This window comes from Alosa pseudoharengus, unplaced genomic scaffold, assembly GCF_046254945.1.
Source record: "Alosa pseudoharengus isolate Yale_2024_CS ecotype anadromous, Long Island Sound unplaced genomic scaffold, YU_APseudo_1.1 YU_APseudo_1.1_scf_8, whole genome shotgun sequence".
Taxonomy (NCBI): Eukaryota; Metazoa; Chordata; class Actinopteri; order Clupeiformes; family Clupeidae; genus Alosa; species Alosa pseudoharengus.
This window is the reverse complement of record NW_027468870.1, coordinates 10073353-10145441: the sequence shown is the minus strand read 5'-3', so window position 1 is coordinate 10145441 and position 72089 is coordinate 10073353. Positions and strand designations below refer to the sequence as shown.

General features: G+C 42.4%; 1 protein-coding gene and 1 long non-coding RNA gene across 3 annotated transcripts; one reads left to right on the top strand and one right to left on the bottom strand.

Moving 5' to 3' along the window:
- Positions 1-33279: 33279 nt before the first annotated feature.
- casr (calcium-sensing receptor) lies at positions 33280-57114 on the bottom strand. Its single transcript, XM_076273849.1, has 13 exons — positions 56840-57114; positions 47207-47409; positions 46599-46905; positions 46274-46485; positions 45376-45679; positions 45137-45243; positions 43969-44221; positions 43434-43667; positions 43033-43156; positions 42472-42730; positions 36251-36464; positions 33841-34203; positions 33280-33580 (listed from the first exon to the last, which is right to left on the bottom strand). The coding sequence occupies exons 2-13, from the start codon at positions 47395-47397 to the stop codon at positions 33299-33301; spliced, it is 2850 nt and encodes a 949-aa protein (XP_076129964.1). The 5' UTR covers positions 47398-47409; positions 56840-57114; the 3' UTR covers positions 33280-33298.
- A 9558-nt stretch (positions 57115-66672) lies between these two features.
- Positions 66673-69075, top strand: LOC143112008 (uncharacterized). Of its 2 annotated transcripts, XR_012984654.1 has the most exons (5): positions 66673-66932; positions 68056-68138; positions 68360-68469; positions 68571-68695; positions 68884-69075. It is a non-coding gene; the product is annotated as an uncharacterized LOC143112008 (long non-coding RNA). The 2 variants fall into 2 exon arrangements; XR_012984652.1 differs by lacking the exon at positions 66673-66932 and having other exon boundaries at positions 67658-68138.
- Positions 69076-72089: the final 3014 nt, after the last annotated feature.

The window sequence follows — 72089 nt, the reverse complement described above, 5'->3', positions numbered from 1 at the left end:
TGCCAGCACTCTGTGCTGAAGAGGGGGAAAAGGTGGTCTCAGTTCAAGCCCAGTTCTCTTCCTGATGTGAACTGTGTCAAGGAAGTCAAAAAGAACGACGTCTTGAAGCTGCTGGCTGAGATGGTTGTCCCCAGAGCTGTGAAAGACTTTTACGACAATGTCCTTTCAACTGCTGGTGACAGAGACATTGTACAAGACCTTGAGGATGAGTGAGGTGTCTTTTTCACAGCAGTGAACACAGTGATTACACACTACACTATTTTAATCTAATGTGTTATTATACTTAAGTCTTCGGCAATGTTTTGCACTTTGTTTACATACTTGCTTATACACTACAATATGCGAATCTAATAAGCTTTTTATACCAGAGTTTTTATCAAATTATTTTGCAATGTTCTCGCATACTTTGAATGTAATGTGTTATTTATACTTAAGTCTTCGGCAATGTTTTGCACTTTGTTTACATACTTGCTTATACACTACAATATGTGAATCTAATAAGCTTTTTATACCAGAGTTTTTATCAAATTATTTTGCAATGTTCTCGCATACTTTGAATGTAATGTGTTATTTACACTTAAGTCTTCGGCAATGTTTTGCACTTTGTTTACATACTTGCTTATACACTACAATATGTGAATCTAATAAGCTTTTTATACCAGAGTTTTTATCAAATTAATTTGCAATGTTCTTGCATACTTTGAATGTAATGTGTTTTTTATACTTAAGTCTTCGGCAATGTTTTGCACTTTGTTTACATACTTGCTTATACACTACAATATGTGAATCTAATAAGCTTTTTATACCAGAGTTTTTATCAAATTATTTTGCAATGTTCTCGCATACTTTGAATGTAATGTGTTATTTATACTTAAGTCATCGGCAATGTTTTGCACTGTTTACATACTTGCTTATACACTACAATATGTGAATCTAATAAGCTTTTTATACCAGAGTTTTTATCAAATTATTTTGCAATGTTCTCGCATACTTTGAATGTAATGTGTTATTTATACTTAAGTCTTCGGCAATGTTTTGCACTTTGTTTACATACTTGCTTATACACTACAATATGTGAATCTAATAAGCTTTTTATACCAGAGTTTTTATCAAATTAATTTGCAATGTTCTTGCATACTTTGAATGTAATGTGTGTAATGTGCTTCTGCTACAATAATACTGAATGGCTGTAACCCTATTACCTCAACCTGTTTCTGCACTGACGTAGTTTTTATAGTTTTTTATATTACCTTGTCTACATTATATTATACTTTGCTCTCCTATTTGTCCATATTATTTATGCTGGTCTCTAGACCTTATTATTGCACTGTTGGACTAATGCTGGACTACTTGTTGCACCTTCACCATGACACTCACTCTCCGAGCACCTTACCGTGCACACTTAACTTAAGGACTATTGTTGGACTACTTTTTTGGCACCTTCACTCTCACTCTCTTGAGCACCTTACCATACACACAGAACTACTGTTGGACTACTTTGCACCTTCACCAGGATACTCACTCTCTTGAGCACCTCACTTTGCACACAGAACTACAGGCCCTGTCATTACAAGCGTCTCATACTTGACCACCCTTAAGCACACTGTTTCTTTTACATTTAATTTATATAGTATTTTTAGTTTTGTTAGCTTTTCTTATCTCCTACTGTCTCTATTGTACAGTGGTGTTTGGTTATATGTTTATACTTATGCTTATATTTACCATTTGCTGTAAGTGCATGTTGTGTGTGATGTCTGTATGCTACTGAGACCCCCTGAATTTCCCCTTGGGGATCAATAAAGTATTTATCTATCTATCTATCTATCTGTTTTTTATACTTAAGTCTTCGGCAATGTTTTGCACTTTGTTTACATACTTGCTTATACACTACAATATGTGAATCTAATAAGCTTTTTATACCAATTTTTATCAGATCATTTTGCAATGTCATACTTACCGTGATTACACACTACTGCTGTATTTGAAAGCAATGTGTTTTTTATACTTGAGTCTTCATAACAATGTTTTGCACTGTTTTCTTTTATACATAATTTATATTAAATATTGAATGTGTGATCTACACCAATTTTCAGTGTTTCCTAATGCATCTTAAGTGATTTTGTAATGTTCTACTATGTATTGTACAAAAATGTGGATTTAGAGGTTTTTGCTAAAAAAGGACCGGTGGATTTAGCTGGTTTTGACGCAAAATAAAATCTAATTTGTTAAAGAAATAGTAAATAAACTGAATTTACATTTTTCAGAAATATATCGTTTATTCATTAACTAATAACAGTATCATTGTCTTTAAAATTAAATTACTTAACTTGAACATAGAAGCCTGGTAAAAAATGCTAATTTAACAGAAAAGTGGTCAGACGGATTTAGCTGGTTTTGCATCTGAACTCTTCATATGGACATATTCGGACAACCCCACAACGTCCCGAGACAGTTCAAGGCACAGGATGAGGTACTAGCCGGATTTGAAGCCGCCCTTCCCTTCTACGGAGCATCCGTAGGCATCGCCAAGAATGTTCAATGGATCAACTACATCCACTACAACGCCCTGCGGTTCATGAATGCCACTATAGACGCGTTCAACGCATTTGATAAAAGGCTGAACGCCACCACGAAAATGGCAATGGAAACCAGGATAGCAGTGGACTGGATACTAGCAAAAGAAGGTGGAGTGTGCGCGATCGTTGGAACAGACTCGTGCTGTACGTACGTCCCAGGTGAAGGCGAAAACATGGATGACTTCAGAAACGCAATGAACAGACTCAAGGCCGTAAACAAGGAAGCCCACGAGAACTCTGGAAAAGGACTGTCGTTCGATGGAATCCCGGATATCACAGGAATCTTTGCCCCCGTAACCCGGTGGCTAACGGACACCTTTGGGTCATGGGGGGGTAGGAGCCTTAGTGGTAGGAATGTTTTGCTGTATTACTCAATGTTGTGGAAAGGTTTGCTCAAAGGTAGTTGCTAGACAACTAGTGGTCCAAAATGTAATAATGTCCTGGGGCGAGGAGGATGAGAGTGAGAGAATTCTTTTAGTGCAAACTAGTGTGGACCGAATAATGGAAGACGAGTTCAACGAGGGACGAATAATGGAAGACGACTTCGTCACTCGAATGCTGGAGCAGGAGCGGGAGCAGGGGCAGGAGTTTCCTCCCCCGGAGTTTCCCCTCCCGGATGTGTACGAGTAGAGGCGGGGTCCTACGAGTCGCCCATCTCTACACACACACTGACTTGCACTCACCTACACAACACTGACAGGTAACTCACAAGACACATGCCTGCACGCCCAGGTGACAGAGTCAAGAAAGTAGAGCTATGGGCTGTGACCTGATACGAATAAGTCGCATTAAGTAATCTTGATTCAATTTTATATGAGGTTTAGCCCTCAACTGCAAGGCCATCCAAACCTGGCTAGATGTAACCAAAGCTTGCTACTAGAAGCGCTCACCTCACCCCAAACTTACCGCACGTCGGGCCTGGCCCTCCTAGTGGTGTGGCAGGTGTGCGGCGCGGTCAGTGCTCGAGGACGGGTACGACCCCAATGGCCAGCAGGGGCAACCTAAGGCAGAGCATGGCGGCCCGTCCCCTCGGTGTGGCGCGCCTGCGGCCGGTGCGCTCACCCGTTCTCACGTTAGTGTGAATGCCCGGAGGAATCCGGAGGAGTAAGGGGATGACGTTGCGAGTAACAAAGGGGGGTGGTGCGTAAAGGCCAGACAAGGGCCATATATACACCATTTACATACTCTATATAAGGATTCACTTAAGGAGCCATATATCTGGAAGGAGGATGGGTGAGTGACGAATAGGATCATGAAGTTGTTATGTAACTCTGATTTGGCACTGATGGCCGTTGCATGAAATTTCTTTTATGCTCAAAAGTGACTAGCACATTAGCCGCTTTGGGGACAAATCCGTCTCGGGTCCTAGCCACATGTTCATAACAAGGAATTGGTCATTCTGTCACTTAGTCTGGGCGTCCAGGGCTCTTAATTAATTATTCACGTTTATTATAAGGATTGCAGAAAACCCATGCGCCCGAGTAGGGTATAGATGAGTGACGGATGAGGCCGCACCAATGCCTAATACCATACCTAGAGCGTTGAGTGCCATGAAGCATGGGGTTTTACTTGACCTCGTGTGCAAAAAGTGACTGGTTGAAATATATGAGGTTTCAGGTCACTTTGGGGACGTATCCGTTTCGGGTCCCAGCCATTTGTTTTAGTCAATAAATGGGGAGATTTCACAACTCGTTCTTAACGAGTAATTGGTCCTTCTGTCACTTGATCTGGGCGTTCAGGGTTTGCTTACTAATATCAGTACTTACTCATATAAGGGCGGTAATGCCGACACATACTCTTATTAGTTCTGACATAAGGTTTAAGGTTTCATGTTTAATATAAGGTTTTAGTAGTAGACGCCATTCCCCTGTAACTTGCTCTTGTGCATATAGCCTGAGGTGTCATGACAATATACGGGGTTGTGACACACTCCTGTGTTTAAATGATGCTTACGCTGCATAGTGAGGCTAATTTAGCCTCAAAGGGGGGAATATGTGGTGATTATCTAGACATAATAATAATACTTGTGTGTGTATGCTGGTTTATTAGAAACATTCCATTTATGACAAGAATATTGTTTGTGCAACTGTTATGCAACATTTACTGGAAGTCATGAGACTGAACTGTCAAAGGCTAAGAGTGAAAGTAAACAAGACAGGGCCTGGGAGAGAAAGGTGCTTACCAGAAGGGCATAAATAGAAGGGGCTAGCAGAAGAGGAGATGCAGGGACCTTCCAGGGAGGGGAAGTGAAACCAAAGTTGAAGTGACACATAGAACCAAATCAAAGCATACCCTGCCTGGCAACAGATTACACATATAACTTGGTCACATGTATTCTGCCTAGCAACACACATTTTTTAATGTTTGTAAGAGAAGGAGTTTCCACCAATATCTCAGGTCCCAAAACGTTCTGATTGGCTAAAAGGGGCCTGGTGACTTTCCTGGTGATAGGAACGCCTCTCAGGCCCCTGAGAGCATAAAAGGAAGAGCTCAGGCACATTCAGATCAGATCTCATCGGGGTAGCAGTTGCAACTCATCACTCTATTGCCTGACGGTTCAGTCCTGACGCTGTTTGGATTGTATTCTCACTGCAATACGGTGAATAAAGGATCAACAGTCTTCAGCATTTCTCGTCTTGGTGTTCTCCTTCGGGTCTTTGACATCAGAGTGCTAGTTGGATTGGAGGTTTCGGGAAGTGGATAATTTCCACGACACTTGTCTTGGTTTTCCTTTGGTTATTTGTTATGTTTGGTTTTTGTTTTGCTTGTCTTGTCCTTTTGTTTGAAACTTTCATCTTTATTTAGTAGGGAGGTGGCTCTGAGGGGGGGTCTAGTTTGATGTTTTTGGTGTATTCCTTGTAGCTTTACTGTGTACCTTTGCTGTGTAACAGGTGAACCTTTCTTTATGCTTGCATGGTATTGCTGTGAACTTCCATAGTTGCCACCCTCAGATCTCCACTTCCCTACCTTTGTCTTAATAAATATTGTTTTCCTGGAATTCATGTCTCCACTGTGTAGTTAAGAACCTGAAAGCAGTACAATCTCTTAAAGATTCCCTGACTCATTAGGCTTCAGGGTGACGTAGTCAGGCTACTGTGATTGGCCCCTTGGCCCTTCCTATGCATCACCCTGTTACACAAGTAATTCCACCTGCTCCGCTTCATCCAATTCCAATTATAGGCGAACCATTTGAACGCATCATATTGGATTGTGTAGGGCCTTTACCAAAAACAAAATCTGGACATCGGTTCCTTCTGACAATCATGTGTGCTGCCACTCGATATCCGGAAGCCATTCCGTTACGCTCACTAAAAGCTAAGCCAATAGTGAAGGCGCTCATTCGTTTTTTTCTCTACATTTGGCCTACCTCAAGTCATTCAAACTGATCAGGGGTCAAATTTCCTGTCTCGTTTGTTTAAGCAAGTGCTCGAACAACTGTCCATCAAACATGTGACATCCAGTGCGTATCATCCGGAGTCCCAAGGAGCCCTAGAGAGATTCCACCAGACCAAGTCCATGTTTCGCACACACTATTTAGATTCTGCAAAGGATTGGAATGAGGGGTTTACACTGCTTTTGTTCGCTGTGCGCGAGACTACTCAGGAGTCGCTGGGTTTCAGTCCTGCCGAGTTGATTTTTGGACGTTCTGTTCGTGGTCCATTACGGCTGTTGCGTGAGAAGTGGGGGTCGGAGACCACTGATCATCAGCAGAATATCTTGGACTATGTTAGTTCGTTTCGTGAGCGCTTACACAGGGCATGTGAATGTGCTCAGAGAGCATTGTCATCTTCACAATCAAAAATGAAGAGTCGTTACGACCGGAGGGCTGTGTGTAGGTCATTTAAAGCAGGTGACTGAGTTTTGGTGCTTTTGCCAATTGTGGGCTCTGCTCTGCAGGCCAAGTTTTCTGGGCCGTATGAGGTCGACTCAAAGCTGAGCGAGACTGACTAAGTGATTTTTACGCCTGACAGGAGGCGTAAAACCCGGGTGTGCCACATCAATATGTTGAAATTGTATGTGTGTAGAGAAACTGAGAAGAGTGCTGATTGTCCTGTGCCTGTGGTGTCTGTAGCTCCTGTGCTATCCTCCTATTCTCCTGAGGAGGATGGTCTTACCTTCCGTGACGTGCCTGTGTCCTGGCCAAGACTAATACAAAATAATCTAAAATAACGCTGCGTTGCAGGTATAACGTTAGATGAGCTTTAAGGCCCCATTATACTTGCTGCTAACGACGCATACTCATTATGGCTGCCATGCATATTCTGTAGTTATATTCGTAGTTATATTTTAATGAGATGCTTATAATTGTACCCATGCCGCAAGTCAACGGGACAAAGTTCGAGTCAATAGCATGGAAGTCCAAGTCGAGTTGCAAGTAATTTCTAATTTCGTCAAGTCGAGTATGAAGTCGTCAAAAACGTGCCTTGAGCTTGAGTCCAAGTCACTCGAGTCCACACCTCTTCTTCATACCCACTCCTCTACTGCCCCAATACCCACTCCTCTACTGCCCCAATACCCACTTCTCTACTGCCCCAATACCCCATACCAAATATACCCCATACCCACTCCACCATACCCACTCCTCTACTGCCCCAATACCCACTCCTCTACTGCCCCAATACCCTATACCCACTCCTCTACTGCCCCAATACCCACTTCTCTACTGCCCCAATACCCCATACCAAATATACCCCATACCCACTCCTCTACTGCCCCAATACCCTATACCCACTCCTCTACTGCCCCAATACCCACTTCTCTACTGCCCCAATACCCCATACCAAATATACCCCACACCCACTCCACCATACCCACTCCACTGCCCCAATAGTGGTGGGTATGTAGCCCCACTAGACTTTTATGGAAAAAAATTGGTTTGGTCCCCGGGTGCCACTTCACTCGCCCCCCGAAACAAAAAAAAAATCCTAAATAACTACCTGAACCGTGGCACTGAGGATGAAGACATTTTTATGGTATGTTGGTCTCATGGGCCAACATCAACCTAGCCCATAATCACTCATTTGTAAAAAATGAAAATTCATTATCATTCTGCTTTAATCGCCCCTATCTTCAGTTAAGATGTTCAGAACTGCACCAAATTTATGTGTATGATTAACCTGATATTCTCTATTCCAACGAAGAATTGGAAATGTCCTGTTTTCTTTAAATTGTATTTGACATGTGTGTGTCTATTGTACTGTTTTATATGTCTGATCACTATGCCTATAAGGTAGACTCATTGAATGAAATTGTGATGTAATTGTTCAATTATGTGATCCAAATGAGCTGTGACCTACTAGGCCTGTTGGCCACTAATTGGATGCACCTGCTCTAGCTCATTGCTAGGTTACGGGGACGCTGGCGAGACACGCCGCTCCGTCTGGCATCATGTTTTTGTTTGTTTTTATGTAATGTTCGTAATTTTATGTAATGTCGTGTTTATTTTTTGTATTGGTTTGTCTAGTTAAATGTTTTCCCTATTTATTTACGTTATTTTTAATAGTTTTCGTGTTATTCTTTAGTCCTTTTTACTGCTTCTAAGTCAGCTGATGTCGTTGACATTTGTCCATTGGGAGCTTGCTATGGCTAGCTTTTGCCATAGCTGGGCATCGGACATCCTTCCATCCATCCGTGAGTGGTGCTGCACTTCACTGTCTGGTTGAGGGGATCTCTCGGGACAGCTGGACCTAGGCTACTCTGCGAAAGATCTGCCGTGGCCGCCGAGCTGTTGCTGACCTGCGAGCTGCCATGCCAACTGCAGACTAACTGGGCCTCTGACATCCTTCCATCCATCCGTGAACGGTGCACCTCACTGTCTGGTCGAGGGGATCTCTCGGGACAGCTGGACCTAGGCTAGCTACTCTGCAAAAGATCTGCCGTGGCCGCCGAGCTGTTGCTGACCTGCGAGCTGCCATGCCAACTGCAGACTAACGTTAACGGTGAAGAGCTGCAATCTCACGGAGCAACAAACGGTCGCTGTTAAAAGTCCACCGAATTGCGGATGTACACGATGGCCCACTTCTTTAGACTGTGCTTCCAGTGATCTCCAGACTGCAGTCTACAAGGCCTAACGTTAATGTTATCTCCAGACTGCCAGTGAATTCACCGGGTTGGTCAGTGGCTAAAGAACTTTGTTGGCATTGCATCGGTTGTGAAGACAGCTCTGTGCACAGTTTTCACGGATCATCATTGCCCTTGTACATTTTCAGCTGGTTTGGAAATTGGACTAATTTTAACATCACTTTCCCCCCTTTTTAAATATATTTTCTTTTTTTTACTTTTTATTTGTTTATTTGTTTTGTTGTCTGTCTTGGTGTCACAGATATGCTGGCGACTACGCCGCTCCGTCCGGCATTTTTTATATTTGTTATTTTTTAAATGTATTTGTCATGTCTTGATGTCATGGGCACGCTGGCGACTACACCGCTCCATCCGGCATCTTTTGTCTTGTTGTTATGGGTCTTGTTTGTGGAGCGCTTTGGGTTGCACTATGTGCATGTTAAATGCGCTTTAAAAATAAAACTGACTTGACTTGACTAGACTAGTTAAAAGGTTGCCTCACAATGCTGCTGCTCTTTTTTGCATTGAGGATAGTCTTCACTGACTGAAACGTTTGTACAGCACGTTTGCACTTTCTTGCACACTGTGTTGCCTCAAAAAATATGTAAAAAACTAAATACAGTGGTTTAAAAACCAACCTTTTGTGATTATTTGTTTCTCAGAGTGCAAGTCCTCCTTGCCTACCTGATAAACATAATTTATTACACGGCTCTTCAGAGTGCTGCAGAAAGTTCCATTCATATGAATGGGCCTTCCCAACGTTCGGGCCTATGTTAAATCTACATAAATCACATAACACTTAAAGCATTTAATCACCGCTGTCAATGGCAACGGGTTTTGTGCTTCTGATTAATGTCTTTCATATCACTACGCAAGGACTGGAACTTCATTCAAACGTGAAAGCAGACGGTTGATCAGCTGTGTTCTAAAGAATGTTTGATTCAAGTTCAGCAGCGTGTGTTGTTGCGAACTATGTTTCTCAGCAAATGCCACGATGAACGGTAACAAATAGGCTAGGTTATGTAGGCTAAAGTCATATCGTGGGGAGTTTATTATTTCGTTTTGGCAAGTAGCCGTATAATAAGCGGGATAATGTATAGAACGCCAGTCATTACTGTGAAAATAAGTCCCTTCAGGGCGGAACAAGACCCCTCCGCTGCGCGTCGGGGTCCGGTTCGCCCTGTCGGGACTTATTTTCCCAGTAATGACCGGCGTTCTATACATTATCCCTTACTTGCCACACAGTTTTGCTTATTATGTTCACCAGTGAAAACATTCTATTATGCAGAATTTGACTACAGAAGTTTGTATTGTTTTTGTCAATTATGTTTCATAACTGTCTCTCAGGGTCTAGAAGTAGCAGTTTGCCGTCATGGCATTATTCTTCGCGCATTGAATATGTACAGGCAAGTATTTCCATTTCAGTACATTGCCACTTGCTCATTTATTTATTTATTTTGATACAGTTCAATTTATTTCAAACAACATCATCTTATCAGGTTAGCACTTACAGTAGGTCTAAGGTATTATGCCGGCATTGTTCAAAATGTCAGCATCTACAATGGCGGAGATGACCATAACAGTTAACATCTCCTTCCTTTGGTGAAAAGTATATGAATTTATCTTGCACCTCATTTCTTAATGTGCTTAGCATACTAATCCAATGTTTTAATACAATCCTATAGGGGCGAGATATTCACTTATCCAATGTTCCTCCAGAAGGAAGTTGCAGCCATAAGTAATCCAAAGTTTTTCTGCATGGATGTTGTCTGCAAATACTGCCTCTATGTTGAACAGAAGTGTTGAAGCTTGGCCAGATTACTTGCATATTTTAGCCATGAAGCCCTTGCTATCAGCGCTCCATGCCAAAGCACATGGGATCAAGTGTGAGGTATGTGTTTATTTGTCTATTTATGTATCCTATGTCCTATACTTCACAGGGTAGATGACAAGATAATAGTCTATTGAAACATGTTATCAATTGAGACTAATGTACTGCACTGCATTTACCTACAATTACAGATAAAATGGGCAGCAGGCAACCAGGATGGTGCTGGTTCCACCTTGGGAGAAGTTGAAATGGTCAACTCCTTCCTTTCCAGGACAGCGATAAACACAAAGTTCATGAGCAAAGGAGGTTGGGCTCCATAGTGCGACTGGACCACATATCCATAGTGCAACTGGACCACATATCAGTCGTTGCTGCGAAGTGGCGGACGGTCCCCAGGTCTGTGCTTTTGGTACAAGTTGGGGACTTTCTGCTCGGTATTTCATACCTGGGATTCAGCGTATGGATCATCTGCACGAAGCCTTCCTTTTCGACTGTGCTAAGCGGCACCATGTCTTTGGCTAAGTAGATAGTGATAGAGTCTGTAATCTCGATCCATCGTTTGCTTTTTCTGTCATAGGGAGTCCCTCTAGCAAACGCGTCTTGAAGTGACATTTGGCTTGACTTTTCTTTTGCTTTCCCCTTGTTACCTGTTGATGTGGAGGGTGCTGTCTTTAGCTTCATACATTCTTGATATTCTAAGACATGCTTGCGGCTAAGGTGGTGGAGCAAGTTGCTCATGTTGCCGCCTCTGGCGACAACTTTAGCCCGACAACACTTGCATAAAATGTTTGTTTGGTCGACGTCGGATTTTTTGAAACCAAAAAACTTCCAAACAACAGACACGGCTCCTTTTTTTGGCACAAGTTCTTCTGTGTCATCATGTTCTAGTTCTGCAGCTTCAATGTCTATCCTATCCATCTTCACTGTAACCTAACACCAGAGCACTAACTGTTTACCTGCACCATGCGTGTTTAGAAGAGCAACACTGAAAAGGGTCCCGTCTGAAACAGTGTCGCGCGGTGCAGCGTTCCGAACGTTCGTAATTAAATACACCAGTATGGCGGTATATTAAAAATTCATATCATAACGAAAATATACACCGGTATTCGGTGTGAACCGGTATACCGCCCAGCACTATACCCAGCCATCTTCATGACCAAGCTCATCTACTGTAAACAACTGTAACCATGGGCATAGATTTGCGTGGGGACCGAAGGATGTGTCCACACCAATGTCAAATTCCGACTGAAATGTCCCCACCAATATTCAGGTTGAAATGGGGGGAAAAGCGCTCACCACACGTAAGAGCCTTTTCTCAGCTCTTAAACAGTGCTAGCTAGCCACTATTTGCTGTGATAACCAGTTTGCGAGAAAAATAACTTTTAATAATTATTATCTGCGCCCATCTCCACATCCATTCGTCTTGGTGGAATACACACTATATAGCCTGGGAAAAACCCAGACGTACTTCCGGCAAATTCGAGATTCGCTCTGAAAGTCCGTCTGACCAAGAACCCATTCTAGCCCATTTCCAATTTTCCTAGGTTTAGGCACCAATCAGAACCCTTGAGGCAGGCTTTACACGATGACGATAGCGCACCCTGTTGAAGAAGCCGGGTTTTTTTTTTTTTTTTTAAACAACCATGGCTGCTGCCGCTTGTTTGAAGCTGATATCACGTTGGTTTAAAGGGACACCAGGCAAGCCTGATGCTTTTTCTCTACGAAACTCCCCCTCGCTCGGTCTGAAGCTCTTTTCCTTTTCTTTGCGTCTTCCGTCAAGGGTTTTCGCTGCTTCTTCGCCGGCTCTGCCATTATACACACGTTTGCAACAATAATCGTTTCGTTAGCCTGCCTCTGTGCTGTAAACCTATCCTGCTTCGGTCGGCGGGTAGGATACACCGAACTTGCAAGTGGGATATTCTTCCTACAGGCAGTAGGGGCGGGCGAGAGAGCCTTCATTCGCCCCATAATGAGTCATTTAACCATATACCGACTTACGAAGATGATTAATTAACACGAAAACGTTGCCTGGTGTCCCTTTAAGACAGGGAGTTAGACGTTTCTTAACTGCTTCCTTATGTTGGAATATGCAACATTGTACAAACATGTATGTAAGGGATGCCTATGTGATATCTGCAACAGTGGTAGGCTACTGAAAACGGTTTGATATTCTGTTCATTTATATGACTATAGTAGCTGGACACGTAGCCGACAGAAAACACATAGGCTACTTTTGAATTGGTGTGCTATGCGAGCATAACTCAAATGCTGCACAATTGCTTTGAACGTTTCAGTCTCTCGTCCCCCATTCCTGCTTTATATGTCCCGGTCAGCCAGAAAGGACGAATGAAACAAAATGCTCGTTTGAACGTGAACGGTTTTGTTCAGAGCTGAAAATGCAATTGTGTTTGAGACAGAGGGCAGATGTAAATTGCTAGTGACAAAATATTAGCTTTCAGTGTGGCACGATGTCTTTGTAAATTAGCCTACGTTTAATTAAAAAGTGGTTAATTCTTCCTGCTTCTCCCTACAACCAGACATTGTTGCAAATTGTTTTTCCGTCACTATGTCTCTTTCGTTGCTCTGATTGTTTTTTGGCCTCTCCTATTGCGTCCGAGGCATTTTGATCGGCGTCCATTTGAGAACGCCCTTTGGAAATGGGCTGTGAACCAGAGAATGTCTAATAAGGGGAGAACTGCCACTCGGAAAACTTCCGGTTTCTGAACTGGTTGCAGTTCCTAATGTGGTTCCACATGAGGGCGCTCGTCCATGAGTGCAGAATGAATGGAGGTCTATGGAGCTGTACCCCTCAAAATCCACTTTTCTCTGGATATAATTTTTTCCCAAGTAATTTGACAACGGCAACAACGACCCAACCTGTAAGAAATCAAAAGGACATAAGCACTCGTTCTTTCAACTTTTGACCTATAACCCATGTTGAAGTTATACAAACTACAATCAAATCTGAGATTTGTCAAAGACAATCAGGTGAAACAGACAAATTTAGCCATCTAGCTCCATTGACTCCCATTCATTTTGCACTCATGGCGATCGCTCCCAGTGGAACTTTGGTGGAACTGCAACCAAAATTCGTTACAATGGGACTTAAAGCAACACCAAAGAGTTTTTTGTACCTTATACAAAGGTACCTTTGTACCTAATAATGTTTCCAAAATCGTTTCAGTGGTTCATCAACTCGTAACAGGGTGAACGGCAATTCCGCATTCGCTTCACGGCCCTCTATCGGCTATAACCGCACTATGTAAGTTTGCCAGATCGGGTAGCGGATCTGTAGTTCGATGGAATGAGACATAAGAAACTACAAATTTGACTTGCATGATATCGCAATACATCGTACTTTCATAAAATCATGCAACATATTCTACCTTGTCTATGGACATAGTTATTTGCAAAGCCGTTGCTGGATAAACAAATAGCGTGGAAAAGTTCTTTGGTGTTGCTTTAAACAAACACACCCAGCGAGCTAACTACCAGGCTGCCATCTACAGGAGGTGTTTACAGAGTCAGCCTGACATACCCCCACCACTGGCCCATGGATGGAGGTTTGAAGGTGACTTCCTTGGCGTTGACTGGATGACTCTTCCCCCAGCACCACACAGCAAAAAAACACAATGTTTGAGAGGAAGATGCACATGGCAAAGCGAATGACCTTCCATGTACAGACATGTGTGTCTGCTTGGATTGTGAAAATGTGTCAAAGTAGGCTTCATATTATTTTTCATATTCATTCAAAGCCTTTTCCATGTCAAGTAAAGATTTACCCTCTTGCAACACCATTTTTTGATTTTAGTCATGTCTCTATTTATAACATGATTAATCATTGTTATCAATTATGATAATAATTACTTAGTCATTATTAAGAATGAAAAATGTTATATGAACCTTGGAGTGATCCATTATTTAACTCGCCCATCTGGTCAGCGAACTTGTTAAAATGAGAGCCTCTGCTAGTAGCCTACTGACTGCAGTTATTTCTTTAACGTTAATCACTAGTATTTAGAAGTAGTGCTAATTTAGCTGTAGCATTTTGCAGCTGTAGCAGCTACAGCTGCTATTAGATGAGTAAAATAAATCCCACACCTAACGTTAACATACTGGATTCAAGCTACAGCCTTGCAGAACAACCCATTAGCCTTGGAAAATGTACTGGAAATGGTTGTTCTCTGTCCTGTTTCTCATAGCGATAAGATCAAATACTAGATCATTAGGGGAGAGTAACGGCAGCAAACCACTTCATATTAGCATTTATACATTTATAGAAACCTAATTGACATTAATTAACTAGCTTCTAGCTAACGTTACCGCTAGTTAGCGCTACGAGCTCCCCACAAATTCGACTGTCAATTGCTTTTAGCACATTTGAAGTGAAACATCACATAATGGTTCGACATTTAAATCTACTTGGCATAACTATTACATGGACAATATGAATTTGAACGTGAACAAAACATCAACTTACCTGGGAACAATCCGTAACCAGCGGGAATTCACAGCAGGCGTGTCATTCTCCTCAGGGTCCTCACGACTTCTACTCACTGCTGCTAGGCTCAAGTCAGATGTCAGGTGACATGAATACGAGTTTTTGATTGGTTCATAGTATCTAAGGCTCTGAGTACTCCAAAATATTTGCTCGTCAGTTACGCGAAACTCAAATTTGTTTTTTATAAGTATATGATCATCTCGCGACTGCAAACAAAACTGTGATGAGAAAAAATATTTATTTAACTAATTTTCCTTCCCATGCGTTGAGTGCCAAAAATGTAATATTCGGTTTTTAGCTTTTTTTTTTAATTACGAAACTAGACACTCTAAGTAAGGGATAATGGACTCCACGGTGGTCTGTTCACAGAAGTTAATGCACGGTCGAGGTTGTAAAACGGCCCCGACGCGAAGCGGAGGGCCGTTTAACTTCGTAGTGCATTAACTTCTGTGAACAGACCACCGTGGAGTCCATTATCCCGCTTATTCCACAGTTGCCACTTCCGTTGTGTTCATTTCCTGTTAAAATTTAAACGTTTTAATCGCTAAAACTGTCTTGTTTGTAGAACTAATTTCTTCCGACACATATCAACTAATTTCTCAACTCACAGGACAAACTGCCGTTACTAGTTCTAAATGGATGGTTGCTACGGCCAAAGGCCAGTCGTTAGTTCTAGCTCTCCCGTTGTCAAGCGGGCGTATCCCAAGATTCTGATGAACTTCAGCTTTGAAACATCGCTATTTTACTTAGCCTGCTGTCATCCATCTAGCTAAAAGCCACCTCCGTCATATGCTACAATGTTGCAATGTTCTGAACGTCTGCATTTTACAGCTCGGATGCAACGTGACAGTTCATTTAAACTTCACAACGAGTTCGGCGAATTAATATACAAGTGTGATACGGCCAAAAAATGGATCTACTTCATAGGTGTGCAGATAACATACGGTTAATGGTCGTTCTAAATTACGAAGGACAATGGGAAATTCAACCAAGCAGTGGAATAACACACCTTATATGTGATTTTGGGAACTCTGTGATGAATGGAAGTGAAATATATGACGATCGAAAACTCATGAAAACGCACAATCTGGACATTTTATCATAACTCAGTTGCCGCTTTGGGTCGAATCAGTGATGCATGCACGTCAGGTCAAAACCAGGCCATTTTCGTGGGTCTATCACTAGGTGGCAGTCTCGCCAGGTCTCGCTGATCACTTCCCGGAAAGTAACAGGCAACACTTCATATTTCATTAAAGACGTTATATCTCCATTTCTAGAAAAAAACAGCGATTTTGATGAAAACTAGCCACTGTTTAGCTTGGGATTTCTCAGGAACAGAGGCGTGTAGAAATACACGGTTTGCACCCACCGAGAGCTTAAAGTCTCACCTTTTAATCGAGCCATTATATGTGTTCATAGCTATAACAGAATATGCTGTGGCTGTACAAAAATCATCAACAATGGTCTAGATTGCTGGCACTCTAGGACAAAGCTCCCGAAAACAGCTTGGCATTCAATGAGTTAATGTGTAAAAAAAACAAGTCCTCTATTGTTGTCTATTGACCGTTTACAAAACTAAAGTAGATAGCAGCTCTCAACCCACCGTCTATATGTGGAGAGTAGCTAGCTTCCATTACAAAAAAAATCAGAATTGGGTTACATTAGACTGACAGTGTAAATGCAGCCTAAATGCCTGTGTTGCGGGGTCATCCCTATGTTCCCCAGGTCCTATGTTCCCCGCTCAGGGTTATGGTTAGGGTTTTAAAAAAGGGTCCTATGTTCCCCAGTCCCATACAAAGCGGGGAACATAGGTACGCTCCCCGTGTTTGCTGCTGTAATGGTTATATCGGCCTGCGAGCAACTTGTGATTTTGCTCGATTCATTTTCACATACTTGTCTTTAACAGAGACAGGGGAGGGGAAACAAGTAGCGGGAAGTGAACTAGGAGAGTAGTAGAGTTACTGTTAGATGAGTGTGATATGCTATGATGGATCCTCAGGACGCCGACGGCCAAAATCTCTGAATTAACCACCGACCAAAACCGAGGACATTATGCCGGTATTTAAAGGAATTATCCGGAGTAAAATGCACTTTAGATCAATTTACGGATGATTGGGAGTACATACGTTGAGTTTACATCAAAATCATGTCATTCAGATGTGTTTTGAGAAAATTCGATTATACCGTTTTTAGTCAAAACTCGTTAGCCTGGAAGTGACCAGGGCATGTAATTTCGCGCTACAAAACGCTATTTTTATACCTCTTCTACAGTTCCAAACAACATTACACTTACGTGGCCCTAAAGCCAAACCGAAGTATCCCGAGGTCTTTATGTGGTCGGATAGAGAGTCCAGAATGAATTTCATCAAGCCAGTACCTTTCCGGAAATGTTGCTTCTGCAGCTGGCATCTTTAGGGGAAAGTCCGTAGGAGTCGATTGCCGAGTGTGGAGTAACAAGCTCTGGAAATTCACAATTTCGCCGTTTTTTTTTTTTTTTTTAAAACATAGTCCAGTATTTCTTTTGAAATTGAAATGAAGTTGTATGCAACAGCAAACCCTAGCTTACTAACAGGTTGGAATTTTGAAATGTCACGTGTCGTGATGTCGTGCAACGACGTGATGCAATCGACCACCTTCCATTACCTCACAATCAACAGTGTAGGTCCAAATTATGCCTACTGCACAATTTGTCGTTGTAATTTCAGTGTTGGTCATGCAGGGAAAAACAACGTTTCCCAGCATGACAAGTCAGTGAAACACAAGCGCGCTAGTCAGTCAGCTAGGCACACAACGTCGTTAGTTTGTAGTAAACCGTACCTCGAATGAAGCTGACCAAATAATGAAAGCTGAGGTGAAAATGTCGATGCTAATTGCCAAAAATAACGTCGCGTGCAGTTTTTTGGACGACTTCAACTGTAGTGTGGCTGACATGTTCCCGGATTCAGCGATTGCCAAGAAATACAAGAAATAAGAAAAACAAAGGCTACACAAATCATTCATGGAGTTACTAAGCTCTTCTAACATTAACGTTTCTACGGTACACCATTGGGTTTCACGAATCACAACTTACTTATGCTACCCATACATCAAAAGACATTGACAAGATTTGGGAAAGATTCTTGTAAGATTGCAGTCTTTTAACTAAAGTCCCACATTCACACTTTACTCAAAAGACTACAATCTTTCAAGAATCTTTCCCAAATCTGGTCAAAGTCTTCTGGTGTAAGGATGGCTTTGGTTGACATTTAGTCAATGTAAGATAATGTTAACTTCACTTTTTTCTGCACAGGTGCCATAGCTCTGGACATGGATGACAATGTGACATTAATCTGTAAATCCCAGCCTTTCTCTCTTTTATGTGAGTCCAACAACAGAAACACTGATAAGCAATTTGTCATACTTGCAAGGGTATACAATGAGGAAAACCTGGAAGTATCTACAAAGTTTCTAGACATGCCCACACTGTCTTTCACACACACACACACACACACACTGTCTTTTTCTCTCTCACACCCAGTCTTTCTCCCACACACCCTCTCTGTTTCTCCCTTACACTCTCAGAGTTTGCATACAGTATTTATCAAAGACATCGTGGCTTCATTTTCCTTTTCTTTCCTGGTTTTAGGAATCGTGGCATTCCATGGAAAAACCTGATTGCGTTTAATTCAGATAATGCAAGTGTCATGAAAGGCAGGCACAACTCTGTAATAAGCAGGGTCAAAACAAACCAGCCTAATGTGCAAGATCTCGGCTGCATCTGCCACCTTGTTCAGCTTGCCACTGGTTGGTATGAAGGCTGCAAAGCTGCCTGTGGAAGACGTACTGGTGGGCATTTACACCCACTTTGACAAAAGGTAAAGTTCAGACATGTAGACTCTCATTTCTCTCACACTCACCTTATCGTATTAACTGACACTTACAGAACTCATATGTGCTTGTTTTCAGTGAAAAGAAATGTGAACTCTACAAGGAATTTGTAGAGTTCACAGATTCTGACAGCCTGAAACTGCTAAGATATTGCAGCACCAGATGGCTCAGTCTGCTGAGCTGTATAGAGAGGGTTCTCAACCAGTGGGCTGCTCTTCAGGTAGGGTTTGTTATAGTATATGTATGTGTAGCCGAGGTGTCAATACTGTTTTTTCTGGGGAGACACTGTTACCACAAACACACCGGAGTCGGATGGTAGCCTTTAGAAAAGATAAATATTTATTTTTTTATATTGAGACAAGTCAACTCTTATTTAAAATACTCAGTCTATTCTTGATGTGTGAGGTATGGCAATGACGGGATGAGCGGCAATTGTGGCACTGCACAGTTCAAGTAGATGGAGCAGGAGAGGCAATCAGAGCTGGCTGCGCACACACACGCTGGCTTGCAGGAGGGCAGGGGCAGGCCTTGCTTCGTGACTGACAGCTAGGGACGGGTGAGCCGCAGGCAGACACCAGACGGGCCAATAGCAAAGATCCGCTGATGAGAGAGGAGAAAGAGAGACAAATGGGAGTATAGGGTGCTGAATTCGACACATAGGCCTATGCAGCTCAGTGGATGAGACAATGTTCTCTGTCGGCAATTAATAGCTACACACAGGTGAGAGGATGCCACGCCAACAGCAAAGGCCAAATAATATCAAAGTCCATCAAATCAGCACACGAGTGTAAGAGTCTATGAAGAATATGTCCAATATCACACGAGAACAATAAAGTCCATCAAAGTATCACACAGAAGTAATCCATCACAGCACAGATGTGAAATACGATGCCGGAGAGTTCATTGAAAATACACAGGGCTTTAAAGGAATTATCCGGAGTAAAATGCTCTTTAGATCGATTTACGGATGATTGGGGGTACATACGGTGAGTTGACATCAAAATCATGTCATTCGGATGTGTTTTGAGAAAGTTAGATTGTACCGTTTTCAGTCACAACTCGTAGCCTGGAAGTGAGCAGGGCATTTCAATTTCGCCGCTACAAAACGCTATTTTTATACCTCTTCTACAGTTCCAAACAACATAACACTTACGTAGTAGTGAGTAGAGGGTCCCTAAAGCCAAACCGAAGTATCCCGAGGTCTTTATGTGGTCGAATAGAGAGTCCAGAATGAATTTCATCAAGCCAGTACCTTTCCGGAAATGTTGCCATCTTTGCTGTAGGAGTCTTATTGCTGAGTGTGTTGTAACACGCGCTGGAAATTCACAATTGCGTCGCCGTTTAAAAAAAAAAAAAAAAAAAAACATAGTCCAGTATTTCTTTCGAAATTAAGATGAAGTTGTATGGACTGGACTATGTTTTTTTTAAACGGCGACGAAATTGTGAATTTCCAGAGCGTGTTACAACGGGAGCGTACCTATGTTCCCCGGGTCCTATGTTCCCCGCTATTTGTATGGGACCGGGGAACATAGGACCCTTTTGTAGGAAAGGGTCCTATGTTCCCCGCCTTGTATCTGACCATGGAAATTGCATGAGATATGCTTGCGAGTGCACATTTCGTGCACAAACGGTAGCAAAGTGTATTTTTCTATCAATGTTGCTTGCCGTAGCACACCAGGTAGACCACACATACGCGCACGGTGCAATATTGACACAAGCCAGAAGGGCGATTTTCCTAACTTCCACGTTGAGTATAGCGGAGTAAAAGAATAGATGAAGAACATTTTTTATAACATAGGCCTACAATGGTTTTACTTGTGCTTCTTTACTGAATATAACGAGTTCAAAGTTAACATTCTAGGTAACGTCGCATTGTCCGCTTCAGCACTAAATTGAGGACAGCAACGTACACGAGCTGTACCTCTCACAGAAGAAACGCGCTACAACTACATGCCTTTTTAAGTTGATATTTAGCCTAATTGGTTTGTTTTGTTCATTTTTCCGTTCGCTGGCACGCTGCAGGGGGGACTGCGCGTTGCTCCGAAGCCCCTTTGGTCTGACTCGTCAATAATCCAAAAATGTCCCTTTGGGTCTACAGCCCAGTATAGTTTGATATCTCTTTGTTCCATTAAAATGAATCCCATTCTTCCGACAGCTCAACCAAAGGCTATAGATCACCTCCCTTACCTCTTGTACAGTAAGAATCAACAATGACATGCCAAGTGCAAAGACAATGACAAGCTTGGGACTGAAGCCATGCAGACTCGGCTAGATTTAACAGTTTCTCAAACTTTTTTTCTGGGGACCCACTTTTTAAAAATGACAGACTATCGCGACCTAACTCATGACTGTGGTAGTTAACAAACTAGATCAGTGGTTCTCAAACTTTTTCTTTCATTCCCCACTTTGAGGGGGCATTCTCGAGCCCCACCTGTCCCCCATCGCTCTAAGAAAGTGGTAGGTCAAGCTTAAAATTGTCAAATTTATTGAAATAATGACAAGTTCTAAATATATCCTCTTCAACAGAGTTAAAATCAGCTGGTGCTGCAGATATAATAATAAATAAATAGCCTACATAACACACATATTTCTGTTTTCCAGCAGGAAAGCATTGGCCATTATACAGCATTGTACAATATATTCAATGAAATGCCAACATGCTGCATTAAATGGATCCATAATCCAGTCATACTGAGCACTGCTCAGAGAGAGTATTTAGCATGGTGAGCAAGATTGTCACATCCAACCGAATGGCACTGGATTCCAGCACTGTGTGTGCATTGCTATCTTGTAAAATAAATCACACTGGTCAGGTTCACCTATACACTCCCTCACAGAAAGTGTTAAGAAATGCAAAATCAGCCACATATGTATACAATAGGGCTCATGCTTCACACCAGGAAGAGTGACAAGGTTGTCTTTACTGTCTATCCATTTGTTCAACTGCCTCTTACACACATTATTTCTGTCTGTCTGTCTCTTTCTCTCTGTTTCTTTCTCACTCTGTCTCCCAACATTAAGCTAAAACACATTGTAATTAATGAATGAATAGCAAATTAAAATGTGTAAGTAATACATGTAAAAGTTATAATCATTCATACTATCATCAGGGTTCTTAATTAACTTTTTTGATCACCAGCTAATGTGGCTGGTAACTTTCTAAAGTTACTAGCCAATCAGAATTTCTATTAGATAGATAGATAGATACTTTATTGATTCCCAAGGGGAAATTCAGGGGGTCTCAGTAGCATACAGACATCACACACAACATGCCCTTACAGCAGAAATGGTAAATATAAGTATAAACATATAACCAAACTCCACTGTACAATAGAGACAGTAGGAGATAAGAAAAACTAACAAAACGAAATACTAAATATATTAAATGTAAAAAATCCAGTGTGCTTGAGGGTGATCAAGCATGAGACACTTGTAGTGACAGGGCCTGTAGTTCTGTGTGCATGGTGAGGTGCTCAAGAGAGTGAGTGTCATGGGGAAGGTGCAAAAGTAGTCTAACAGTCCTGTAGTTCTGTGTGTATGGTAAGGTGCTCAAGAGAGTGAGTGTCATGGTGAAGGTGCAAAAAGTAGTCCAACAGTAGTCCTTTAGTTATGTGTGCATGGTAAGGTGCTCAAGAGAGTGAGTGTCATGGTGAAGGTGCAAAAAGTAGTCCAACATTAGTCTAACAGTGCAATAATAAGGTCTAGAGACCAGCATAAATAATATGGACAAATAGGAGAGTAAAGTATAATGTAGACAAGGTAATATAAAAAAACTATGTCAGTGCAAGAACAGGTTGAGGTAATAGGGTTACAGCCATTCAGTATTGTAGCAGAAGCCATTGATCATGTGTGCTATTATAGCATGAAAAACAGTGTAGCAGGAAAACAGTAGTAAAAACATTAGGCTGTGGACATTAGTAAAACAGTAGTAAAGCAGTAGTGGGCAGTCAGTACTCAAACATGGAGAGGCAGACAGACTAAGCAGAGAAGTCTATCTCTCCTCTTCCCTTTAGTGAGGCATTAAACAGTTCAATGGCCCTGGGGACAAATGACTTCCTCGGCCTTTCAGTTGTGCATGGCAGTGAGCGAAGTCTCCAGCTGATCAAGCTCTTTTGCTTTTGAATAGTGCTGTAGAGTGGATGGCATTCATTGTCCAAGATGTTGATTAGTTTGTTCAGGGTCCTTTTGTCAGATATTGAAGTGATGCACTCCAGTTCAGCTCCCACTACAGAGCCAGCCTTCCTTACCAGCCTGTCAAGTCGCCCCGCATCCTTCTTCTTTGTGTCTCCTCCCCAGCATACCACTGCATAGAAGAGGACGCTGGCCACAACAGAACATCCTGAGGAGCTTGCTGCACACATTGAATATTAGCCAATTTTTTTCCAGTGAAAATAAGACAATTATGAGTTTATGAGATGAGTGTCACTGAATGCATTTGATCATTGTATTAACATTGTTGGCATGAATACATACCACAAAATATACACAGAAAGTGCTCTTCACTTCATTTCATGTTTGGGATCTCTATCTATCTATTTCTCTGTCGATATCCTCATCCCCTGCTTCATTCCTATTCTCGCCCCCATAAGTCTGTCCCAACCACTGCCGCATTTAGTTTAATTTTAACATAATAAAAAGGAGATATCAATTATCATCAACAATGACAAGCCAGCTAGAACCTGCCACTCGTTTTCTCTCCCTCTCCTGCACACTCAGACGCGTTCTCAATTAAATGGAGTAGCATAGGGCCTATGTTCAAGTTGGATCTTTATAGAGAGGACCCGAAAAGTATCAACTTTATGTAACATGCTGTTGGTGCATGTTGACATTGTATACTTTCTCTAACAAGAGTGAAAAACAGTTTGCAGTACAGCTACTATTTATTGGCTAAATGTTTGTCCCTCCTCTGTCTCTTGGTGCCCTACGCACAGTGCGTGATGCGTGTGGTGGTGGTGATAACTGATCAGGCTACCTTTTTAAAACTGAAAATTCCATCCTCAGCTAACTCCATAGACAATAAAATAAACGATCTTGCTGCTTCAGGTTTTGCGGCCTCCGTTACATGACATCAGCCCCCCACAAAGGAAATAGGTAAACACAATGCATTACAATGCGTTAATTGCTAATATTTCGTAATGCATTATGCATTTGTGTTATGTACATGTGTTAGGTACTTTTTACTTTACTTTACTGGCTAACTCTCCTCTTTCAGTCTATGCTCCCTGCTCTGGCTCCGTTCGTTCTTCTAATTCCTTGTGTTTTCTGGTAGACGCTCCGTTCGTTTCCATGGTCTCTCGCGCTGGTTTCACTGCAAACTGCGTGCAGCCGACGTAGCATTACGGCACAGTGGTCATGGGAAATGTAGGAAGTACTGCCGGGGCAGGGCTCGAATTATCTTTTTGTCTTTAAGGGGGTCTCTTGTGGTGATTTTATCTAAACATAATAATACTTGTGTGTGTGCATGCTGGTTTATTAGAAACATTCCATTTACTATAAGAATATTGTTTGTGCAACTGTTATGCAGCATTTACTGGAAGTCATGAGACTGAACTGTCAAAGGCTAAGAGTGAAAGTAAACAAGACAGGGCCTGGGAGAGAAAGGTACTTACCAGAAGGGCATAAATAGAAGGGGCTAGCAGAAGAGGAGATGCAGGGACCTTCCAGAGAGAGGAAGTGAAACCAAAGGTGAAGTGACACATAGAACCAAATCAAAACATACCCTGCCTGGCAACAGATTACACATAGAACCTAGCTACATGTCTTCTGCCTAGCAACACACATTTTTTAATGTGCGAATGAGAAAGGCTTTCCGCCAATATCTCAGGTCCCAAAACGTTCTGATTGGCTAAAAGGGGCCTGGTGACGTTCCTGGTGATAGGAACGCCTCCCAGGCCCCTAGGAGCATAAAAGACAGAGCTCAGACACATTCAGATCAGATCTCATCGGGGTGGCAGCTGCAACTCATCGCTTATTGCCTGACGGTTCAGTCCTGACACTGTTTGGTTTGTATTTTCACTGCAATACGGCAAATAAAGGATCAACAGTCTTCAGCATTTCTCGTCTTGGTGTTCTCCTGCGGGTCTTTGACATCAGAGTGCTAGTTAGATTGGAGGTTCGGAAAGTGGATACTTTTTCCACGACACTCTCTATCATAAAAAGTTGGCACACCCCGCGCATAGCCTAACAAGGCGATACAATGAAATAGCCTAGGCGCAAGTGGCGCTTTTGCGCAGTACAGTATATGCGCACGGTAGGCTTAGGCTTTACCTTGACACACGCACACAACAGACAGATTTTTCATAGAAATTGATTACTTTTAATTAATTTCAACATATTATTGATTGTAATAGTCCATATCTCATTTCAATTTCACAATACAAAGAAATAGACTAAACGATTTAGTAGTTTAGTAACTCATTTAAACCAGACCACCGTCTCAGATAGGCTATCAGTGTCAAACACAATAATGCATGTAGTGTAACTTATACACAGGGGAAAAAGCACTAACTGGCAGAAATGAATAAAGCCAACCAAACTATGTTCTAGTATTTAGGCTAATGAACCGTGGAAAATTAATAGACAAACAATTTTGGAGTTTGCACTGAGATATTGTCGGGTAGCCATTGAATATTCCGACATCAGAGATTGCTAACCGGTGTTTAAAAATAGCTGGGAACTTTCCGGAGCTCTGAATGGCAGAGGATAGCTAGATCATCAGACAACACAATCATTGTAAGCTGCATTATGGGCCATAATTTATGGCTTTGTTATTCAACATAGAATAGGTGAAGCGCAAGTTCAACAGCAAACAAGACTTTTCAGCACGTATCAAACCATGTAGGCTAGCCCAATGAACGCCTATGCAAATAGACAAAACATTCACATCAAAGCAGGGTGACTTCTTCAGATTTGCGAGTGCTGTCAAATCGATACGGTTTGCTCATATAGTCTAGTGGTGTGGTGGTGAAGTGTCATGCTGCGTTCAAGAGCGTAGTGTAGGTCTAAGTCCCGTAGTAGCCTATATTTTAATTTAACGTCTTTAATGGTAAGAGATCGCACAGGGATGGATAATGAGCAGTTGTTTAATATTAAATTACAATGCCAGACACCTTCAGATATGAGAGACCCCCTCAGGTTTTTGACTTTGTTGCTTTCATGGGAGCCAGTCCTCACTCTATGGGAGCTCGACTCCCTCTGGCTCCCACGTAATTCGAGCCCTGTGCCGGGGGATATATGACCGAAAACAGAGCATTATGTATATCATGCATGTAATGCCTCATGCATCACCAGCCAAACTGGCTAGTAAGTTTTTATTAACACCCGCCAAAATGCATTTTAACCCTCATTTGGCAGGTTGGCGGGTGTTAATTTAGAACCCTGACTATCATACCCTTACTCACTCACACACACACACACTCTTTCACACACACACACACTGTCTCTCTCTCTCAATCACACACACACATTCTCTCTCTACCTCTTTCTCTCACTCACACACACACACAGTCTACTAGTTATGTGTACTTTGTACATAAATAAAGCACTTTAAACATATCCATTGGTCTGTCATTCTTTAATATATATTGTGTAGTTATAAACTCTAGACTGTTAATGATTAGTGCTTTTTTTAAAGTTTGTGGGTAAGAATTGTGTAAAAAAAAAAAAAAACGTATTTTGGGGATGGATTTCGGGAAATCTCCCTTATTTTCAATGTTCAATGTTGACAGCTATGGCTGATATTGAATTTTAATTTCTGCGCATGTAAGCTGTGCTTGAAGTTAGCTGTGACAGACTAGCCTAACCTTACAGGTTTTCAAAGCCTGTCTACCTTAGGCCTACTACATTGTTTAGTTAACACCTTGTCATTTCGCATTTGTCCAGCTGTTCACCTCCGTGAACCTTGCGCCCCTTGTCTAAAACATATTTCAGCATGCCATCTCACCATGAGAAAACGTAATGTTATGGTGACAGTGCGAGATCAAAGCTTTGGCATACTTGGTAAATGTCTTGCACATAATATTGAGCTGAATATTTAGTGGAAATAGCCTACTGTAGCATTGTGCTGATAGATAAAAAGTCACCAATTTAAAGGCGGAGTCCGCATTTTAACCCCAGTAGCTTAAAACAGAGCCTACCATTTATTTTAGGAGGAGAGGTGTAGGACGGGGGGGGAATGCTGGGGGGGGGGAATACTTCAGCAGTATCTCGTGCTACGTATATTTTCCTTTTTTTTTACCTTTGCCAATCACACTCCTGATAATTATTAGTAATTGTGTCTTTTGATTTTCCCTCACCTAGATCCCAGAGACGAATAGTCCTAAACAGCAATATGGTGCAAAAAATGTGAGGGTGCAATCATCGATCCCAGCAGCGTTCACCTCAGTAACAAAATATAAAACTGACTCACTGGAACAAAGTGTTAAAAAAAAAGTGATTGCGCAATGGATTGCACACACCGGTCTACCTGTCTGCAGCATTGAGGATGAAGATTTCGTCTTCATGATGGAGACCATAGACAAGAGGCTGACCATTCCGAAGAAAACTAAAATAAACAACTCGATTGACCAGCTTTATATTGATGAAAAACAAAAATTTAAAGAAAGACTCGCCACGGCACGCAGAACAACAATTGGTCTGGACACAGGGCCGTTTCAAGGAATTTGGGGGCCCCAAGCAAAATGGACATGGAGCCCCCCCCCCCCCCCACCGCACGCAAAGCCTATAGGAACCACAGCATAGCCATACAGTTTAAGTTCACCCACACTTTATATACATAAACAGTTTTAAATTGACAGTGCAAATACTGCTGTTGCATATACTGTGCATTAGTTTTGAACATTTGCAAAGTGCAAACGATAAACAGTGATTCTGGAACAGATCTGAGTCTTCCTTATCCCGTTAATAAACAGTATGTACTGTAACCACATTCCGTCCGTTCGGAAAAAAAAGTTGCGCTAACTATTCTAGTTTGTTACAAGCAGCATGGGCCGTCAGATATCAGGTAAGTATTACCACTATCTTGTTTTTTCTTGTCATCCTCTTCCTTTCTCTTCTTTCTTTTCTGGCTTCCGGACGCATAACTCCACTTCATTATGACTGCCGAGGTTTTATATTTTGCCGGCAGCTGAGATCACGAACCTGGCTGGCTGGCTGCTGTCAGCGACTACTGAGAGGGGCCCCCTTGAGGGGGATCCCGGTATTGCCGGTAACAGTGTCGTTGCACTTTACTGCATTGACTATCAAAGGAGCGCTCACAGTTTGTCGTTGTCTTGGGGCCCCTGGCCAGCTCGGGGCTCCAAGCAATTGCTTGGTTTGCTTGCCTTCTAGCGACGAGCCTGTCTGGGCCAGAGGAAATTCTTTGTGTCAGTTATCAGTGACTGGGCCATTGTTGGGCCGGAGGCCCAGCCAGAACTGGGCCAACACTCACGCAACCCTGAGGCAGGTAGTGGGCCAGGGGTGGGCCGATCAAATTTTGCTATCTGGGTGGTGAGTGTATATACACAAAACAATATGCACATAATAATAATGCAGCAAAAAATCACTGACTCAGATGGTGTACTTCTGTCAGTACACTTTTATGCTGTGCCGAATCATTTCAACAATAGTAAATGCAACTGTATTACTCATAATACATTTCAGGACTTTTACTTTCAATACTTATGTACATTTGAAGGCAAGTACTTTTGTACTTCCACTCAAGTGGAAATGTAAAAGGAGGACTTTTACTGGAGTAACATTTGACCATGTGTATCTCTACTTTCACTCAAGTACAGGATTTGTGTACTTCGTCCACCACTGCCCCCAGGTGTATAAACATTTATTTACCTTCACATTTCTCAATATTTATGTTGCAAAACACAACGCTGATATACGTGTAAGTTTGAAATGCCATCAGTCATTGATGATGATTCTGTGATAGTTTCAGTTAGCTCTGTGGAACAAATTGTTTAGGCTATCGAAGATCGAATCACATCAAAGGGATCCGAGGATCCATCAAAATATCACATGATCCAAGTCAGATGACCAACGGGAGCATGTTCAGTGAAGTTCATCCCTTTTCCTTTCTCATACTAGATAAGAGAACTGCATTCCATGCAAAATAACGTTTGAAACTAACAATGAACTTGAGGCTGCTGAAGTTTATAAGATACAAATAATTTTACATTCTAACAGAAGATTCTGTTCCACAACGTATTGTAAGGTTTTAAAGTTCCATGTTGAATTCAATGAACCCAGATATTCTTTTGAATGTTCAATTTCTAACATTCCCGTCAGACCGATGTGACCAAAGATTCTAGAGCGGTTCTGTTCTAGAATCTTTGGGTGTGACGGTACTGGGTGAAAGATCTATTTTCTCAGCTGTCATCCCAGGGTTAATTATGTATTTGGAGTGTGGGAGGCTGGGATTACTCTCTCTCTCACACACACACACACACACTGCTGCTTGGGATCATTTACACACAGATACACAGATGCTGCTGTCTGGGATCACACACACACTGCTGTTTGGGGATCACTCACACACACCCACATACTTAAAGGTCCCATATTATAGTTCTTTTTCAACAAGTCAAAATAGACTTATGGGTTGCACAAAACATGTCCCTAAGGCTGTTTGCGCAAAATTCCCCTCAGATTACACATTATCAGCAGCTCCATTCTTGTCAGTTTCCGTCCCTTTCAGAATAGGCTGTTTCTGGGGCCTGTTGCCTTAAATGCAAATGAGCTGTTGTTGGCCACGCCCCACTCCGACACTAATAGACCTCTGAAGTTCGCCTACAAAAAAGCTGCCATCTTTGACATCCGGTATCTGGCGATTTTTCCTATGGGAAAATAACATGGGGATTTTGAATTATCGCACCTGTTAAACTCTCGCAGGGATGGAAAAAGTCTGAAATGCAGACGTTTTCCTGAACACACTTTTGTCCTCTGCCTTCAAGTGGATGAACTCTATTAGGCTATTTTTGTAATAGTGAACAAATTAAATGTATATTATCTATACATTTATTTTCTGTAGATTCTCCAATCTGAAACTTTTCTTTCCAGCTTTTGAAAATGAAATCAAACAATAGGCATATTGTTTCAAATTATTCTATTCTCCAAACATTGGATAGCTGTGAAACCCTTGAAAGTGTGATGCCAAATGTGATTTATGTATTGTATCTCTTGACGTTGTCTTCCTCATTACTGTTTACCATTCTTTTTAGCAATATATTTGTCAATATAGCCTTGTTTAGGCCTCATTCTTTCTTTCATAAGTAAATTAGACTACTGTTTGCTATGCCTTGTGCAAATATGGCACTGCCACTGCTGAAGATTGAACTATATAAACAGACTGGTTTATTTGGCTATGCTTTGTGCATCATACAGACAATTTCAGAGCAGAGAAACATAATCATCCAGGAAATTCACTTAAATTGCTATCAAGAATAATAATGACAGAGCTTTACAGAAAATGATCCTCCTAGTTACACTAATATTCACATACCCAACAACACACACAAATCAACTCAGCCTTCACAATAGGCTTTACAATAAACCTACAGTAGTCACACAAAAATAAATTGTGTGTATGTTTGTATGTGAATATGTTTACAACTGTGAAGAACTGTTGGTGTACTGTATTTTTGTGATGACTGAACATGTTTTTCATATATTTATGTGTGTTATTGTGATCTAAAGGTTTCTGCACGGTGTACTCACTAGGGGTTTTACCTGCGGTCTTATCAGGGAAAGACCTGGATGTGTTGGAGGTATACATTGTGCTATATTCTTTCACTGACAAATCATAAAAGACCACTGGAGTCGGCACGATAATGCAGCATAACAATCAAACACCAAATTACAGAGAAAAAGTAAACAAGTAAACAAAAACATCTCTGCAACCAAAACAACCATAACAACTGCACAACAGTATAGATAAACAGCACATATGTAATGTGTGCGTCCTGAGGGGAGGAAGGACAGAGAGTCCTATATGAAGTGATGCTAGGGTGGTGGAAGTGTATGAAGATCAGTATCATCCAGTCCAGATGACAGAAATCCGGTCATTATTTTCTTGGCACAGACTTATTCCCTTAAAAGCAAGCGGTACACAGGATAAGCACGAGGACCATTTCAGAGGGTCTTCAAGGAGGACAAAAAGGGGGTTCAGGTGTGTGCTCATAGAATCTCAGGTACACAGGTGTGTGTTCACAGGCATGTGTTGAAAGCTTTCTAGCTTAGCATCTGTGGAACAGATGGAGTTAAGGTTGACCTATTGTGTGCACATGTGTTATAAAAAGCCTTGCAGAGACAACAATGAGGAAAACAAACAGACACACAAGCGATGCTGTCACAGAAAACCTCTGGAAGCAGAAGCACAATCCATACCCTCCTCTTAACAAAAACATGCCCCACACCCCTGTTCAAACAGACCAGCCAGACCAGCATCCCCACAGAGTAGTGTCCTTTCTTTAAGGGTGATTTTCCACTTGGTTGTGGACTCCAATAAAATGTCTCTTCACTTAATACTGGTGGTGGTGTGGAGTCCCTCGTAAATGTGCAAAGTCTTTACAAAAGCAGGACATCATGTCTTTTGCTGGTGTAGTTGAGGCTCCAGGGGCCTAGTCCCTCTCCTGACCAAACCGTCCGAGTTTTGAACATTCTAACAGAAGATTCTGTTCCACAACGTATTGTAAGGTTTTAAAGTTCCATGTTGAATTCAATGAACCCATATATTCTTTAGAATGTTCAATTTCTAACATTCCCGTCAGACTGGTGTGACGGTGCTGGCTGATTTTCTCAGCGCTGTCATCCCAGCGTTAATTAGGAATTTGGAGGGTGGGATTACTCTCTCTCACACACACACACGTACATGCTGTAGTCTGGGAATCACTCACACACACACACACACTGCAGTTTGGGGATCACTCACACACACCCACATACTTAAAGGTCCCATATTATAGTTATTTTTCAACAAGTCGAAATAGACCTATGGGTTGCACAAAACATGTCCCTAAGGCTTTTTTTTGCGCAAAAAGCCTTAGGGACATGTTTTGTGCAACCCATAGGTCTATTTCGACTTGTTGAAAAAGAACTATAATATGGGACCTTTAAGTATGTGGGTGTGTGTGAGCGAGTGATTTAAGAAAACAGGCCCTAGAAACAGCCTATTCTGAAAGGGACGGAAACTGACAAAAATGAAGCTGCATTATCAGCAGCTTCATTCTTGTCAGTTTCCGTCCCTTTCAGAATAGGCTGTTTCTAGGGCCTGTTTTCTTAAATGCAAATGAGCTGTTGTTGGTGGGATGCTCCCAGCGTAGGATAGGCTACGTTATATGGCCTTCGGCCTCGTACCTATGGCCAAATGACAGCCGCGGGGATATTGTTTACTAACTCCGCTCCCACTCGTGTCATATTGCTTAAATATTTTAACAAGAACGAGACGTGTCCTGGGGAGTTTCGGTTTGTATACTTGAAATATGGATGATATCAGGTGCGTAAAAGACGTTTGGATATTTTGTGTAGCCTACTACAAAAAATGCTGTTGATACTCTTTCGCATGGTGCTGGTTGGAAACGATAGGCTACGACCAAAATGGAGGATCTTCGACAGGAAGTTCCTAACCTAGTGGGTGGGAATTTTCAGATGGGGGTGGGTAGTCAGTGCATTATATGGCTCTGGGTGTAGTAATATTCAAATTTCCCCTATTGTGACGTCTCAATAGGAGAGATTTCTGACATCAACCACCCTTAACTCACCCACAAAAACTCAACGCACGGTTTTGTTTTGAGTGTTTGTAGAAGTATCAGAGACCCAAATGGAAGTACAAAAGCACAGTGTTTTGCAAAAATTTAGTTTTTGCATAATATGGCCCCTTTAAAAACACACACACACACACACACACAGAGCCAGACTACCTCCAGTCAGCTGCTGTCTGAATGTGGTCCCCAAGCCTGAGGGTCCATCACTGGGCAGACAGAAAGGCATAAAACCTCCTATTGTCCTGCCTCTCTCCTGATAAGGGTCCAGGTCATCAGGCTCGCTCAGCTCTCTGCACTGGTAGAATCTAGTACTGAAGCTGGTACTAGATGCCTTGATTGTATCATCAGTCCTGTCCATCAACATCAGTAGCTCATAGACCTCTGAAGTTCGCCTATAAAAAGGACCCAAAGCTGCCATCCAAATCCGGATCTCCTTAAATGGGCAAAGATGGAACCTGCATCTCCTTATATGGGCAAAAATGGCAGCTTTGGATCCTTATAGTAGGCGAACTTCAGATGTCTATTGTATTCGCCTTATTCTCACAGCGGCCATTGTAAACCAAAACGAGGCTATGGGTTACACTGACTATATCATTAACACGTTCTAGCCACCTACTGGCAAATGCATAGAACACAACAATACTGGTTTGTGTACCCCATAACCTAATTTTGGTTTACAATGGCTGCCGTGTGAATAAGGCGAATACAGGTCCCATTAGGGTTTGGAGCCCTCCTTTGGACTCTTCCTGTCGATCGTGGACATGGACACCCCCTCAAAGCTGACTCTGGGGACCCGCCCTCTGTCCAGCGAGCCACCCTCCAGCTCAGGCTTCGAGGACGAGGACGAGGAGAGAGAGGGTGACGAAGAGCGCTTGCGTGAGGCGTTGGAGCCGTGGCGCAGCGTTGCCCTAGCAGCTGCTTTGAAGGCGTGTGCCGCCGTGCTGCACCGAACCTCCTCCACTGTGTTCCGTGACGGCTTGAAGAGCAGGATGTAGACCTGGAGATCCGGCACAGAGATTAGCATTAGACCCGGACCTGTACAGAGATTACCATTATGCCTGGACCAGCACAGAAATAAGCCTTAAACCTGGACCAGCAGAGATTAACATTAGACCTAGTTTATCAAAGATATGGGTCTTATAAACATAGATATATGTATGGACATCAGACTTAGTTTATTATAGAGATTGACATAAGACCTGGATCATTACAGAGGTTAACACTATGATGATCTAACACAGTGACAGTTATACATACTTTGTTAAAGAACAGGCAGGCCAGCATGCTGAAACTGGAGGCCAGGATAGCGATCACCTCCACCGCTGACACGTACTTCCCGTGGGTGCTGACGTATGCCGGCACAAACGAGCCCCACACGATGAAAAAGATGAGCATGCTGAATGTGATGCACTTCGCTTCCGTAAAGTTCTCCGGAAGCTTTCGCGACTTGAAAGCAAACAGGAAGCAGGCGGCAGCCAGCAGACAGGTGTAACCAATCAGAAGGCCAAGAGCCATGGCTGACCCCTCATGGCAGGTCACCACAATGACCTCATCGTCCAGTTCATGGTTTTCATAGCTGGCCGGGGGGGCGTTGTACAACCACACCACACAGATGGCCACCTGTGGGCACGTGAGGCACCCGTGAATTAGCATTAATAAGACAGAACATCACAAGTGTGCACTTTACCATTCATCTTTATCAGTGCTTTACCATTAACAATTATCAGCAGTTTACCATTAGTTCATCAGTTTACCTAGTCTGATGAGCCATACCCACATTAAAATGTAACCAAAATTAAAGGAACCGTATGTAAGAAAAATATTTCAATTAATCATAAAATGGCCCTGATATGTCACTAAACATTAAGAAATCATGTTAATTTCAAATACTTATATCACTGACAACAGTAGTCCGGCCAGGATATTGTCATTTAAAAAGTGAAGTTGCACCCCTTAACTGATGTTGATGTTGTGTTTTGTCATGTCATGTTGTGTTTTGGCCTGATGCGCCACCCTCCACCTATCTACTAATCACGAAGTCAGTAGTGTTTCGCCATCAGGGTTGGCAACCTCGAGTCAGGGGGGAGGCGATACACCGCTCTTCAGTATTTTGAAAGTGATTGCAGTACCAGTTTTGGCCACAATCTTACATATGGTTCCTTTAAAATTCCTTCTGCACGCAATAGGATAGCGCTACAACTCATGAGTCCCATGCATTTTCCCACCAGCGGAGCTAGTTGGCTAGTTTAAACTTTTGCCAACTTAAAAAAAAGCTTAACTCGTGTCACGCTGTTCACCAACAGCAACATCCACCTTCTTTGTTTTCAAGTAGCAGGGAATTCATGCCGAACCGGTTTCATGTTCATGAACCGTTTCAACTCTGCCATCATCTGCTGCCGCTAGGGTGCGTCTAGATTTCTTGGCTACATTTTACCACTATTATTTATCAATAGTTTACTATTATCATTTATCATCAGTTCATCTAGCCTAGAAATCTAGACGCACCCTAGCGGCAGCAAATTAAATTTGCTGCCAGGGCTAGTCTAGCAACTCTCCGTTGGCTTGTGAGCTCGATCAATTAAACTTCTATCAGGCCAATCAAATCGTGTATAGAGTCGTTATGCGGGCTTAACATAAATGATTGATGGCAGAGTTGCAACGGTTTGGTTTGAATTCCCTGCTACTTAAAAACAAATAAGATAATGTTGCTGTTGGCGAACAGTGTGACACGAGTTAAGCTTTTATTAAGTTGGCAAAAGTTTGAACTAGCCAACTAGCTCCGCTGGTGGGAAACGCATGGGACTCATAGCGCTGTCCTATTGCGTGCAGAGAGAATTTGAAAGACAACCGATTATCCCGCCCCTCTGACTGAGCACTGCGAATGGTGAGTGCCCAGACCCTACATTTTAATGTGGGTCTGGCTCGTCAGGCTACAGTTCATTATTAATTGGCACTGAATGGCAGCGGATAGGAAGCACACGGTTGGTCCTGCTCTGTACAGGGCACATTCCAGTCAGACCAGCTCCCCTGATGGGAGTGTGAACCTAATATTGAAAAGGCTATGAGAAAGTGTCACCCCACCCTCTTCACAGGAGCTATATATCTTCCTAGGGTCATATGTTCCCAGGGTCCTATGTTCCCAAGGTCCTTTGTTCCTAGGGTCCTATGTTCCCAAGGTCGTATGATCCCAGGGTCCATGATCTCCTGTTCAATTTTCTGTTAGCTGGGGAACATAGGACCCTGGGAATATAGGGCCCTGGGGACATAGGACCCTGGGAACATAGGACTCTCTAACTGGGGAACATAGGGCCCTGGGAACATATGACCCTTTTTCATGTTCACATTATCTACCATGTTAATCTGGGGAACATAATGTAGGACCCTAGGAACATAGGGATGACCCCCTCTTCACTAAGCTTCAATTACTAAACTATGAGGATGGAATTTGCACTGTTATCTTTGCAGATTGAAAGTGTCTTGTCTGGGAAAGTCACTAAGACCATTGGTAATTCTTGTTTTTTTGTTGGGAAAGTCACTAAGACCATTGGTAATTCTTGTTTGAGTGTGGTTTTGAACATCAGCAGCATTGTGGTTGCACACACACACACACACACACACTCTGACACTCACACAAACACATACAACATGGCTGTCCACCTGTCCTCACCTGAACGAAAGTGAAGAGGAAGACCAGCAAGAACTGTAGGTTGAGACCCCACCACTTGCGATGGACGCTGGTGGGGATCTTGGCTTCGAAGACCAGCAGCACCCTGTTGGTCTTGACCAGGATGCAGGAGATACACAGGACGAAGCTGACGCCAAAGGCTGGTTGGCGCAGACGGCAGGTCCAGTCTTTTGGTTTGCCGATGAAGATCAGAGAGCTGGTGGCACGAAGTCAGAGGAAACCAGAGGTGATGAAGGTGCAGAAGACATGCATGTCTGCATGTCTGTGTTCATGTCTGCATATGTCTACATGTCTGCTTGTCCACGTGCATGTCTACATGTCTGCGTGCATGTCTGCATATGTCTACATGTCTGCTTGTTCACGTGCATGTCCGCATATGTCTGCGTTCCTAAAATGTGGAGAAATGAATGGGATTCTCCATAGCTTGTTTTTAGAAAAAATATATCTTGCTCCACATGGGAAAGTTAGTGGAATGGCTTCCACATGATATGCATTGGGGTCATCTCTATTGCTTCTGGTGATCATACTTTATTTTTAGGAGCTACAATTACATGTGACAGTTTCATCTCAAAATGGCAATTTGCTTGACTGGCTTAACATTTTTTGTAATGGCGGAGAATAATGTAAACCACGTGGTGATTATCTTTATGTTTGGTTTACTTGTGTTGTGCTTCTACTCACATGAAGAGCTGACAGTCACGTGACTTCTAGTTGTAGTCCATTTTCCAAATGAAAGGAGCAATTTAATTTGTTTAAGTAAATTTCCCATTAAAATGAATGGGATTTTATGGATTTAGGTGAAGTGTACACATAATACATTTTGGTCTGTACCATGAAGGGGAAACTGATAGAACTATATAAACCATATATTTTCTGAAAGCTTAGACCCTCAGGATGTGATCTAACATGACATGAAACATGTCCCACCCTCCTCATTAGTATATGTTACTAATATCATACCTACACCATAGGGATATCAAGGTATCTGCATAATTATTAGAGGTGCAGGGATACGAGAGGATTTCTCGCAGGGTTCAGAACTAGCGCACCACCACTCACCAGCCAAATCAAAAAAAATAAATAGCCATCCAATATAAATAAATAGACATCCAATCAAAAAACAGAAAATCACAAAAATAAACACTTTTTAGCGCCGTGTTCATCAGGTCCTGACACCCGTCTGAGCCTCCATGGACCATGTCAACAATGAATGAAAATTAGCTTTTTATCAATTAGTGTTATCAATTTAAGTGAGTATGCTACACATACATTTTTTTCTAAAGACACAGGACTGCTGCAGACAATGAGCTGCCAACCACCATAATGTAGCCTAATAGCAAAATAATGAACTTGCTGTCCTTATATAAAAAATTGTATCTGTGACAATAGGCTACTCAAGTGAATAAAGCAATTAGCCTAATAAATAAAATATTTGTCTCACTCAATACATGTACATCTCGTAAATTGGTGAGCCATACAATATCCCACCGTCAAGATTTTTATATTTCAAGATTCCAATCTATCCCACCTAAATATGAAAAGCTATTTCTACTAACATGCTTCCTGGTGACATAAAAACACAAAGGGTTTCCCCTTGATATAAAGACTGAAATAAGGCCCTATCATTATGACAGTCTAAAGCACATCGTCACTCGTCAAAAGCTTATTCAAATTTAGTAGGATGTCCAGTCCACATTGGGAGTGTTTTCGTTATCAAACGTCGAGCGCATGGCGCAACAAGGTGTTCCTAGGTTTCTTAATCAGTCAAGGGTGTGTTTGGGGCGTATCATCCTTTAAGCCAATGAGAATGACATCTGTCATTCCCTTTAACGGCGCAAAGCGCAATGTCAAAGAATACATCAGTATTTTGACAGTCAACGGATTTGAAGGAGGCTGCTTGCGAGACCATATGGAATAGTCATTCCACTAAACCATGCTTCACTAAAACCTAGCATAGCCTTCACACATTTGCACTCGTCTATTATTTGAAATCATTGGCAACTTCACCATGGTGTCAGTCAATGACAAGACAGTTATACGCAGTAAGTTACTTTCACTATTGACTGACAATGGGTTACCATCGAAAACATAGGCTGGAAAAAGCAACTTATCCTAATATTTATTGAATGACTGAATAAAAAAACATTTATCCTGTAGAGGAGTTGCTTATATCTCGTGATGGTGCGTCTTCAGCTGTTCTCTTGCCTAATCACTTTTAACCGTCATTACCAATTTGCAAATGCATTGTAAGATGTATTTCGTAATATCTTTATTCTAATTATGTTTCCCATTGTAGCCTAATCGTGTAATTTCTAATGTTTTGCATGGATGTGCGCTGGTGCGCGTTCATGGAGGATAGAAGGATGGTGCGTTGTGCACCCGCCAATATGACAATGTGCTCTTAAAATAACATATAAACAACTCGCCGTAGATTTCTGACCAGGTTTCTCTTGATCAGTGGCGTAATGCGTTTTAGGTGGTGTACAAAAGCAATTTTTAGACAATGCGCCAGGCCACTCCCTAGGTTGTTAATTGCCAGACCCCTGGGTGCATTGTTTAAAAAATAAACGTGCAAAATAAGAAAATAAACTTTGCGCCAGGTGGAAAACGAGTTTTACGCCATGCGCCAGGGTGCAAGATAGGGTCCATAGGCTATGCAAGTATCACTTTCCCAGATGGGTACAAATCCCAGACTGTCCTGAAAAATAAACAAAAACAAGATATAGGATGTATAGATTACAATGTCAAATTCAAGGTTAATGCTTCTTTCCAAAAAACTTGCCAGAAGTCATTATTTAAAGGTGCTCTAAGCAATGCCACACGTTTTTTAGGCTAAAACATTTAATGTCACTTAATGCAAACATCACCTAACCAAGCGCTAGGCGCTAGCTGTCTGTGTCCTGAATACACTGTAAAAAACGCGATCTCTGTGGACAGCCCAGGCTCCAAAAACGGCAACAAAAACAACCTGGGCAATCCTAGCCCATAAAACCATAACGAACTGTTCCAGCAAATCACAGACGAGATACAAGTTTAGGAGAGTTTCAATTGCACAGGAGCAGCACGGGAGGGAGGGGGAGGAAGTAGCGAGCTAGCTCTCTGTTTTGTTTGAAAGTCAACAGAAGTGACGCGACCCAACATCACTTAGAGTACCTTTAAGGGTTTTTTTTTTTTTTAATTCTTCTGTGGGAGCATGCCCCCAGACCACCCTAACTAAGCAGAGTTACCAACCTTTTAAAGTGGCCAGGGGGGCCCTTTTCACATCTGTGCCTAGCAAAAATATTTTTTTTCTATTAACACATTTAAATGTTAAACACATTTAAAAGTCTCATGATGTTGGCTTCAAAAGGCCTAATGATTTGTTGATAAGATCAGGCGGCACCTGCGGGTGTTACAGATCTCGATGGGATTCAGCAGGAGAGAGAATGCGAACGCACGCTACCGAAATTGTAGGCCAGGCTACTTTGTTGTTTTCTTTTACTATGCTGGTTATCAGCACACAATGTTATAACCTAATTCACTAACTCGAGACTCATCATGGACATAACACGTTTTTTTTTTTTTTTTTAAACAACGAAAACAGAAAGGATGGAGACAGCTAGAGGAGTTATTTCAAATGGGCATGATGGGCATGGTCTAAAGCCATACGTGAATGGTAGGCTACGCAAGAACAAAACTAAAAGTAACTTTATCGGAGTGTCTATTTACACCTCTGGTACGAATAGCCTTGGCCACACAGCTGAGCTATTCATGTGACACTGTGACATAACAACAAAAAGACGTTGCTCACGTGCACAAAAAACATGGCGGACATTTGTTTTTTCATCAGCAGAAAGTGAAGAATTCTGAAAGGTTTCGGCACTAACATCTGTTCAGATTAAGTTTTAGATTGAAAAGTTGTGTTCTATTTTCATAATCTTGGTTCAGTGAAAACATACAACCGTCAGTTTGTTAGTTAACAGAAATTTCATGAATATGACACTCAGGCCTATAAGCTATAAGTTAACCTGCAAACACCCTCTAGTTGTGGAAGGAGATAGTGCAGTGGTCCCAGACATGTCTTGGCACGTGGGAGTCCAGTGTAGTCCAGTTTGCAACAATTATTAGTTAACACTAAGTTGTAAACACTTTGGGAAAAAAATATTAAAAACTGGATATACCAAAAAACGTTGATGTAATCGCTTCCTGCCAGGACTTTTCTCACATGCAAGTGGAACCGAACAGGGTTAACACAGCAATACTAACTCGTTGCAGTGTGCGATATATAACGGGCAGTTCATTTCGAGTTTTCAGAATCAGTCTTCTTCGGATGGAAACTTTCCCATTTCAGCCCGCGTGTGTTCGCGCTCGCAAGCTGTGGTCGCTGACGTTTCCTTATCTAGCCTACAGCAAGCGCACACATCAACAATAACAATTAAAGTGTTCTCGTTGACTGAAATGGAGGGAAATCGGTGATTTTGTTTGATATTGACACGGCAACGAACCGCAAATGTAACAATATTGTGCAGGCTACGGTTATGGAGTCAAGTTAGGTGGAATGTTATATAGGCTAAATTACAGATAGACACAATATTACATTTTGAACGAACTAAAATAAAATACATTTTAATTAAATAGACTAGGCCTAGGCTACTCATGAATTATTTTCAAAAGCTGAGCCGCATCAGAGGGATTAAAGAGCCGCGGGTTGCCGACCCCTGGCCTAGCCTAATCCACACAATCGCACTTTATTTAGCGACACTCACCTCCAAAATGGAGATAACGTTACCCTGTTGGACTTTGGACAGGCTAGAATAGGCTAATAAGATAGAGAAAAGTAATTTCGCTTGTTGTTGATTCAGATGTTAGATTAGGATATGCATGGGAGGTGATCCACAAAAGCCTATATGGTCGGCACAATGGGATGTCGGAGCAGAGGGTTTTTTTTTTTTCTAAACTAAGGGATGTCGGACTACTGGGCTGTCGGACCAAAGGGAATTATTCGGATTATTGAGAGTGATAGAAAACCGCAAATGAAATCAACGATTTCCCCCCCACGAGCGCTCATATCACACACATCAGGATCCGCCACCATAGTTATTTCTAAATCCTTTGCACTGCACTCTTAAAATGAATTCCAAACTATATGTTACTCCTGTCCAAGTAGCCTACAATTAGCCTACATGTTATGCCGTAGTTTGGTCGGACATGTCTCATGTCTCACATTCTGAGGGTCTAAGCTTTCAGAAATATGGTTTATATAGTTGAATCAGTGCCCCACACCCCTGTTAAAACAGACCAGCCAGATCAGCATCCCAACAGAGTAGTGTCCTTTCTTTAAAGGAGGCAAAATAGGGTCTGACCTTTTCACAGTTACTGTAGTAGCCTAGATTATTACTGGATACACACTGAAATAATTTCAATAACTTAGCTGATATGGCTTTATAATATATTTTTGAAAATTAGGTCTATGAGACGTTTAAAGGGACACCAGGCAACGTTTTCGTGTTAATTACTCATCTTCGTAAATCGGTATATGGTTAAATTACTCATTACAGGGCGAATAAAGACTCTCTCGACCGCCCCTACTGCCTGTAGGAAGAATATCCCGCTTGCAAGTTCAGTGTATCCTACCCGCCGACCGAAGCAGGATCAATTACATCCTCAGAGGCAGGCTACTAAACACTAGCGATTGTTGCAAACGCGTGTATAATGGCAGAGCCGGCAAAAAAGCAGCGAAAACCCTTGACGTAAGATGCAAAGAAAAGGAAAAGAGCTTCAGACCGAGCAAAGGGGGAGTTTCGTAGAGAAAAAGCATCAGGCTTGCCTGGTGTCCCTTTAACACTGCAACTGCTCTCTGATAGGAACAAAACCAGGGGTGCTGGTTTTCACTTTCCCTCCCTATGTCTTCTTGCATGTCTGCATATGTCTGTATCCATGTGGGCATATGTCTGCATGTCTGGTTGCATGTCTGCATTTCTGCATACAGTATGTCTGTGTCCATGTATGCATGTGTCTACATGTCTGGCTGCATGTCTTCATTTCTGTGTCCATCTCTGCATATGTCTTCATAATATCTGTGTGCATGTTACCATATGTCCTTGATTGTCTTGATTTCAATTTGCCCCACAAATTAAATAAATGTTTATAACTTTAAAAAAAATACTATTCCTATGTATGTAATTATCCATCTCTCACTCCACCTCCACCCGAAATCTCCACACCTTAGGAAGCAGCAAATTAGAGAGATCAGCAACAGGTACGAAAGCTCTCGATTGGCCGCTTTGACGATGGGCGTGTCCCTGAACTTGATGAATAATGCCAGGACGAAAGCCGTTGCCATAACGCCCAAGGATGCCAGGATGGCCAGGGTTACCCCAAAAGGCTCCTCCCACGACAGGAAGTGGATCTCCTTGCGGAAGCAGCTGGTGTGGTTGCCATGTGACCAGGAATCACTGGGACACTTGGTGCAAATACTCGCATCTGAGAAGGAAGGGGGCGGGGGGGTTATTACTTAGGAAACTGAGGTCTATAAGGCCCTGGACAGGAGCTCTCATCTAAGGCTGGGAAGCTAGATGGACACACACACACACATAGGTAGGACACAAAATTACAAACATATGACAACCTTTTTTGTCACTGCACAGTAGTGTCTGGCATCCAAAAGTGCCTTGTAATTCTCACAGATAGAGTAAGAAAAGACAAACAGCTAGCTGCAGATGGACTGAAACACTGGGCAGACCCACCAAAGGGGAGGTAGGGGACGCCCTGGCAGACATGATTACCTTTGTGATCACTGTACTCGCCATCGGAACACTCTGTGCACTCAAAGCAGCAGGTCGGCATCCCGTCGATGATGCCCTTCCGGGTGCCCGGGTCACAGTCATCACTGCAGTTGGAGAATGGCACCTGGGAACATGGGGTGAAGAAAACATGAGCAAAAATTAATTTGTGAGCAAGGGCGTGGGTTTGGTCTCGGCTTTGGTATGGACACAACAACCTCCCCTCCCCCACCGCTCTGCAGGGTGAAAAAGCTTTGGATAATACGAACAAGGTCGCTAAAATATTGGTAATGACAATTCTGTCATCCCAAAATATTGGTATGGACATGTCCCTACAGTCCATATATGCAAACCTACACCCTTTTCTGTGAGTCTTACATTCAGAGAAAAACACTAAAAATCACCTCTGTCATCTGTCCAGTCCAGATGATCTTTGTGCGGTCGATGTGCAGCTTTCCTTCTCCTCTCCCGTTGGCGCTGACATGGAAACCGACCTCACGGAACTCCACTGAGTTGTCACTAGGTGACCGATGCCAGTTCATAATTGTATAGTTGCCATGGAGCTCTGCCCCTTCATTAAAGCTGACAAGTTCTCCCAAGCTGTCATGAAAGCGAAGATGACGAAGCTGCTTCAGGACCTAAAGATCGTAAACATGGTGACATTCATTGCCATTAGATTGTTTCCTGCATGAGAAAAGATAGATCGATAAACTTCCTTCAATACTTTGGAAGGCAACATACAAAGATATGCTTGTTATGCACAGTTTCTACAAAGATATTAAAGATAGCACAATAAAGCTAAAAAGCTTATTTCCATTGTGGTTCTTAACGAGGTGGGGGACAAAGCTGTGTGTGGGGGGGGTTGTTGGAGGGGCCTTCTCCCACTAACTAAAACACAGCATCATCATGAGTGGGAACAGAAAAGATCAAGAAACACACCTGCCATGCCTCCACCCTCCGTATGTCAGCGCAGGAGTTGTTGGCAAACAGCCCCTTTCCCGGTTTGCATGTCAGAATCTCCTGCAGTGCATGGGCGATGGCATATACAGCCACGTAGACATTGTAGGATATTCGCAGGTGTGTGTAGTCCAGGTATGGAGTCTCCACGCTGGACACATCCTCATCTCCAGAGCAACGGGGACGAAGGCTAGCGCCCTCATCCTCACCATCCACCTCGCTCCCCTCCTGCTTTCTGATCAGGGATCAATATCACTTCTGACTGATCAGAGATCAATATCACAAACACATCATTCCCTCCTGGTTTCTAATCAGAGATCAATATCACAAACACATCATTCCCTCCTGCTTTCTGATCAGAGATCAATATCACAAACACCTCGCTCCCTCCTGGTTTCTAATCAGAGATCAATATCACAAACACCTCGCTCCCTCCTGCTTTCTGATCAGAGATCAATATCACAAACACCTCGCTCCCTAGTAGGACGACGGTTGAGCCTGGAAGCAGGCTTCACAACAATGGAATCAACTGTAAACAAGTTTAACTGTCCATGCTATCGCTGTTATAGGGACGGAACGGAGCGGACCGTTTTAAACTTGTTTCCTTTGTGGGCTACAAAGGCATGGCTATTGCCTATAATGGCCACCGGGTGATAAGCTGGCGCTGCGCGTCAGGGAGTTCTTTGGCTCTCGCCCTCGTCCATTAATTCCGTATAACAAGACACCTCGGCGGCCATTATCCCTTACTTAATCTGAACCCAATCTGAACTTTCAGTAACTGTACGATATCACTTTAAGAAACAATTTAATCAAAATTGCTGCTCTCTTGCTTTGAAGGAATGGAAGGTTTTGTGTCAGACAATTCAATGCAAAATGCGAAGTGATTACTGACAGTGAAGAGTCAAGAGTTGGAATGCCCTCATCATGACTCATGGAATACCTCTTTTCCAATCACAAATTAATTAATAGTTTGACCGAACTGTTGCATAAACACACACACAGCAACAACTTCATAACGTCGGTGTTGTATGTGACTGGTGCTTCACAGTGCTAAATGGAATTGAACTTCATGGTTAATTGAGAGGACAGAGTACGTTTAGCTCAGTATTCCCAGATGGACTAAGCAGCACTGAGGACATGCAGTGCTCACCTCTCCCTCCGGGTGGCGCCGTCCTGATCGTCCAGGTAGCAGTTAAAGGTCTCCTCCCAGAACTCCCGGACAAACTCGTTATGGACTAAGCTTGGACCAGGACGAATCTGCCATCATAAATAAATATCTTTAGACACTTTCATGTTGGGTCGTACAGAGTCACGTTTTAATTGAACAGACACCTGCAGTAAAAACTAATGTTAGCACATGCTAATTAGCATGAGATTCAGGTCACGCACCTGCCGCAGAAAGTCCCGGAAGCCTGGTATGGGTCCGGCCCTGAGGGCGAAGCCCAGCGTGCCCACCATCACATCCAGGTAGTCGGGCCGGGCGATGAGCGAGGAGGTGGCCCAGGCCTCGCTGGCCAGCCACACGCGCCCCGTCAGGTTCCGCCGCGCCAGCTCGCGCACCAGGGGCTCCAGGTCTGGCGCTGTGGCAAAGGCGGCGATGACGCGAGCAGACGAGTTCTGTATACGATCAGCCAGTGCCTGGACCTCGGCCTCAGTGGCATACTGCGATATGAGCTCGTTCAGGTCGATGCATCTGCACAGAGGAGCCATGGAGACATAAACAAAGTTTTGATGGAAGAAATAAACAAAGCATCTCTGAAGAAATGAACGAAGCAGCTCTGGCTTTGAGAAACTATGGAGATTGGTGAGGAGGTCGTTCTGGACATACCATCACTTCCTATTCAAAATTAACTACTTTTGAAGTACTTTGGGCTAATACAGTAATTACAGAACTGCAGCAGCAAACTGGAAGTGATGCAGGTGATACCACACAGAATCCCTCTCTCGCTCTTTTCCTCCATCGCTCTCTTGTTTCTTTCCTCCATCACTCCCTCTCTCTAGTCTCTTTACTCTATCTCTCTATATCTTGTTTCTTTAGTCTCTCTCTCCCTCTCTAGTCTCTTTACTCTATCTCTCTATATCTTGTTTCTTGAGTATCTCTCTCCCTCTCTCTAGTCTCTTTACTCTATCTCTCTATATCTTGTTTCTTGAGTCTCTCCCTCTCTAGTCTCTTTACTCTATCTCTCTATATCTTGTTTCTTTAGTCTCTCTCTCCCTCTCTAGTCTCTTTACTCTATCTCTCTATATCTTGTTTCTTGAGTCTCTCCATTTCTCCTTTTCCTCTCACATGTCTCTCTCTAGCATCTCGTTCTCAAACTTCTCCACAGCAGGTCTCCCGTAGTCATCATCGGACGCCACAGCAATCACCCAGTTCCAGCCAAAGTGGTCGATAACCGCGGCCATGGCAACAGCCTGCTGTTCATCTGAGGGGATGGTGCGCATGAACGACTGGAACTGCTGCCGGTTGCTAAGGAGACGACTGGACGAGCCGTAAGAGATCTAGAAGAAACCAAATGAACGTTCTCTCTCACACATTTTTTTACTAGAAAAAGAACAACAACAACAATAACAAACACAACGACAATAATAATAATGATGATAACAAGACCAACCTGTGGGATGTAGAACAATCCCAGGAGGTTTGCCACTGAGGTAGAGACACTTGACCCCGTGGCGCCAACAACTGCGATTGTAGATGGAACCTTTCCAGAACAGTTACAGAACTCATCGAGGCTTAACGAGTCGATCTTGTTCTGTGCCACAAAACTCAACGTGGCCTCTAGGGCCTTGGAGACGGTGTTGCAGGTGTCATGGATACGGTAGCCAAGAGTGACATTAGGAAGGAGGTCAGTGCTGTTGTTGATCTGGTCCACTGCAAAAACCATCGCTTGGAGCCATCGGAAACCACGGAAATTGAACCTGTGAATGTGGAAGGACATTGATTAAAACAGAGTATAGCCGCACACTCTAATCTCTTAATACATTTATAATGGCCGACGTTTTGGCACACAGCCTTTATCAAGGAGATAAGAGTGGCTACTCGGTTTTTAATCTGATGACCTCCTGTGTGTGTGAAGGATGGAGGAAGGATGAGGAAAGAGAAGAGATGGCCTGGGGTTGTGTGTGTGTGGGTGGAGGAAGTGGTGAGAAGTGCACCTGACACACTCGGTTGTGTGTGTGTTTGTGTGGGAAAGAACATAGGAGAGGGTGAGAAGCGTACCTGACACACTCGGTCGCCTCGGGTCGTGCTGCCAGGTCCTGGTCGTGGGACTCGACGCCGAGGTGGATGGGGAAAAGTCCCCCCAGCATGATGTCACCGCTCCTCTGGGCACGCTGCTTGGGGCCGTACCCCCCCACCGGGAACACACACCACACACACACCAACACACACCTCCACACACACACCTCCATCCTCTCCTCCACCTGTTTCAAAAGGGTCACTCATCAGAGACACACCTTCACACACCAACACACACACACACCAACACACATCGCTACTCACACACTAACACACAACTATACACACCAACACACACACACAGCAACACGCACCAACACACACATCTCTACACACACACCAACACACACACACCAACACATCGCTACTCACACACCTACACACAGAGGCGATTCTAGAGTCTGTTGGGGCCCCAAGCAAAAATTCCAAGGGGGCCCTACCGACAAGTGTTATCACCATTATGTTATACCACCATTAGGTTATTATGTTAAATAATTAAAATACAAAAAGCGTATTATAAAAATTCTTATATTTTGACATGTATCTCACCACTGCAAGCTGGACTTGCCTTACATGTGTGTGTAGAGCAGACTGTCCTGAATCTGGCATTGCCATGGTCGTGGAGGGATTCTCTGGGGCTTAGCAATTTACAGACATATGTGGTGTGCGCCTTACAGAAATAAATGGCATTTTTTTATTTAGTGATGAAAAATGACCTTTCTGCGCTCCATATCTGTGACACGAACTGATCTGACCTGACTTGACCCGAGTTTGCGTGTTAGCCTGTGTGTGCCTGCCTATAGGGTGTATGCACTCATAGATTCTCTACAACAACTTTTTACTGCATTGCCATGAACAAAGTAGAGGCAAAAAAGGGGTTTCTTTGTTGAACAAATTGGGATTGCAATGTGAGCCTTGAATTGGATGCCATGCAGGAATTTGCTAGGATCTCAAAACCGGATTATGAACATGCTTTGCCATAGAGAAACAAACATAGATAGCATTGGATTATAAACATGCTTTGCCACAAAAACAGACAAAAACGTGGGGTAAGTCCAGCTATATGAAGTTATTATTTTGCTGTCACTTCGTCTGTTTTATAACCCAGAAGGATGTACTTGGTATCAAATGATAGCTCCGTGTCCCCTCTTTCATCTGACATGCGTGGCATAGGCTATCTATCTGATCACGGGTCCGCGAGTAATTCAAACGAGAGTAATGGGTGTGCAGTGTTGGTTTGTGTACATGATGTTATTATTTTGCAGTCACTTCGTCTGTTGTTATAAGCCAGAAGGATCGATATACATGGTACCAATGGATAGTCCTGTATATCCTCTTTCATCTGATATGCTTTCCATATCTATGCGATCACGGGTTCGCGAGTAATTCAAACGAGAGTAATGGGTGCGCAGGTGAATGCAGAGAAGTAGACTGTAAATATGATGCAATTTGATTTAATTTCATGATTTTTCCCCCCCATACTTCATCGTACAGATAAGTGTGTAGTCTCGTTGGAAAGCCCCACTTCTGCTCTGTCACGCAATAAATGTTTCATCTCGCTGCAATGAACAGTTCCGGAGCAATGTAACAAAGAAGAAGGGGTGTGTTTTTTGACGCACTTTGCATCAATCAGGTTCTAAAAAATTAACGCGTAGCCTATATGCTTGGTCCTTACTGCATTGCGATTAACATGTTATGGCAGACAGCCCTAATACAAACATAGAAACGTTAACCATCTCCTTGCTTAACTAGTTGTAACTGTCGCTAGCTAGCTGAAGTTTACTGTCGTAGATGTAGCAAACCATGTTCAATCTTTCTGCCAATTAACATTAGCCTACTATAACTTCATAGCCTGGCGAGCCAGACCCACATTATAATGTAGGGTCTGGGCACTCACCGTTCGCAGTGCTCAGTCCGAGGGTCGGGATAATCAGTTGTCTTTTTAAATTCCCTCTGCACGCAATAGGACGCAATAGGATATTTGTTTTCAAGTAGCGGGGAATTCAAGCCAAACCGTTGCAACTCTGCCATCAATCATTATGTTAATGTTGTTGTTAATTATGTTCAATGCCAGATTTAGTTTCGATTTCTAGAGCTCACAAGTCAATGGAGAGTTGCTAGACTAGCCCTGGCAGCAAATGTAATTTGCTGCCGCTAGGGGCGCGTCTAGATTTCTAGGCTAATAACTTCATTGAGTAGCCTAGGCTAAATGCCAAACTCCGATGTTGATCCGTCATCACTGCACCCTCGATTGACGTTTACCACAGTAGCCAAAATATGTGCGGATTCTTTGAACTCTTTTGAACACAGATCCGCTGTTTATAAGGCCATAGCATAGGGCCTACGTACAGATGTACTGTTTGTACAACAACAGGACAGGAACACGCAAAATACATCATTCAATCTCTATGGACGAAAATCTCACTTGTTCCACCGGCAAACGCGCTAAAGACCAGGTCGGGGGCCCCCTAGCGGCTCGGGGCTCCAAGCAGTTGCTTGGTTTGCCTGTTGACAAGGTGCGCCTCTGCCTACACACATCTCTACACACCAACACATTAATACATACCTACACACACCAACAAACATTTCTACACACACACCAACACACATCTCCACACACACGCCAACACACATCTCTACACACACACCAACACACACCTCCACACAATCACCAACACACATCTTCACACACACCTCCACACACAGACATCTCCACACACACACACATCTCCACACAAACACACCAATACATACCTACACACACCAACACATCAATACATACCAACACACATCTCCACACACACACACCTGCACACGCCATCTGACACACACTATCAGAGTGGGGACTTCTAAAGGCACACACTCACATCACAGTGGGGTCTAGCTGCAGCTACACGTCTCCATGGTGATGTCAGCGTGTGTTTCGTGTATACACTGTGGTAGCAGCATATTGAGCACACGTTCAGGTTTAAGTTGCCACAGCAACCACAGTAGTGTGTCTGAATCTAAGTAAACTCATTTCCTGTCAACCCTTAAAGGTTGTATCAGCAATTTCAGTCCCAAAAAAGGCCCAAACATAAATGATCATATTCATCTAATCTTTCCTAACGATCCACTAGCTGCCTGCCCCATAAGCAGGCCGTCAAAAAAACACGTCTCTGTAGGCAGCCTAGGCTCCGAGATCTGTACACAAAAACAATTGCTACCAACAAAGTGTTTCAACCAATAAACGACGAGATGCGCGTTTAGGAGAGTTTTAATTGCATGGAAGGGGAGGGAGTAGCGAGCTAGCTCTCTGTTTTGTCTGAACATATCACAAAGACTGAATGTTTTTCAGTGCTTCTACACATGCATTTGGGTATCTGGGATGGCAACCAATGCAAAACTAGCATGATGTAGACACTGCTGCACATGTGACACTGGTCCTCTGGGCGCACTGCTTAGGGCCGAACCCCCCCACTGGAAACATCCACCACACACACTTCCACATACACACACCAACACACACTTCCACACACAAACCAACACACACTTCCACACACACACACACCAACACACACTTCCGCATACACACCAACACACACACCAACACATACTTCCACATACACACTACAGACACCAACACACACTTCTACATACACACCACACACACACACACACACCAACACACCAGGGTTGTGCACAATTTTAATTGCAATTCTGCTTCCTGTTTGCTACCTCAATTGAAATGCAAGTGAAATTCAAGAATTTAATTGGAATTTAAGAGTCAGTTTCAATTCAATTCTGGAATTTTGCAGAAGCCTGCAACACACCACACACACACCAACACACACTTCCACACACACACCACACACACGCACCAACACACACTTACACACACACACCAACTCACACATACCACACACACATCAACACACACTTCCACACACACACAACACCCACCACACACACACCAACACATATACACCAATACACACTTCCACCCACACACACACCACCACACACACACTCCTGCACACACCCTAACACACACACATCACACATACACACACCTCCATCCTCTCCTCCACCTGTTTCAAAAGGGGCATGCATCAGAGACACACTTTCACACACCAACACACACATCTCTACACACACCAACACACATCTCTACACACACACCAACAAACATCTCCACACACACACCAACACACACCTCCACACACACACCAACACACATATCCACACACACACTAACACACATCTCCACACACACACCAACACACATCTCCACACACACACCAACACATCTCTAAACACACACATCAACACACATCTCCACACACACACCAACACACATCTCCACACAAACACCAACACATCTCTAAACACACACATCAACACACATCTCCACACACACACCAACACATCTCTAAAGACACACATCAACACACACCTCCACACACACATCTCTACACACACCAACACATCTCCACACACACACACCAACACACATCTCCACACACACAAACACACATCTCTAAACACACACATCAACACACATCTCCACACACACACACCAACACACATCTCCACACACACACCAACACACATCTCCATACACATCAACACACATCTACACACACACCAACACACATCTCCACACATACCAACACACATCTGTACACACACACCAACACATCTCCACACACACCAACATACACCTTCACACACCAACACACCTCCACACACACTCCAACACATCTCCACACACACCAACACACATCTCCACACACACACACACACCAACACACCTCCACACACACCTGTACACACACACCAACACATCTCCACACACACCTCCACACACCAACACACCTCCACACACACACCAACACATCTCCACACACACACACACCAACACATCTCCACACACATAGTACACCAACACATCTCCACACACACACACCAACACATCTCCACACACACCAACACATCTCCACATTAACACACCTCCACACACACACCAACACATCTCCACACACACATACCAACACATCTCCACACACACTTTAACACACCTCCACACACACCAACACATATCAACACCAACACATCTCCACACACACTTTAACACACCTCCACACACACCAACACATATCAACACCAACACATCTCCACACACACTTGAAAACACCTCCACACACACCAACACATCCAACCAATGCAAAACTACCTACGCTTGACCTATCTGGACCAAGTCTCTGCTCACTACTGAAGAAGGAAAGTGCAAAAGTGCTTTTATCCCACAAGCTTGGGACCTGTTACCAAAATGTCAAAGCAAGTCCATTGGGTAAGGAACATGCCCACAAACTGGGCGCTCTGAACAGGCCCACAAACGGGGCGCTCTGAACAGGCCCACAAACAGGGCGCTCTGAACATACCCACATGGCACATCACCAGTTAGACCAAGAATTCTCGTCGCAAATCAAAATTCCACTGGAGCTCCAAGTGGATTTGTACACGCTGCCTTACAACACTGTTTACAGCTCTGCGAGTCACGGTAAAATGTCATTTTTGGTACATAGCTAATTAAGATACACTTATGGTGGGGGTGCTTGTGTTTTTTTAGGAATTCACCATCTTGGTTTGTATAGAAATGAATATTAAGTGACACATACACGTAAGAGGGTGGAAATAGGGGACAGGCGGTAATAGGTGACGTTCCTATATAGTTGAAAAATCATTTCAGGAAACAGTCCATTGTTGTCCTGTTGGGCAACAACTGGTCACGACACTGTTCTCTGCTCTCTCTCTCTCAGCACAACGGAGTGTGTTTATGTCCTCAGAGGCCACGGTGACCGTGGGAACGACAAACTGTCAACTCATTCTTGTTTTGATATAACACAAATATAACATCACACAGAGTGTAAATACCAGATTGACATCTCTGGGTAGAGTTACGATCTGTTTTCAGAGTGAGTGTCTGTGTGTGTGTGAGAGAGGCTGACTGTGAGAGAGAGAGTCAGTGTGTGTGTGTGTGTGAGAGTGAGAGAGAGAGTGTGTGTGTGTGTGTGTGTGAGGCTGTGAGTAGAGTTCTGTTTTGATGTCTGATGCTTTTGCCATATGCCTTCTGATCCACAGCCAGAGTCTAGAGGTGAAAGGTCAGTGTGCTGGAATCATGCCACCTTGGGTCTTTAAGGGCCTGCTGTCTTTGTACGCATTTCTGAAGATCAGTGTGCCTTTCTAAAACATTTATGAAAGTCAGATGGTTTTGGTATGTTATGGTAAAGTTTTGAAGTCATGTCAAACAATTCCCTGCTCAGACACTAAAACGAGTCTCTCGACCGGTCACCTTCTCCATATTTTACTTGTTGTCATGGGAAACCACAGGTCTCGGTAATCCGCTTGTGATTGGTCAGCTGTAAAAAAGACAGCATGACGTATTGCGTTTTTCCGCTAGAAGTTGAATATTTCTCAACTTCTGAGCTGCAGAAAAAGACGGTTGTGGTCGCGTTTTAAAAGAAGCCAACATTTTTTTTTTAAACACGGTCTACTCCATAGGATTATAATGTAAAACGGACATGGGCAGGTGCAAAAAAGACGCTTAGTCTGAACGTACCCTTACTGACCAGATCAGATATTATTATGATTCTACAATATTATTAAAGTATGTAATCATGCATTCCTAAAATATTACTGAATCGAGTTTGTAATCATGCATTTCTAAAATATTACTGGATCAAGTATTTATCAGAGTGTATTATCAAACAAAATAGTTTAGTTTAGGCACAGGTTTTCCAGACACTTTCTTTGATTATTTAGTTTATTGTGGTGATGGTGTGTGTGTGTGTTGGGCGGGGGGGTATGGCATTACTCTTCTGTGCCTAGCAATGTGTATATGTTTAGATGTGAAACTGAGTGAAATGTTAGAAATGTTCTCAGGCAGTATAATGACTCCCTAAAGGCTCTGGGGTCTTACTGATGAATGAGACAGTTCAGAGTGTGTGTGCTGCTAGTGTGTGTGTATGTGTGTGCATGTGTGTCTACCGAGGCTGATTGTGTGTGTCTGTGAGAGAGGGAAGATAAGTGTGTGTTGAGCAGGAACCTGTCCTGGGTAAAATATTATTTTCTCATGCAACTTTGAAATCCGATCTTTAATGTGCGTGCAAGTGTGTGTGCATGTGCTATATATATATATATGTGTGTGTGTGTGTGTATTTGTGCCTGAATGCATGCATGTGTTGTGTGTGTTTGTGTGTGTGTATGTGTGTGTGTGTGCCTCTGATTAGAAGTTTAAATTAGCACTGGAAATTATGCAGAGACAGGAACCAACGAACATTACACAGCTGAGTGACTAGAGCCCGTGGGAACGACAGACACAGAGAGGGGAAGAGGGAGAGAGAGAGTGAGATAGACAGACAAAGAAAGAGAGAGGGAGAGACAGACCAGCACACACACATACACACACAAAAACACACATACACATACACACACACAGACAGAGACACAGACGGAAAGTGAGAGAGACAGAGAGAGACCAACACACACACATACACACATACACACACACACACACACACATACACACATACACACATACACAGACACACACATACACACACATACACACGCACATACACACACATACATACACACACGCACATACACACACACACATACACACACACACGCACATACACACACACATACACACACACACATACACACACACACACGCACATACACACACACACACATACACACACACACACACAAATACATACACACACAAATACATACACATAAAGAGAGACAGACACATAGAGACAGAGAGGGAGAGAGACCCACACACACACACACACACACACACACACATGCATATGCTTTGGCAACTGTTTCTTTTTGAATGGTCATGCCAATAAAGGTCATTGAACTGAATTGCATTTAGACAGAGAGAGAGAGAGAGGGAGAGAGAGCAAGGGAGAGAAAATGAATGAGAGATGGACAATGACTAAGAGAAGAGAGACAGAAAGATGAAGAAAAGCCTTCACTGTAAAGACACTTGATTATAAGAGAGTGATGAGAGAAATGATGTTTATTTTGGTAGTGGCCCACTTACAGTAGAATGTCATCTCCGTTTGCATGGTTGAGCACACAGAGGACCTTGTCCAACATGTCCAACCTGTTCCTATGATTACATGGAGAGTGGACTGTGGGGACAGCTGGGTGGTTCAGTCCAGTGATGTTGGATTAGTTTACAGTCATCTGTTACTCAGTTTAAACCATGAGCTGACATGCCTTCAGACCAAATGCGCACCCTGCTGTCTACACACACCAAAGAGTTTTTTCTACCTTAAAATAATGTTTCCAAAATCGTTTCAGTGGTTCATCAACTCGTAACAGGGTGAATGGCACTTCTGCATTCGCTTCGCGGCCCTCTATCGGCTATAACCGCACTATGTAAGTTTGCCAGATCGGGTAGCGGATCTGTAGTTCGATGGAATGACACATAAGAAACTACAAATGTGACTTGCATCTGATGTCGCAATACATCGTACTTTCATAAAATCATGCAACATATTCTACCTTGTCTGTGGACATAGTTATTTCCAAAGCCAGTGCTGGATAAACAAATACTAGTGCGTGCGACAGAGGAAAAGTTCTTTGGTGTTGCTTTAACCTTTTGGCACACCACAGGTCAAACCAAAAGGCCACACTAGCATACCGACTTATGGTTACTGATATGAATGTCATGAACATTATACTGTATGTTCATTTTCATATGCCCAGTTTTTTACCATGTTCATTTCATGGAGTGTAAATGGAGTGTTCAGGAGATGAGCACAAAAGAAGGCAAGTTATGAAGTTATTGGGGAAAGGTGATTTTATTCTGTTGCTTGACAAGGGAGAGGGTGCTCCCAAAGTTGGCACAGTACTCACTCCACATATTATTTGCTAGAATTGTTTTGTTGCTAGAGCAGGTAGGTGAAAAAGTTGCTAAATCTAGCAATTCCAACATATCCTAACAAATAGGAAGTAAACTAGTAGTCGAAGAGAGAAGGCCAGCTTGCTCAGAAGGAGTAGTGAGAAGGATCACAGCTTCAAATCATGAAATCAAATTAAGATTTAGCCTACTAAAGACCTTTTTTTTTTAAGTTGATCATCTCTGTCTACCTAAAACTGTATTTAGTTAACAAGCTGTGGCATTGATGCATCCTAAAATAGTCCTCTAGCCCATTTAAAGTTATAAGAAGCCTGTTATAAGAATAAATTGGGGTCCCTCAAAATGACTCGGCACACCACACTCTCTCTCTCTTTCTCTCTCTCACACACACAGACACACACATACACACAAGCACACACAAATACACATAATAATGTGTATAAGCTTTAAGTATAAGCAATAAAATGATGACAGACAACATTTTACAGTAATTTTGCATTTCTCTATTAGACACCTAATATACACATTACAAATATATGTACCAGAAACCCAACCTGTGTATGTGCTTGCTTGTGTGTGTGTGTGTGTGTGTATGTGCTTGCGTGAGTGTGTGTGTGCTTGCGTTAGTGTGTGTGTGTGAGAAAGAGTGTGTGTGAGAGAGAAAGAGTTACAAAGCACACAATACTTACCTCTAAATCTTTATTTTAATCCAAAACGTCTCCAAACATGTTCCAGAACTTTTTGTCAAGAACCGCTTACAGAATAATCCTTCTTCCTTGACATATAGCTTCCATTAATCCAAAGGTATTGAAAGAAAGGTTTTTGAGTTGAATTAGTTGATTACGCATTTACAAAAAATAAGATCACCATTCATTAGGGTTTTAGAGCACAAGGCAATTATGTCTCTCCATAAGTGTTATAAATGTTTTCTATAGGTTTATAGGTCTTCTATAGGTCTCTATAGAGATCTCTTTGTATGTCTATAGGTTGCTCTTTGTCATAGCCTCACTTTTGCCTCACTGTTTTTTGCATCTCTCTGACTCTCAGTATCTCTCCTCCTCCTCTCTCTCTATCCCTTTCTCTCTTTCCCTCCCTCTCTCTCTCCCTCTCTTTTCTCCACCCTCCCTGTTTCAAACATTAACTTCTTTGTTCAGTTCATTTCCTGTCATTTAACATCCCCCTCTCCTCAGCATCCTTCTCTCTCCCTCTCTCTTTGTCTCTCTCCCTCTCTCTGTCTCTTTCCCTCTCTCCCACCCTCACACTCTCTCTCCACCTCTACCCCCCCCCCCACCCCAACTTTAGGGTGGAATTCAAGTTAAGTAGAGTAGAGTGGAGTTGAGTAAAGTTAAGTAGAATTAATGAGAGAAAGAGAGAGAGAGAGGTGTGTATGTGAGAGAGAGAGAAAGAGATGGCTATGTGTAAATGTGCATATAACGTCTGAATACATATAAGTCTGCCACATTACTCCACATGGTTTATACTGTTCATTGCATCAGCTTCAATTATTTAATCTCAGGCTCAGGCTAGTCAGGCTCAGCCATGCAATCGTCCGAACTCGAACCCGCAATGTGCAGCACCTCGGAAAAGGGAGTTGAGCGTGCTAGCAATTGACCTAAAACCCCTGGGTGCCAGCTCTTTCACTAGCATGCCTGTTAAGGCGTCGGAAAGGAGCTTTATAATGCACAGTTACGTACCAACTGGCTACCTTACATATTTACAATGTCTAATGAATTCAAAATCGAATGAAAAAAATGTAGCACACTTTTTGCAAAGCTGCACACATTGATGTTCACTATTTACACTATTTTGCCATTTATGTTCCCACTTTGACACATGTTAAAATACTTTTAGATAATGAGTTCACTCAGCAATTAGATGTGCTTGAGCACTGTAAATATTGAACAGAGAGTAAGAAGGGTGGGAATTAGAGGAGAAGGAGGAGGAGAAAAAGTGGAGGAAGAACAGGACCAGGAGGTGAAGAAGTAGAGGAGTAGGAAGATGAGGAGGAGGAGCTGAAGACGTGTAGGAGGAGAAGGAAGATGATGATGAGGAGGAGGTGAAGAAGTAGAGGAGAAGTAGGAGGAGGTGAAGAAGTGGAGGAGGAGGAGTTGAAGAAGTGGAGGAGGAGGAAGATGATGATGAGGAGGAGGTGAAGAAGTGGAGGAGGAGGAGTTGAAGAAGTGGAGGAGGAGGAAGATGATGATGAGGAGGTGAAGAAGTAGAGGAGAAGAAAGAGGGGGTGAAGAAGTGGAGGAGGAGCTGAAGAAGTGGAGGAGTAGGATGAGGAGGAGGAGGATGATGATGAGGAGTAGGTGAAGAAGTAGAGGAGAAGAAAGAGGGGGTGAAGAAGTGGAGGAGGAAGATGAGGATGAGCTGAAGAAGTGGAGGAGGAGGTGAAGAAGTGGAGGAGTAGAATGAGGAGGATGATGATGGTGTGAAAAAGTAGAGGAGGAGGAGGAGGTGAAGAAGTGGAGGAGGAGGAGGTGAATAAAGTGGAGGAGGAGGTGGAGGAGGAGGAAGATGAGGACCAAGTGATTCCATGGTGCTCACTATAAGCACTAGACAACATTACATGTGATGTGGATGAAACATTATGGCCAGACGTAAAAAAGAAGGCAAGATCTAATGGGGTTTTTTGTTCTATCTAAAATGATTTTTATTTTCTTTGCTTTTTTGTTTGAATTGAAACAGAGAGAGAGGAAAGGAGATGTACTCCGAAAGAGAGAGATATTTAAAGACTCAAAGAGAGAGAGAGAGGAAAGGAGATGTACTCCGAAAGAGAGAGATATTTAAAGACTCAAAGAGAGAGAGAGAAAAGAGATGTACTCAGAAAAAGTGGAGGAAAAGAAGTGTATAGTCAGAGAGAGAGAGAGGTTGTCCATGGGCCGCGTTGTCAGGAGTGATGGCACGGCAGAGGTATCCTGGTGACTTGGCAACCATGCAACACCATCGTTTAGCCATTTAATGCCTGAATTCATCTGCTTCATAAACCTGCCTCAGGCCAGATGCTCCCCCCTTTAGAAACCCACCTCTGGCTGCCTTCTGTCTACGAGTGTGTGTGTGTGTGTGTGTGTGTGTGTGTGTGTGTGTGTCTGTGTGTGTGTATGTCTCTGTGTGTGTGTGTGTGTGTGTGTGTGTGTGTGTCTCTGTGTGTCTGTGTGTGTGTGTGTGTGTGTGTGTGTGTGTGTGTGTGTCTGTCTGTGTGTGTGTCTCTGTGTGTGTGTGTGTGTGTGTGTGTGTGTGTGTCTCTGTGTGTCTGTGTGTGTGTGTGTGTGTGTGTGTGTCTGTATGTGTCTGTGTGTGTGTCTCTCTGTGTGTTTGTGTGCACGTTTTTTGTCTATCATCTTTTATATCTGACCAGTTGATCTACATATCTGTGTGTGTGAGTGTCTCTCTCTTTTTCTGTATCTGTCTTCCTGTCCTGTGTTAACACCCACCCCTTGCAACCCCCCCCCCCCCCCCCCCCCCACACACACACACACACACACACACACGCACACACCTACACACAGAGAGAACAGTTTGCTTCAGTAGACATTAAAGCAAGTGATTTTCCTTTACTTAGGAGGTGTGTGGTGTTTGACGATCAACATTGCATCATTAAATAACGGCCTTGTGAATGTGTGTTTGTGTGTCTGTGTGTGTGTGTGCATGCGTGCCCGTGCGTGTACATGTGTGTGTGTGCGTGTGGGTAAGCCTGTCCTTGTGTGGGTCTGTGTGTGGGTGTGTCTAGGGTTTGAGTGTATAGGTGTAAATAGGCCTATACAGGAGACACAGAGAGTGAGAGAGTTAGTGTGTGTGTTTGTGCAGTCAGTCTTGAGCAGGAGCTCAATGTTTGCAGTTAGAATCTTGCTCATGATAGTAATTAGATTTTGTGTAGATATTATTTTGTACTGTTAGCTTTAGTTAGACTAGATTTTCCCCTTTACCTGCCATTTACATGAGATCCCTGAGTGTGTCCATCTGGGGGAAATACAGTAACTGGGTGACAGCTGTGATGGCTCCAGCTGATGATATTCAATGCCATGAAAACAAACAATGCTACAAACAACGCAAAGCACTGACTGGCTTCCAGAACTGCCAGAACTTTCAGCTCGCTGTACAGAATGTGACCGTCCAGTAGATGGCGCACTTCGACTCAAGACCAGAAAACTGGGTTGCCCCTGCCCATAGAGGGAGCAGGATAGGAATGAACACCTGGTGCAGTCAGTGACACAGGAAAATGATTTTCAGTCAACTGTCAAACGATTAAAAACAATTACTTGATTAATTGCATATTTTTTCTGTGATTAATCATGATACATTTCTTCCTATCAATGAAGCTTTTAATAATGTGACTTGTAATGTAATATCCTGGGATTATTGTAAAGAAAAAAAAACAACGAATTCTGATGCTATTGTTTAAAGGTTGTATCAGCCCAAACATAAATGATCACATTCATCTAATCTTTCCTAACGATCCGCTAGCTGCCCGCCCCATAAGCAGGCTATGAAAAGACTGTGTCTCTGTAGGCAGCCTAGACTCTTGAGATCTGTACACAAAAACAATTGCTACCAACAAGTGTTGCCAACCACTCAAAGCCAAAATAAAATGTTCCAATAACCGACAAGATGCGCGTTCAGGAGAGTTTCAATTGTTAGGGAGGGAGGGGGAGCAAAATTTGCAAAATAGGTCTGTCTTTTGGTGGGTACCATCATGGTTTGGGATGTTTCATTAGTAGGCAAGAAAGTAAGAAAACTCAGACTAATTAAAACTCTAGGATCATCTCATATCAAACTCACACACTGTGTGTGTCTCTCTCTCTCTCTCTCTCTCTCACACACACACTCATTTCACATTGCAGATTATTAGATGCGTGGATGAAATGTTAAAATAAAATGTTGGAAATGTAATCATTTAAACTGTTGGCATTGATGATAGTCACAATTTGTTTTTTTTCTGCCTGCTATGCTGTTCTTCTGTCTCTTCCTTCCACACCAAGTGTCATGGTCAACTGATTCCTGTGGGCCGAGAGAGAAACCAGCATGTCCTGCACAACGGCACAAGGAGTTGGGGATGAGGACCTCATGAGAGTTCTGTGAGACAGCAGGTAATGTTCTTCTTTAGGTAGCAGGTACCTTCTTTTTCAGCTGTTTCCTGGCGTCAATGTGCCCTGTGTGTTTCCTGGTATCCATATGCCCTGTGTGTGTCACTGGTGCTCTCCAATCCTCCATGGACAACTGTGGTTGGACTGGACTCTGGAGGCTTTAAGGTTCAAATGAACAAGGTCCTGTTCTCTTTTGGATTGAGGTTCAAATGAACAAGGTCCTGTTCTCTTTTGGATTGAGGTTCAAATGAACAAGGTCCTGTTCTCTTTTGGATTGAGGTTCAAATGACCAAATGCCATTAATGCTGTAGCTGGTCCCACATTAAAGGCCAATTTACACCAGAACTGTCTGACGTCCCTCTTTTGTTAGAGATAAAATTTCATTAGAATCTACTTGGAAGTTCCGATCAGTACCATATTCTGTCCAACCAAGGCGTATTTTTACACTTCACTTCTATTTTTAGGGCGAATCTCAGGATGTCTTACAGTAATATGCATCTGGTTTGAGCAACACAAATGTTCTAGTGCTAAATCATGGTTTGCTGTGTCTGCCATGCCATATGGGAGGACAAGAGTTCAACATCAGATGACACTGGAGGGGTGTTCTGCCACCAGTGTCAACGCATCCCTGCTCTGTTGCTAAGCAGTGCCTTTATGATGTCATAATCCCTTTTATGAGGCGCACAGCAGGTTAGTTCAGCCTTTCAGAGCCATGTGGAGACCAGAGATCTTTAGGGCGGAGTGGAGTGTGTTCTAGAATCTTAGATGGAGATCACAGCTCACACACAGTAATTTCTGTTGTCAAAATATTAGTTATATAGATCAAATTACTCTCATTCCAAGATGACCTTGAATGTATATTAGAGTGTACATTTTGTCCAAGTTTGTAGGAGTGCAGTGTGTGTGTGTGTGTGTGAGAGAGAGAGAGAGAGAGAGAGAGTGTGTCATGTGCCATTGTGTTTTGACAGCTTTCTGTGTTACAGTATGTGTCTGTGTGTGTGTTTGTGTGTGAGACAGCGTGTGCATGTTTATGTCATGTGTTTCATTTCATCCTGTGTGTGTGCAGCTTGTGTTTGTGTCTCATCATGACTCTCTCCCTCTCCATCTCTCTCTTTGTGTGTGTGCGTGTGTGTGTGTGTGTGTGTGTGTGTGTGTGTGTGTGTGTGTGTGTGTGTGTGTGTGTGCACTTGGATAAATATGTTTCTGAGTATTTCTGTTTCATCTGCTTGAGTGTGAGTGATGTGCATGTCTGAACACTTGTGTTTGTGTGGGAGAGGAGAGAGTTTACCGACTGCCAAGTAAGGCAAAAACAATTTATTACAGTTTTTTTCCTGGTCACACGATACAGACACGGATACAGAAATTGGATCCTTATTTTCACGTTTATTCATTTAGCAGTAGCCTCTAGCCAAAATGATTTACAAAAAGAGGAATCACAATCAAGCTAAACTGTAAAGGAAACCTTAGATAACAATACTACTAAAATAAATATTACCAGAAGATGAGAGTGCAGAAGTCTAAGGTCGAAGGAGATAATGGTACAAGGAAAAGGAAGTAAAAGGGAGAAGAGAAGAGAAGAACTCTGTGATTCCTTCAGCAAGAAAGCCCAGAGATTACCTCATCTCCCATATCTGTACACACATTTGTACTCTATTCACCCATGAGTAATGTTTGTATTTCTTTTGGCTATATTACAAGTGGTGAAATTAGTCATTCCTTGTATTTTATGCTCATTTGGCAAAAAAAACATGAAATCAGAACAATAAATTCATCACCATAGGAATGCAACAAGTGTTCCACAACACTGTTGCCATGATGATCAGATACTTACACTTATCAAAATGAACAGCTGAGAGATGATAATGAGCAAGTATGTTACAATTCAACTAGTGCTTGGTGCTATGATTGTACTTTGGAAAGATGAGCTGAGAGTCAAAGAGGAGTGATTATTTTGCATGGTTAATTACAGGACACAAGAGAGAGAGAGAGAGAGAAAACACTAACGATACAAAGGCATGCTGTAACACATTTAATATTAGTTTTAAGTTAGTTTGTCTTTTGTCTTTAATATGTCTTTTAAACTTAAAAAAAAAACCTCCCTTCTCTGTTAAGGTGGAGGGGAGTTTGTCGACGATTGTGATTGGGGCCAGCAAAAGTTGGAAGCAAAAATAAAAACAATAAATAAAAATTTAAAAAAAACAAGTGTGTTGAGTATTGTTAGCATTATAATAATTTGTCGAATATATCTGAATATTCTATTTTCCATGATAATCTTTCTGATTGGCTGTGTAACTCCCTCTCAAGCACGGGCAGACACAAGTGGTTTCATTTTTACTGGTTTTAATGAAGTCTTCTCCAAGTCAAACCGTGAAAACTCGTTGGCTGCATGCTGCGAAAGGAAATTATCTTGAAGCCTTCCCATCTTCAACATTTCTTAAACTGTTCTTAACTTCAGTTCACTTAAAGCATGTAATACTTTCAACTGCTTGACCTTAAACTCATCAGCAACGCATACAGCGCCTGTATGCTTCTCTCTCGTTCACTCACGTTATAACATTTATCCCAATCTGTGAATTAGTGAAACACACTCAGCACACAGTGACCACACAGTGAAGTGAAGCACACACTAATCCCGATGCAGTGAGCTGCCTGTACAGCGGCGCTCGGGGAGCAGTGAGGGGTTACAGTAGGTGCCTTGCTCAAGGGCACTTCAGCCGTTCCTACTGGTCTGGGTTCGAACCGGCAACCCTCCGGTTACAAGTCCGAAGCGTTAACCAGCGTTAAATACGAAGCGTTAAATAATTTTCATCTATTGTCCCTAGGCAGATAAATATATATAAAAAAAAAACATAAAAACAAGTAACAAGCATGCAACACCCTCATATTTTTCAAGTTTGAAGGAGTGTGTGGGGGTGTGTTCAGACAGGGCTGCAGCTATGACTGGGGATAACAGTGGAGTGACAGCTCTCATCAAGCAGAAAGCCCCGAATGCAATGTTCACACACTGTATGCTCCATCGCGAAGTAGCCTACTTGTAGCTAAATAGATATAGGATGAGCTTAATTTATTTTTACATTTACCATAGTATTGTCGATGGGTTTAATAGTCTTGCAAATAATTAATAATTGTTTTGCAAAAGAGGGGCTTTGGCCAGAAGTGGTATTTGGGGCGACTGAGGTAAACTGTAAACCAGTTTAAGCTCCACATCAGTCACTTGTGCAATTGCTTGTGCACAATTGTCTGCTCTTTTTTACATTATCAATCGCTAATGTCATGTCAGCCAAAATGCATTATACAAGTTCTATGTTTTTCAGGATAGTCTAAGCTACCCATATCTGGGAAAGTATGATGCTATAATGCTTGTGTATGTCAGTCTTCATATCAAGGGCAAATTAGTTGTTTCTCTTAATTTTTTCATGCATTCATTTTAGCATGCCAGTTAGCCTAGAAGCCTGCCGAATTTAACCCTGCCCACAAAATTTGAGATCAAGAAATTCGGTCTGGACTTGAGAGCCTAGAGAACCTGAAAACTTGAGAACTGTGCAGACCAATCAAATCATCTGGGTGGAATTGGCTATGTCAGGATACATGCCATTAGAGATATCTATTCATATTTGTGGGATTGTCTGGATTCTTTTAATATAAGAATCATGATGGTGAGATACTTTGTGGCTTGGCAATTTACAAAAATATACTGTATATTTTGATATACATATTTTACTCATTATGAATTGTTTTGAACACTGAAGTATTGTCACTGAACCACTGGATGAAGAATGTTACTTATACTCCTCTACATTTGTGACCTGAAGTAACCTGTGCTTGCATATGCAGTCAGTGGTTCTCAAACTTTTTCTGTCATTCCCCTCTTCGGAGGTGAGGTATTTTCAAGCCACACCTGACCTCATCAACCCAGCGAAATGGTAACGTTAAAATATTATTTTTGCATTTTGGTTCCACATTACATATCCCGTCCATCCTGTTCATCGCGCCCTGTCATGTCTCTATTCCCCACTATTGAGAACCATACATGTATGTCATGTAGTCCAAGGCACAGTTGTTCTGTGCATATGACCAACTTCTGATTCTTTGATATGAAAAGCAAATTCATTATTTTGAGGTGCTACAACATTAGAATTTCAGCCCAGAGTTGAAGGCCGTGTAGACATTTCAAAACTGGATAACAGCTAATTGTACAGAGAGATTTTGATATACTATATGGTTTGTGATGTGTTGAGTGAAGAGTCAGTATATATAAGTATATATACTCTTTTGATCCCGTGAGGGAAATTTGGTCTCTGCATTTATCCTAATCCGTGAATTAGTGAAACACACACACAGCACACAGTGTACACACAGTGAGGTGAAGCACACACTAATCTCGGCGCAGTGAGCTGCCTGCATCAACAGCGGCGCTCGGGGAGCAGTGAGGGGTTAGGTGCCTTGCTCAAGGGCACTTTAGCCGTGCCTACTGGTCGGTTACAGGTCCGAAGTGCTAACCAGTAGGCCACGGCTGCCCCCTGAGTCCGAATGGATGTGGAGATAGACAGAGTATGCAGCATGTAAATATGATTACATTTCATATAAATTGAAAGCCTGTATGATGATAACAGTAAAAACAGTAGTATCCATTTGACAGACATCTTGATTTTCTGAGGGAGACCAAAGAGTAGCTACAGTAACTTGTAAAGCTATATTGTATTTTTCTTTTACTTTAATATTGCTGCTATAGTATATATGTATACATACATTCAAGTAACAGAGCATTACAAAATGTGTGCACCTCTTATTCATTGGTGTACAGAGACTCTGCACTTGAGATGCAGACATACTGGATGGCTCTGCATTGCTTTGTGTGTGTGTGTGTGTGTGTGTGTGTGTGTGTGTGTGTGTGTGTGTGTCTGAAGAGACACGTTGTGTTTGTATTGTATGTGTATGTAACCTATGTATTTAACCTGCCCAGAGTCACTCTGTATGTCTGTCTGTCTGTGTGAGTGTGTGTCTATGTGTACTGTATGTATGAGTGTGTGCAAAGGTAATGTGATGTCTGTGTGTACAGGTGTGTGTGTGTGTGTGTGTGTGTGTGTGTGTGCGTGTGTGTGTGTGTGTGTGAATGAGAGAGAGAGACATTTACATGTTTCATGTCTGTGCAGAGTTAAGGCTGATTTATGTTTCTATGTTCTGGGGTCACACACACACAGAGGCCCTCTATGCCATCCAACCTGTGTGGGTGGATGAATGTCCCTCTGAGGCTCACCGGTCCCCCCCTGCAGGGTCAGAGGTCAGAAGTCAGGGGTTATGATGAGGTCTGGGGGGGTGATCAGCTGCCCTGGACCCAGGACTGGAAGGAAGATTTCTCCCTCTCTACAAATGTGGTTTGTGAAGCTCCAACATCAGAGGCTCCTCCTGAGATGCCGCGGCTTAGCATGCACTCTCAAAAATGATGTGTTAAATAATTACACATTTTTTGTGTTATCACAATTTTAACACAATTTGTGTTATTTTGTGTTGTTACTGTGTTATATTACTGGAATATACTGCCCAACACAAAATGTGTTAAATTATTGGCCAATCCCTGGTGTCCTGGATGAGCCGTTACCCTGAGAGGAGAGGTTCTTTTCTCAGCACTTCATTTTGGCGCACTGGAAGAAGTTGCAAGTGGCACATAGAGTGGAATTAAATGTCTGAATAAAAGGTAAGGTAGACCCATGTCTTCAGACGTATTTGTTATGTTTATTTTAAAGACTGTTGCAACTTGCAATATTGTAAAGGTTAAATGATAATAAAGTCCAGCTCTAGCAGCTAACGTTAGGTTATTGATTAGCAATCGTTATGCTAGTCCATGTTAAGTCAATCCTGACCTTACATGAACACACTCTGAAAAACACTGGCATACATGTAGAAACTAAAATATTCTCGTATTACTATGTGGGTAAATCCGCATTTTGGGTAGCTGCTAAAGTTTTAGCTATGGACAGCTAACGTTAGCAAGGTTTGTGGGAACTGGAATGACCTTGTAGTGCTAACAAGGTATGAAATGCTAACGGTATGGCTCAGGATGTCAAAACTACAAACTGCTATCTACGTTACAAATTACGATAAGTTACAACACTATCTAACTTACTATAACTACTATAAATCATGATCACCACCGTTATTTATTCAGAAGCTGATTCACTTTTACTTGCATAGATAACGGTGACCGTTTTATTCTGAACAATCGGTGGTTAACGTTACAAGCCATAATAGACATAAGGTCAGGTAACGTCAATGTAGTCGTTTTTGTTATAGGCCTATGCAGTTATATCTCTTCTGCTCCACGACATAACATTAGAACATGTTCACAAATAGTCTAGCAAGTTAACGATGATGAATGAACTTAATGCATTTAGAAGCTACCAAGCTGCCAAGGGAAAACACATTTGCATTCCGAACGCGACACTAACGTTAGTGAACACGGTTTGATGAAACGATATTGCATGCAGTTAGTAGACCCAGTGTTGAACTAGCTTCTACATCTATGCACAACGTTATGATGATCTTTTATAGTTTATAGAGTGTGTAGTTTGCTTTTTTGGGGTGCAGGTTAAGCAATAATGTGACGCATTAATGAAACAGTAATCAATGCTGCCATTTTGATAATAACCTAAAGTAACATTTCGTTTCTGACCAGTTCGCTAACGTTAGTCACCCAGATTGTGTGTTCTTATTTTGGAAATGCTGAATGATTTAAAAAATAAACAGTATGGAAGTTGAAATAAGTTATGTGTTCACAATATGGTGTGAAATCAAATTTATAATAATCTATTTTGTTGCAGCTACAAGGTTGTGGATTGCTGCTAGACATCCAACGTTGGAGGTTTTTGCAGAGTTTACACGCTTTGTGGACATGCCATATATGGTGAGTGCATATTGTTTTGGGACAATGAAAATAATGAAAGTTGGATGAATTGTCTTTAATCCCTCTGATATCATTCTAATTTTTTAAATGACCTATTTGTAATAAAAATAGTAAAATAAAGATGAAAATAATGATAGTTGGATGAACTGTCTTTAACCCCTCTGATATCATTCTAATTATTCAAATGACTGTATTTTGTCCATTTATGTACTTTGACACAGAATTTGGAAAGATGTTTCCTGGAAAAGCTGCTGTTCATCCGAAAATGGGAGGGAATGTCCACAAGTGAACCTGCAGCTGCCTTGCCACCAGTTCCTGAGCATGATTGATGGTAGGAGGAATTATCTCTATTAAGCTTTTGTGCTACAGTGAATGAATGCAATTGATTTTAACAAGAAAGTAAGAGTTTACTAAATTTGTTTGTTTTTATAGTTTCATGTTACAGAGCTCTTCATAAGCTTGTCCATCTGCTGCCCCCCACTGCATCAGGCAGGGGCAAAGGGAACACCAAATGCAGTGTGAAGTCAGCTTCGGGCTACCTTTTGGATATAAAACCGGTAGGCCCCTCCTATAGTAAATGTTTCTTTTGTGTGCTTATAGTACGGAACGCCTATATTGTATGTTTTATGGTGCAATGTTATATCTGGTATAATGTAAAATGACTATTGTCAATTTGTAAATTGCTTGAAACCCTGCATATGTCTAATGACTTGTTTATGTTCTTGTTCTTTCTTTAAAATAACAGACTGGAACCAGCATTTCCAGTGTGCTGAACAATCCTCCTGATAGATCAGTAGAACATCGCCAGCCCCACTTGGTGTGCATTGCAGATCCCTCCGCCTCCGCCCAATACATCATTGTTGCAGAAAACGACAAACTTGCCATTCCTCTTAAGGAAAACGGTTTGAGAAGTTATGCACATTTCACCAGAAAGTGAAAATCAAACTGTTTTTCTGAAGGATACTTGTTACAAAGTTTTTCCATAACCATTTCCATGCAATTGCTGTCTAGAGAACAGAGGACTTGAAACTAATTAGTATAAGAGATTTAATTGATTTTAGACCAATACATTTGATATTTTTTAACAATGATATTTTTGTAAACCCTCGTTATGAACTTGTGTAATGTTTATGTGTACAATATTTGTAATAAATAATACATCATTTCACATTAGGCTGTCAAGAATTCATCTTTATTGCACACACTATTTGGTTTAAATAATGTCATAATTGTCTTATCTGCTAAGATCCATAAATATACTAAAAATATAAATAAAACGACAACATGCACTTCATTATGCTGTGATTGAATTGACATTGTTGTTTATTATTGCTATTATCCTTCTAATAGTCTGACCAACATCTTAATTTGCTCCCTGTTAAATTTAAGTATTATATTGTCTTGTATTTGTATGTGGCTTTGGACAAAAGCATAACCATAACCAAATGAAAGTAACAATAACCAAATTGACACAAATTGTGTCAACTATAACACACAGGTGTGTTAAAATATAAACACAGTAACTGTGTTAACCATAACCAAATTGTGTCAACTATAACACACAGGTGTGTTAAAATATCAACACAGTAACTGTGTTACATGGGTTTAACACAAAAAATAACACAAAATGTGTTGTCCTTACCTAAACACATTGATGTGTTAAAAATGTGTTGTTTCCAACACATCCTTTTTGAGAGTGTGGTGGCCTGCTAGCATGGCAATATTTTAGCATGACGCTAATCATGGCAGCATGTTAGCATTCCGCACCCTGTTAGCATGGCTGTATATTATCATAGCAATGTGTTAGCTTGGCAACGTGTTAGCCAGGCAGCATGTATTCTTCCTCTATCCACTCCACCTGGGGGCAGCCGTGGCCTACTGGTTAGCACTTCGGACCTGTAACCGGAGGGTTGCCGGTTCGAACCCCGACCAGTAGGCACGGCTGAAGTGCCCTTGAGCAAGGCACCTAACCTCTCACTGCTCCCCGAGCGCCGCTGTTGATGCAGGCAGCTCACTGCGCCGGGATTAGTGTGTGCTTCACCTCACTGTGTGTACACTGTGTGCTGTGTGTGCATTTCACTAATTCACGGATTGGGATAAATGCAGAGACCAAATTTCCCTTACGGGATCAAAAGAGTATTTTTTCCATGGTCTCAGCCTGTATCTCCTGATACATAAAGGTTGATGTGTTTTGTCGGTGCGTGTGTGTGTGTCATTCTCCATCTCTGCTTTTCCTCGTCTCCTGCCACTATCTCACACACACTCTCTGAATTTCACATGATGGTGCGTGTGTGTGAGTGTGGGTGCCCTGACTGATGGTCCACGTGTGAGTATGTGTACTGACCACGTGAAAACATGGAGGGCCTCTCCAGAGCGAAAAGACCCTTTCAGAACACACATTAGAACATACTAGTTCCATCTAGAGAACCCCTACTCTACCCTACCAGAGAAAAAACGTCTGAATACTCCAAAGTATCTCCTAGAACTCTCCTAGTCTACTCCAGGTCTGAACCTCTATTCTACTCTACTGGACTGAGTCCTACTTTATTGCACGGCTGGTTTGGGTGTGTGTGTGTGTGTGTGTGTGTGTGCGTGCACTAAGATGAGTCCGTGCAGGAAGTTCTTATCCTGCAGTTTGGCCCATTGGTGCATTAGTCAGCGTCAATTATGTGTGGAGTTTGGACAGTAGAAGCGTACACACACACACAACACACACACACACACAAGCTCACTCACACAAACACCCATGCTCACTCAAACACACACCCGTGCTCACTCACAAACACACCCACACATACACACACGTGCAGCTACAGAGTATGAACTGTGTACCAGAGTTATATCAGGTGTGTGTGTGTGTAGGGGAGTTTTTTTCTTGAAACATGACAACTTCAACCACCCACACACTCACATTCTCTCTGTCATACACACATACACACACATGCATATAGCGGATAGAGGCACACACACATACAAAAATTCACACACGCTGCAGATTTCACAGCACACAGACAGACGAGGACATCTCTGACATTCCCCAGGATCCTCTAAGACCAACTCTACTGCAGGTAAAATAACACAAATTTAGTAAATAACCCCTCCAATAGGCATTCATTATCAAAGAGATAAATGATTAATTATCACACAGATAAATTAGTTATTGTAATCATATCCAAACTGCATTCCAAACTTACTTTGAAGTCCGTTCTTCTGGCTGTTAGATTATCAAGTTGGTTTGCTTCACTCACTAATAGTCTTATTTGTTATTCATGTTTACATGTATCTGTAACAAAGCTGTAACAGAAGATACATCAAAAAAGCTTTCATTCTTCAGCAGGTTAGATTGAAAGTTTAGCATACAGTTTTATTTCTCTGAAGTAACTGCAATCATAAATGAATTTATTTGTATAACTTGAATGTAATTTTAATTTGACATGTTATCAAATAATGTTTCATCAAATAGACGTTATACTTGTGATAATTGCTTTGTATTCATTTATATTCACACCCTTACACGCAGACAGACATCCATACTGTGCTTATAGGGAATGAGATATACACTGAGATACTGTGTTGTCAGAGATGTGAACTTCTCACTCACAGATATTCATATTATGAATCAATATCTCAGTCAGTGCAGAATGTCTCTTGTTAATTGTGAATATTTGAGGTTGATTCTAAATAAATATTCTGAATACTCCAAAGTATCTCCTAGAACTCTCCTAGTCTACTACAGGTCTGAACCTCTAATCTACTCTACTGGATTGAGTCCTACTCTACTGGACTGAGTCCTACTTTATTGAGATGTGTGCGATATACTGTGTTGTCAGAGATGGAACAAGTATGTGAACTTCTCACTCACAGATATTCATATTATGAATCAATATCTCAGTCAGCGCAGAATGTCTCTTGTTAATTGTGAATATTTGAGGTTGATTCTAAATAATGCAT

Coding starts and splice junctions, on each gene's coding strand:
- casr (XM_076273849.1), bottom strand. CDS start 47,397: ATGGAGGTGTGTGTGTGGAGGTGTGTGTTGGTGTGTGTGTGGTGTGTG. Junction 44,222..45,136: donor GGCGCCACCCGGAGGGAGAG/GTGAGCACTGCA, acceptor ATCCCTGATCAG/AAAGCAGGAGGGGAGCGAGG. Junction 43,157..43,433: donor GGACTGGACAGATGACAGAG/GTGATTTTTAGT, acceptor CCATGTTCCCAG/GTGCCATTCTCCAACTGCAG.